The sequence below is a fragment of the Populus nigra genome, chromosome 6 (assembly GCF_951802175.1).
Source record: "Populus nigra chromosome 6, ddPopNigr1.1, whole genome shotgun sequence".
Lineage (NCBI taxonomy): Eukaryota > Viridiplantae > Streptophyta > Magnoliopsida > Malpighiales > Salicaceae > Populus > Populus nigra.
The window spans coordinates 21,941,871-22,013,959 of NC_084857.1; the positions used below are offsets into that span (position 1 = coordinate 21,941,871).

At 33.6% G+C, this 72,089-nt stretch overlaps 5 protein-coding genes across 5 annotated transcripts; all 5 read left to right on the plus strand.

The window, feature by feature from the left end:
• The first annotated feature begins 9,368 nt into the window (after positions 1-9,368).
• On the plus strand, positions 9,369-11,235 carry LOC133697340 (exopolygalacturonase-like). Its single transcript, XM_062119809.1, has 5 exons — positions 9,369-9,572; positions 9,817-10,116; positions 10,255-10,544; positions 10,684-10,900; positions 11,008-11,235. The coding sequence occupies exons 1-5, from the start codon at positions 9,369-9,371 to the stop codon at positions 11,233-11,235; spliced, it is 1,239 nt and encodes a 412-aa protein (XP_061975793.1).
• A 6,801-nt stretch (positions 11,236-18,036) lies between these two features.
• On the plus strand, positions 18,037-20,008 carry LOC133697341 (exopolygalacturonase clone GBGE184-like). Its single transcript, XM_062119810.1, has 5 exons — positions 18,037-18,246; positions 18,518-18,756; positions 18,978-19,181; positions 19,344-19,496; positions 19,681-20,008. Exons 1-5 carry the CDS (start codon positions 18,037-18,039, stop codon positions 20,006-20,008), a joined length of 1,134 nt encoding a protein of 377 aa, XP_061975794.1.
• Positions 20,009-28,172: 8,164 nt separating this feature from the next.
• Positions 28,173-29,578, plus strand: LOC133696320 (multiple organellar RNA editing factor 3, mitochondrial-like). The gene is made up of 4 exons (XM_062118483.1): positions 28,173-28,600; positions 28,690-28,787; positions 28,978-29,043; positions 29,154-29,578. The coding sequence occupies exons 1-4, from the start codon at positions 28,245-28,247 to the stop codon at positions 29,423-29,425; spliced, it is 792 nt and encodes a 263-aa protein (XP_061974467.1). The 5' UTR covers positions 28,173-28,244; the 3' UTR covers positions 29,426-29,578.
• Positions 29,579-48,493: 18,915 nt separating this feature from the next.
• Positions 48,494-51,183, plus strand: LOC133697409 (uncharacterized). Its single transcript, XM_062119924.1, has 2 exons — positions 48,494-50,048; positions 50,707-51,183. The coding sequence occupies exons 1-2, from the start codon at positions 48,777-48,779 to the stop codon at positions 50,878-50,880; spliced, it is 1,446 nt and encodes a 481-aa protein (XP_061975908.1). The 5' UTR covers positions 48,494-48,776; the 3' UTR covers positions 50,881-51,183.
• A 16,883-nt stretch (positions 51,184-68,066) lies between these two features.
• Positions 68,067-69,669, plus strand: LOC133696220 (ethylene-responsive transcription factor RAP2-3). Its single transcript, XM_062118336.1, has 2 exons — positions 68,067-68,334; positions 68,874-69,669. The coding sequence occupies exons 1-2, from the start codon at positions 68,130-68,132 to the stop codon at positions 69,443-69,445; spliced, it is 777 nt and encodes a 258-aa protein (XP_061974320.1). The 5' UTR covers positions 68,067-68,129; the 3' UTR covers positions 69,446-69,669.
• The last annotated feature ends 2,420 nt before the right edge of the window (positions 69,670-72,089 follow it).

The following is a 72,089-nucleotide window of genomic DNA, read 5'->3' on the forward strand; positions in this document are numbered from 1 at the left end:
GTAGTTTCTTATCCTACTCATAAGCCACTTGTTTTTAATGATGTTAACAAGTGTGAGGCATAGCACGGTGTTATGCGCGAGAAATTTCAGGCCATATATGCTAACAGAACTTGGACCTTAATGTTGTTTCACCCTTCGATAAATGTTGTTGGTAGTCGATGAATGTATAGGATTAAACGCAGAGTTGATGGTAGCATTGAGAGGTATAAGGTCCGTCTAGTTGCTAGAAGTTTCACTCAACAAGAAGGTATTGATTACTCTGAAACCTTTAGTTCTATTATCAAACAGGTGATTGTCAAATTAGTCTTCTCCATTGCAGTTTTGTGTTATTGGAAAATTTATTAGCTTGATATCCATAATGTCTTTCTTAATGGTGTTCTTAATGAAGAGGTCTACATGAAACAACCTCCAGGTTTTGTTGACTCTATTCTCTTCTCTCATGTTTGTAGATTGTATAAGTCTCTATATGGTTTAAAATAGGGTTCGCGCGCTTGGTACACTCGTCTGAATGACTTCTTGCTATTTATTGGTTTTCGTGCCTCCAAAGTGGATACCTCATTATTTATCTTCTCTTTTGGTGCTAATATTTGTTATCTTCTAGTCTATATTGACGATATTCTACTTACGGGTAACAACTCTTTTCTACTTCAACGCCTCATACAGCTACTAAGCTCAAAATTTAAGCTTTGCGACTTGGTTACTGTTCATTAGAGCTCAAAATTTAAGCTTTGAGACTTGGGTACTATTCATTATTTTTTGGGTATTGAGGTTAAGCCTATTAGTATGGGTTTTATGCTCCGACAACATAAATATACACTTGACATCCTCACTTGAATTGGTATGTTATCTTGCAAACCTGTTGATATTCCTATCTCTACATCCAAAGCTACCATACTATCATATCCTTTGTTTTCTAATGCTACACACTTTCATCAAATTATGAGTGCTCTTTAATATCTTACTTTTATGAGACCAGATATTTGCTTTGTTGTTAACAGAGTCTGTCAGTTTATGCATACTTCTACAGATTCTTATCGGGTTGTCGTTAAATGCATCTTGCGTTATCTTAAGGGTATGACTACACATGGACTACATATTACTTGTAGGTCTTCCTTTGCATCACATGGCTTTACATATACAGATTGATCAGGTAGTATTGATGATAGAAAATCTACAGGTGGTTATCTTGTGTTCTTTGGTCAGATGCCGATTTCATGGAAATTAGGTAAGTAACGTATAGTTGCTCACTCTTCTACTAAGGCTGAGTACAAAGCCTTAGCCGATGGCACTGCTGAGGTTATTTGGCTTCAGTATTTATTAACATATCTTTAGATTCTGTCTGTTTCTGCTCCTATCATTTGGGGGTGATAACCTTGGTGCCATTTATTTGTTTGTGAATCCTGTTTTTTATGCTCACATAAAACATGGTGAGGTTGATTATTATTTTGTCCAAGATAGAGTTGCAAAGAAGGAGATTCAGATTCATTTTATTTCCTCTCAGGATCAACTTGTAGATGTCTTTACTAAGCCAATTCCTACTGCTTCATGTACTACTTTTCATTTCAAGCTTCAAGGTGATCCTTAACCCTCAGCTTAAGGGGATATATTATAGAATGTACCTATATAGAAAATATTATAGGCATACTCTTATGTTGTAATTTTCACCATTACTATTATATATTGCTCTACACATATATATAAAAAAGGTTGGTTAACCAATAGATTAAGCCTCCTAATTATTCTCAACTAAAACTATTTAGTTTAAGAAACAAGACTATAAAAAATATTTACTAATGGAGTATAAAAATAAAAATGGGCTTGCAAAAAATATTTTTTTATGAACCAAAATTATTATTAAACAACTTTTACCTAAACCCGGGACTCAATGCTCAGTATGCTTAGGGTCTCTCCTTTTTAATAGATTTGGGGCTCTACAACTTATTTTTAACTTTTCAACTTTTTACTATATAAAAAAAATCTTATATTCTTTCATGTGAGATGAGGGTTTTGAGTTTCACAAAACATTTCTATATAAAAAAAATGGAATCAATTTATCATTTTTTTATAATTTATTTTAATCATGTTTAAATACTTTTGTAAGATGAGTTTGCGCAATTATTTTATTGGCAGTGATTCCATGCTAAACTTAGAGTAAGATGTGTTATAGTTAAAAAAAAAATTAAACAAAGGTTCGAATATATTAAGTTACAGAAAATTGACGGTTATATAATAAACGTTGGTTAGCTTTAGATAATCAGAAATAGAAAAGGTTCTACTCTGATAGACCGAATATATCTACCACATGCTCTTGATATTTTGTCATTTCTTCCGGGATTTAGTCCGAATATCCTCCTCTAAACCAGAAAGAATTAATGTCTTGTAATTGCTTGGGTGCAATACTGGTGATGAATGTAGCTAGATTATTAAAGAGCTTATATAGAGGAGGAGAATAAGCCAACTATAAGGGAAAATACCACTGCTCCTTAATCTAGGGAAAGGCAACACTAAAAATGAATGCCTACCGCACGGCTAACCAAAATTATCTGGGAATTAGACAACCTATAAATAGTTTGTGCCTCTACCTGTCTGTTTTACTACAAACATGGTATAAAGAAAGAAGAATGGAAAGATAGTTTGCCACAAATTACATCGGACGAGCCTCCTAGCGAGGCTTTTTAATTTGTGGAGAAGGAGAAACATACAATGGCTATTACAATGAAATCTTTGGCAAACGCCCTCCTTATCTTGTGCTTATTAGCCGCCTCTTGTGAGGCAAAGGGTCTGGGACGCCGCGCTCCTGCCGCAATATCACCTCGCCGGACCGCTCCTAGAAGAGACCCGAATGAAAAGGTCTTCAACGTGTTACAGTATGGAGCTAAACTGTTGAATATTAACTCAATCTAGATGGTCAAGGAAGGCAACCACCAGCCGCAGCCGCCAGCCGCCTTCACACCACCGTCCACAACCGCCTTCACACTTGAAGGTTGAATTTTCTTGTTTTGAATTCGTGTATAAATATCAAGCTGATGTTATGCTATTATATGTGGGAGAGTAGAGAGAATAGAGAGAAACACTAGAGAGAAAGAGAGGGTGTGTGTTGTTAAGCTTGTTGTAAGTTTATTTTGCTCCTGTAAGCTTGTGTTCTTGAAATAAAACTTTGTGTTTTATCCCCTCTGAGTGTTTCAAAGCCACCACTAGTGGTTTCTCCCACCAACAATTGGTATCAGAGCCCCGTTCGTTAGAAAACAGAAGTATTTTCTGGGATAGCCGAATTTTCAAAGTTGTCAAAAACAAGTTTTGATCATTCCACTGTGTAGAGCTCATCCATACGAACTCACTGCCGCAAAAATCAGCTCAATCGGACACCGGGGTGAGCCACACGCGCCACCTGAATATTCGGCACTGTTTGCCCACGCGCATCCCACGCGCCCCGAGGTAGACGACGACTGAGCCACACGCGCGCCATATTTGAGCCGTTAAGCCGAGCCGAGCCGAGACTCAAGCCAAGCCTCCAGCCGAGCCGAAGAATATTCCCGAGAATATTCCCCTGTGGAGCCGAGCCGTTCTCCGCGCCGCATCCAAGCCGCGCCGAGCCGATAGAATATTCCACAGAATATTCCCGGTTCAACCCAGCGAACCGCCCGCCATACATAATTGGTTTTTGGACCGGTTCACCCATTTTCGGACCCGATTTCTACAAAGTCAGACTGGTTCCCGACTATTTCGACCATTCCGGATCGATCTACAGTGTCCGTTTTGCCAAATTCAACTCCCAGAAGGAGATATAGTCATTAAAAGAGCAAAATGACTACAGAAAGTACACAAACACTCATCCCGAAGCTGACCAAAGACAACTATGATAGTTGGTGCATCAGATTAAAGGCATTCCTTGGTTCACAAGAGTGTTTGGAGATTGTACACTATGGTTATGATGAACCAGAGTCCAAAGAAGAAGAAGAAGCTTTACAAGAGGCACAGAAGCAAGCCCTGAAAGTCAACAGAAAGAAGGACAACAAAGCAAAGACCATCATCTACCAAGGTCTTGATGAAGATACATTCGAGATCATAGCTTCCGCTGAAACATCAAAAGACATATGGGAGGCTCTCCAACAAAAGTACATAGGTGCTGACAGAATCAAGAAGATTCGTCTTCAATCTTTGCGAGGTGAATTTGAGTTATTGCAAATGAAGTCCTCGGAATCTATTTCTGATTATCACACAAGGATTATGGTGATAGTCAATCAGATGAGGAGAAATGGAGAAGCCATCGTTGATTCTCGAATTACTGAGAAAATTTTGAGATCCCTAGATCCAAAATTTGATTTTGTTGTTGTCGCTATTGAAGAGTCCAAGGAAGTGGACAAGTTGACAGTGGATGAACTTATGAGTTCTTTGCAAGCTCATGAGCAGAAGATTGTAAAGCGAAATGGAGATAAGGCCATTGAGCATGCCTTACAAGCAAAGCTGTCTCTCAAGGACAGATATGAGCAAGGGGAGACCTCAACAAGTGCTCAAGCAGGAAGTCAACAATCCAGAGGAGGATTCCAGAGATTCCAAGGAAGAGGTTCTTGGAATACAAGCTTCAGAGGAAGAGGTGGCAGAAATACCACCAGAGGAGGCCAAAGACAACAAGCATTCACTCCTAGAGGAAGAGGAGGCGGTTACAATAACCGTGATAAGAGAAATATCCAGTGTTATAGGTGCAATCAATTTGGGCACTATAGCACTGAATGTCAAAGGAAAGCTCCGTTGGAGATACGTGAGCAAGCCAACTATGCAGAGAAGGATGACAGAGAAGAAGCTGCATTTCTTGTCCAACAAGAACTTAGCGAGAAACAGGAGAATATATGGTATCTAGATACTGGAGCCAGCAATCACATGTGTGGCTACCGAGAGTTATTTAGTGATCTAGATGAGACCAAGCAAGGTCTGGTTACTTTTGGAGATACCACAAAGGTTCCATTCAAAGGTAAAGGCAGCATCCCAATCAAGATGAAGAACGGCGATTCCAGCCACATCGCCAATGTCTATTATGTCCCAGCCATAAAGCAGAACCTGATCAGCTTAGGTCAACTTATGGAGAGAGGATATACTTTTTACTCGAAGAATTGTCATCTGACAATTAGAGACAACAATTGGAGATTAATGGCCTATGTGAAAATGTCCAAGAATAGGATGTTTCCTTTGAACATCCAGTATGATGCAGCAAAGTGTTTGAGTGCCATCACCAACAGTGAAGAATGGCTCTGGCACCTGAGGCTTGGACATCTGAATTTCACAAGTCTGAAGATGCTAGCAAGCAAGAAGATGGTCAAAGGTTTGCCCCACATTGATCATCCAGATGAAGTCTGTGAGAGTTGTGTCCTCAGCAAACATCACAGATCCAGTTTTGCCAAAGAAGTCAACTGGAGAGCAAAGAGGCCACTGGAGTTAGTGCACACAGATGTGTGTGGCCCAATAACGCCTATGTCGACTGGACAAAATAGGTACTTCCTCACGTTTATTGATGATTTTAGCAGAAAGACGTGGATATACTTTCTGAAGAGGAAGTCAGAAGTATTCAATTGTTTTAAAGATTTTAAAGCAATTGTGGAGAAGCAAAGTGTCTACATGATCAGAACCGTGAGATCTGATCAAGGTGGAGAATATACAGCAAATGACTTTGAAGCCTATTGTACACAACAAGGCATCAGACATCAGACAACACCTGCGTATACACCACAGCTGAATGGTGTAGCTGAAAGGAAGAATCGCACGATTCTTGACATGGCAAGAAGTCTGCTCAAAGCAAAGAAGTTGCCCAAGCAATACTGGGCTGAAGCTGTATCATGTGCAGTGTATCTACTGAATCGCTGCCCAACCAGAAGTTTGCAAGGAGTCATTCCAGAAGAAGCATGGAGTGGTCACAAACCAAGTGTTACTCATCTACGAGTCTTTGGTTGTGTGGCATATGCAAAGATCCCAGATGCAAGAAGGAGAAAGCTTGATGATAAAAGCGAGAAATGCATCTTTGTCGGATATGGTGAAAGAAGGATGGGATACAAGCTGTATAATCCCATCACGAAGAAGGTGATTATGAGTAGAGATGTTATCTTTGAAGAAGATAAATCTTGGGAATGGAATGATGATAAAGAAGCAGTCAAATGGATCAACATTGATTTGATCCTTGAAGGTGAAGAAGTACCAACAGTACTTGTCGAAGAACCGATTGTGCCAGCAGCTGAACCACAAAGTCCGGTACACAGATTCCCTGTATTCAACAGGAGGAACACACCAGGAGCATCATCATCAACACCACCATTAGCATCCTCATCAGAAGAACCAAGAAGGATGAGAAATCTTGAAGAGCTGTACGATGCCACTCAAGTAATGGAAGATACAAATTTGTTTTGTTTCTTTGCAGATAGTGACCCATTAAGCTTCAATGAAGCTGTCACAGAAGAGAAATGGATTAAAGCAATGGATGAAGAAATACATGCCATTGAGAAGAATGATACCTGGAAGCTGACTTATCTACCAGAAAACAAAAAAGCAATAGGTGTCAAATGGGTCTACAAGACAAAGAAAAATGCAAAAGGAGAAGTGCAAAGATACAAAGCCAGATTAGTGGCTAAAGGCTACAAACAGAGAGAAGGCATTGACTATGGAGAAGTATTTGCTCCAGTAGCCCGGCTAGAGACAATCAGATTGATGATCTCACTAGCTGCACAACATAGATGGAAGATCTATCAACTCGATGTGAAGTCAGCATTTCTGAATGGCTTCCTAGAAGAAGAGATCTATGTTGAACAACCACTTGGATACATTGATGCTGAAAATGAAGGCAAAGTATACAAGTTGAAGAAGGCTCTCTATGGTTTGAAGCAAGCTCCGCGTGCTTGGAATACCAGAATTGACAGGTATTTTCAAGATAATGGATTTGAGAAATGTCCATATGAACACGCCATATATGTGAAGAAAGGAGCAGATGGCAGCATCTTATTTGCGTGCCTGTATGTTGATGATTTGATATTCACCGGCAACAACCCTACCATGTTTGAAGACTTCAAACGAAGCATGGTACAGGAGTTTGAGATGACTGACATTGGTTTAATGTCACATTTTCTTGGCTTGGAAGTAACGCAGAAAGAAGAAGGGATTTTTGTATCCCAAAGCGGTTACGCCAAAGATATTCTTGAAAGGTTCAAGATGGAAAGCTGCAATCCGGTATCAACTCCAGTTGAGAATGGAGTGGAATTGAGGAAGAGTAAGGTTGGGAATGTCGATCCAACTTACTTCAAAAGCTTAGTAGGAAGCTTAAGGTACTTGACATGTACCAGACCGGATATACTCTACGGGGTCGGACTCGTCAGCAGATACATGGAGACACCAGACCAGTCTCATTTGAATGCAGCCAAGAGAATTCTTCGCTACATCAAAGGCACAATGAATGAAGGTATGTTTTATACCTCAAGTAAAGACTTTAATCTTGTAGGCTACTCGGATAGTGATTGGGGTAGAGATCTGGATGAAAGGAAAAGCACAACAGGGTTTGTCTTTTTCATGGGAGACACATCTTTCACATGGTCATCCAAGAAGCAATCGATTGTCACATTATCAAGCTGTGAAGCTGAGTATGTTGCTGCTAACTCAGCCGTATGCCATTCAATATGGTTAAGGAATATGCTGAAGTTTTTGGGATTTCCTCAAGAAAATCCTACGAAGATTTATATAGACAATCGATCAGCAATCGCATTGGCAAAAAACCCAGTGTATCATGAGAGGAGCAAACACATTGATACACGTCATCACTTTATTCGGGAACATGTGAAGAATGAAGAAGTCCAACTGATATCTTGCAACACAAATGATCAAGTTGCAGACATCTTCACAAAGCCTTTGAAGAGAGAAGTATTTATCCGATTAAAGTTCATGCTTGGCATGATATCTCTCGATTGAGTTTAAAGGGGAGATTTGTTGAATATTAACTCAATCTAGATGGTCAAGGAAGGCAACCACCAGCTGCCACCGACCAGCCGCCAGCCACCAGCCGCAGCCGCCAGCCGCCTTCACACCACCGTCCACAACCGCCTTCACACTTGAAGGTTGAATTTTCTTGTTTTGAATTCGTGTATAAATATCAAGCTGATGTTATGCTATTATATGTGGGAGAGTAGAGAGAATAGAGAGAAACACTAGAGAGAAAGAGAGGGTGTGTGTTGTTAAGCTTGTTGTAAGTTTATTTTGCTCCTGTAAGCTTGTGTTCTTGAAATAAAACTTTGTGTTTTATCCCCTCTGAGTGTACCTATATAGAAAATATTATAGGCATACTCTTATGTTGTAATTTTCACCATTACTATTATATATTGCTCTACACATATATATAAAAAAGGTTGGTTAACCAATAGATTAAGCCTCCTAATTATTCTCAACTAAAACTATTTAGTTTAAGAAACAAGACTATAAAAAATATTTACTAATGGAGTATAAAAATAAAAATGGGCTTGCAAAAAATATTTTTTTATGAACCAAAATTATTATTAAACAACTTTTACCTAAACCCGGGACTCAATGCTCAGTATGCTTAGGGTCTCTCCTTTTTAATAGATTTGGGGCTCTACAACTTATTTTTAACTTTTCAACTTTTTACTATATAAAAAAAATCTTATATTCTTTCATGTGAGATGAGGGTTTTGAGTTTCACAAAACATTTCTATATAAAAAAAATGGAATCAATTTATCATTTTTTTATAATTTATTTTAATCATGTTTAAATACTTTTGTAAGATGAGTTTGCGCAATTATTTTATTGGCAGTGATTCCATGCTAAACTTAGAGTAAGATGTGTTATAGTTAAAAAAAAAATTAAACAAAGGTTCGAATATATTAAGTTACAGAAAATTGACGGTTATATAATAAACGTTGGTTAGCTTTAGATAATCAGAAATAGAAAAGGTTCTACTCTGATAGACCGAATATATCTACCACATGCTCTTGATATTTTGTCATTTCTTCCGGGATTTAGTCCGAATATCCTCCTCTAAACCAGAAAGAATTAATGTCTTGTAATTGCTTGGGTGCAATACTGGTGATGAATGTAGCTAGATTATTAAAGAGCTTATATAGAGGAGGAGAATAAGCCAACTATAAGGGAAAATACCACTGCTCCTTAATCTAGGGAAAGGCAACACTAAAAATGAATGCCTACCGCACGGCTAACCAAAATTATCTGGGAATTAGACAACCTATAAATAGTTTGTGCCTCTACCTGTCTGTTTTACTACAAACATGGTATAAAGAAAGAAGAATGGAAAGATAGTTTGCCACAAATTACATCGGACGAGCCTCCTAGCGAGGCTTTTTAATTTGTGGAGAAGGAGAAACATACAATGGCTATTACAATGAAATCTTTGGCAAACGCCCTCCTTATCTTGTGCTTATTAGCCGCCTCTTGTGAGGCAAAGGGTCTGGGACGCCGCGCTCCTGCCGCAATATCACCTCGCCGGACCGCTCCTAGAAGAGACCCGAATGAAAAGGTCTTCAACGTGTTACAGTATGGAGCTAAACCTGGAGGAAAACAGGATAGTGCATTGGTAAGGAGTTGATATTTTGGATCCTATGTATGTTCATAATATATAAGTTGGAGTTTAATTTTCAGGACGAATATGGAACGTTGAAATTGAAGCATGACAATGGTTGTAATCATCTGTTAAAAGAAACTCACATTGGATGAGGGCTCAGAATATTATAATTGGCAAAAATATCTGAGCTTTCCCTTGATTTTCTCATCAAGAGATTTTGATGAAATTGATTAAAAAGTGGGCTTGGCCTTTGCAGTCTTTCATCCGAGCATGGAGGGCTGCATGCACTTATAGGGGAACGGCAAGGCTACTTATCCCCATGGGAACCTTCTTGATAGGGGCAACTATCTTCCAAGGACCATGCCTAGGTCCAGTACCCATTAAGGTTCAAATTGCAGGAACACTGAAAGCTGTACCAGACCCTAGCATGTACGAAGAAGATTTCTGGATCTTGTTTGAAAACATCAACGGCTTGCTGGTTACTGGTACAGGCACTGTTGATGGCCAAGGCAATGCTGTCTGGAAATACAACGACGGTGGTTCCAGGTTCCCAAGTGTAAGCAACAAAATTATCTTGACATACATGCACTTGCTAATTAGTAATTAGAGAATATGGGATTAATTGCAATTTCATAATGATTCATCTTTCCTTTTTCTTTTTCTTTTTTTTTTTTTTTTTGTATTTGTGGCGCAGTCTATAAAATTCAATCATGTAGCCAATGGGATTATAAGACAGATCACCTCTGTTAATCCCATGGGTTTCCACATATCCATCGTTCTGTCCCAGAACATCAGGGCAAAACATCTTCATATAACAGCTCCTGCGACGAGCCCCAATACCGATGGAATCCATATAAGCCAATCCAGTGTAGTGAAAGTATCCAGAAGTGTTATCAGCACCGGTGATGATTGCGTTGCTATAATTCAAGGAAGCACCGATGTCAGCGTTAAAAAGGTTACTTGTGGGCCTGGACATGGCTTCAGGTAAGTCTCTGTTGAAAGTTTCAGGAAACACGATCGCTCTTTATTTATTTTATGAATATACTTGGAGGAAGCAATTTTGCTACATATGTTCCTAAGAACCTTTCCTTGTTTATCACTTACATATATATATATATAACAGTGTTGGTAGCCTTGGCAAGTACCCTGATGAAAAGGACGTGAGAGGAGTCGTCGTGACAAACTGCACACTAAGGAACGCTGACAATGGAGTTAGAATCAAAACATGGGGAGGATCACCACCAAGCCAGGCTTCAAACATTCTTTTCCAGGATATTATCATGGACAACGTTAAACGCCCCATTATTATTGATCAAACCTATGGATCGAAAAGCAACTCGGTTCGTTTTCTTTGACTTAATTATTTTAACAAGGCTTCTTAATTTCATCCTTCACGGCTACTTGGAGATCGATGAATAGTTTCATATTGGTTTTTTATTTTTGGCAGCCATCAAGGGTAAAGATCAGCGATGTTCGATACATAAACATCAGAGGAACCTCCGCGTCAGAGGTTGGAGTCGATCTTAAGTGTAGCGAGGCTGTTCCTTGTGAAAAACTTTACTTTTCAAACATCAATTTGAAGTACTATGGGCCAAAGAAGCTTCCTTTCACTTCTACGTGTACGAATGCAAAAGTCAACTATGTTGGCAACCAATTCCCACCACCTTGTCGATAGGGAATTAATTGTAGTTGGAAATTTCGTTCTTAATTTCTTTTATATAAGGAGATGGTTCTTTTTGGGATTTGAAGAAATTAATTAGTTTGTATCTCTTTCACATATCATGCTACTTTAATTTGCTTGTCATTGATTGATTACGCCCGCACGCTGCAAATATCACCGTTCCGTCGATGATATATTACACCTTCACATTTTCTGGTGGCTTGTTTGTTGAAAAACCAGTGTGAAAAGCTTATGGAGAGTAATTTAAAATACCAAAGTTAAAGAATAAGAAGAAAATTTGAGAAAAAAGAATATTTCATCAAATTTTTTCTCTTTTATATAATTTTTCTTTCTATTACATTTATGCACTATGCTTCTGATTACAATCTTATTTATAAGCTTAAAGTTCTAAACAATCAAGAAATTATACTAAATAAAGAAATTAAATCTTATTTTGAATAGAAAAAATAATTAATTATGCCAACTTAACCAATAAATCGATTCTCAACTGGTAGACTGGTTCATTTAATTCTACTGGTCGATTGGTTCCTAACCAGTAGACTGATTCCTCTATTTTTCAAAAAATCTAGAAATCTAGTTTTTTTTTCAACATTCACCCTTAAACTTGATTTCTTATAACTGTCAGCATATCTCTCATCTTGATAAAAACATCATGTTTGAGTGGCTTAGTGAAAATATCTGCGACTTGGTCTTAGGTTTTCACATTCTTAACTTCAAATTCCTTGTTTGTAATCCAATCTTGTAGGTAATGAAATCTTATGTTAATATACTTACTTCTATCATGAAACACATGATTCTTTGCTAAGGCAATAACTGATGAGTTATCCAAATAAATTTCTCTAGGCTTCTCTTGTGACATTCGCAACTCTTTCAATAATTTTCTTATCTATATGGAATGACAAACACATGTTATAGCAATTACATATTCAACTTCACAAGTGGATAATGTGATTATAGATCGCTTCTTCGAACTCCATGTGAATGTTATGTTTCTTATGTAGAAGACGAAACTCGTAGTGCTTTTTCTATCATTCATATCTTCAGCCCATTCATTACCACCATAACCCATAAGTTAGAGTAACCATAGAATAAGCCAAAATCTATGGTACCTTTGATATATCAAAGATTTCACTTCAAAGCTTTAAGATGAGTCATAGTTGGTATCTTCATGAACCTGCTGATAAGCCTTACTCCAAAGAGAATATATAAACGAGTGTATGTCAAATATCTCAAACTCTCAACTAGGCTCTTAAATATTGTAGAATTTATCTGCTCTCTTTCATCATTCCTTAGCAACTTCACTCCACATTCAATTGGAGTATTCACTTTTGCATAATCCTCAATCTCGTACTTTTAGAGAATCTCTTTTGAAAACTTCTCTTGACTCACAAAGATTCCTCTATCTCCATGGGTATATATCCAAATTCATCTTACTTCTCTTTTGCAGAGAATTTTTAGAAGAGTGCTTGCGCACCTATGTCTTCTTGAATTTTATTTTATTAACTCTTTTGTCCTGGACTTGTAGTTTTTCCATGACACATTGAATTGTCCAAAAAATCCATATTCGGTGATTCCTTTATCACAACCATAACATAGTGGAATTTGTTTTACAGTGAGCATAAGATCTTTTCTACCACACGTATTTCTCTCCCTATATCTTTTCATATGATTATATATTGTCAAAACTTTAGCAAAGTAATCTGAAATACTTTCTGATTCAAGCATATTCAATCTTTCAAATTCACCTTGTAACTTTTGTAGGCGTGTCTTTCTTACATTATCAGCTTCTTGGTTTGATTGTTGCAAAAATTCACATGCTTGCTTGGCGGTGGTTGTGTTAGCCACAATCTCAAAAGTGACATCATCCAAACATTGGTGGATGATTGTAAATATTTGTTGATCCTTTCTTCGTGTCTTTTGCACTACCTCTCTTTGAGCTAAAGTTAACGTTACTTCTTCTATAGGCTCCTCGAAGCCTCTCTTTTTTTTAACCATTTCCAACACATTTTGGAAACCTAGTCAAGCGTTCACATGAATACACCAAATTTCATACTTTATCAAACAAGAATATTGAAGTGGGAAGTTTGTTTTGGTCATGTCAAACAATTAGAACAAGTTCTGATATCACTTATTGAAAGAAAAATTATTAGAGTAAAAACTTATGGACAGTAATGCAAAATAACAAAGCTAAATAATAATAAGAAAATTTGAGAGGAATGAATGTTTCATTAAGTATTTTCTTTTTTATACATCTTTTTTTATTATTACACTTATACATTATAATTTTGATTACAAGTCTATTTATAGGTCTAAATTCCTAGACAATCAAGGAATTATACTAAGTAAATAAAATCTTATTCTGAACAGGAAAAGTTATTTTGTCGATTTAACTGATCAACCAGTTCATTTAATTTAACCGGTAGATGATTCTCAACAGTAAATCAGTTTTTCTATTTTTCAAAAAAAATCAGAAATCTAATTTATTTTTAACAATGTATAGGGTATTTGTGTGATGAATATTGTGAGCGGTCGATTCAAATTTGTTTGCATTTTGAGATCCTGTGTCTACTGTAAACATTTTTAAGGAAAACTACAGGCATGATAGGATTCTTCCATGGTCTACTGCTAACACTGGAATATAATCTTTACCTAATCTTTTTTTGGATAATCATCGAGAGTATATTGAAAAGGCCATAAAGCCAATAGCCAAAGAGAAATACAAGGATATGAGAAAAAGAAAAAAATTGATCTACTACAGCAAACAACAAAAAGACTACCTAAGATTTCTTATTACACCATAATTTGATGTCATTAGAAGATCTTAAGAGGTCATTTCCTGTATAAGTGAAGTTTGAATCCTGAGTATGCAACAAAATAGCAACCCGATGAAGGATGGTGGAGAAACAATCAAACAAGTTTATAGTTCCCTCCTCAAAAACAATTTTGTTCCTCAACAACCAAATACCCCAAATAGTACTACTTGAAATTAGTCTCCAAGCTGATTTTTGGAATTTGCCATGTACCATTTCGGGTCACTACAGAAGCAGCGAGTCAAGTGTTCTCGATAAAAAACATTTGATACCCCACCAATCCAAAACTTTCATCCAAACACTCCTAGAAAAGTTACAATGTATAAAAAAATGCTCTGGGGTTTCCAAATCTGAGCTGCAAAACACACATGAAGCTTGTGTGGAAGACAAAACAGTCCGGTGATTGAAAAAAGCTCTTGTACTAACTTTGTCCTATACTGTCAACCAGAGAAACACCTGAACTTTCGGAGGGGCCCCTTTAATCCAAACATTGGTTTCGAAAACTCTATCATTCGCAGAGGAGGTATTATCAATTAGGGTGCAACAGGATTTAACTGAGAAGCTTCCATCAGAATTACATAGCCATATAAGTTTGTCATCTTTTCCTTGCCGAATTATCGTTGGCTCCAGCATTGAGAGCAAATGATGATATTGTTGCTCTTCATAAGATAAGAAGTTCCTACGCCAAACCAAATTCCATCGCCAATGATCATTCACCCATTGACCCATCTCATTAACCAAACCATTCCGAAAAGTAGAATTTTGGTAAAGCCTAGGGAAAATGCTACGTAAAGCATTTGATCCTATCCACAAGTCAAACCAAAAGAGAATGAAGGATCCATCTCCAATCATGAATTTAATATTTACACGCAATACTAAGCCGATAACACTGTTTGGATCCAAGATTGACAAAACATCTTTCCAAAATGGGGAAATATAACCATGCAATTTTGGGATTCCATTCTCGAAAGTTAGGGAGTAAAAATGGGTTGTTACCTATTTCCATAAGGCATGATCTGGTAAGCTTAGCCTCTATATCCATTTGAAAAGCATGGATATATTTTTAGACATTAAAGAACCCAACCCAAGGCCTCCTTCTTTTCTAGCTTTCACAACAATATGCCACTGCACCTTGCAAATTTTCTTTTGCTTCGCCACTCCAGACCACAAGAATCTTCGTTGAATAGATGTTAGTATAGTACAGACACCTTTCAGCATAAGAAAAGAAGACATATAATAGTCTGGCAACGAACTCAAGACACTTTTGATTAGGCAAATACGTCTTGTCATACTAAGCATACGACCTCTCCACATGCTCAACTTTCTTTTGAAATTCTCAATAATAGGCTTCCATGTAGACAATTTTTTAGGATTGGATCCTAAAGGCATGCCCAGATAAGAGCAAGGCAAGGAATCAAATTTACAAAAGACTGAATATGCCATACTAGCACAAGTATCTTCCCCGACATTTATGCCAATTAAAGAGCTTTTATGGAAGTTAATGTGCAAACTTGAACAAATAGCGAACCACAACAGAATCCTTTTAACTATTTTGACCATATGAAAATTAGCAGGCATGAAGATCAAAGTGTCGTTTGCATATTGTAGATGACTAAGGCAAATGCTGTCTCCAAAAGGGATACCTTGAAAAGATCATTTGTAGCTGCTCTTTGAAACAAAATAGATAATCCCTCTGCTGCAATTAGAAAAAAAATGATTGATAGGACTTTAATTAACAGATCAAGTAAACAAATCAGGTCAACTTTTCATGTCATCCATTAATTAACCTCTTTTTTAAATTTATTATCGCCAAATATCAAAAAATAAAAAAAATAATTCAATTGAGCTCTTGATGGAATCAATTAGGACTTTCTAATATGAGCACAAGAAGGTGAAAATCCTTTCTCTTTCATTTAGATCCTTAGCTTTCCAATTTGTATAATTTTACCCTTAATTTCAATTCTTCTCTTAAACTAAACCCTCAATTGACCAATTGGTTTTCCAAACTTTGCCTCCTTCTTCTATTTTGATCCTTAGTCCTCCAATTTGTGCAATTGTGATCAATGTTTCCTACTTTTCTTCTATTAAACCCCAAATTGCATGTACACATGATTTTCTAACCAGTTGTATATTAAGTTTTTACTCAATCGCAACCCAAAACTATTTTTTATTTTAAAAAAACTTTTTTTTGAATGTTTTTTCTAAAAATAATATTATTTTTCTTGAAAATATATTTTTTTAACATGATTCTTTTTAAATGATCTTGAAGACATTTTTTGAAAATTTTTGGGGGGTAAAAATTGGATTATGACAAATATAAAGGCTAAATTTTAGTTTCATATCAAGTGATTTAGCATATACATAAAAATTGCAGAATAACTTTCTAGGCTTAAAGATTAAAACTACAACCTTATGCACAAGGCATGTATGAAAGAATTATATATAAAATATTTTAAATGGAATATTTACTTGTTGAATCACTTGGATTATATAAAATATTCAAATCATGTTGCTATCAATGATTATATATATTCTTTGTTTTTAAGAATTTATTATTTATAACATGGTGCAAAGTATTGAATGTACGTAATCAGTTTTCTAAAATTTCAACAATATCACCTGATTCTTTGGAATTAATTTTTTATTTTTTCATAATTTATTTTAAACATATTAATGCTCTATATTAAAAATAAAAACTTTGATTTGGATGGAAGCTAAATACAACAAAACGAAGAAAGAACACATGAATCCTAATGAGTGAAAGGAGCTGTCGATGTGAACTCCTAGCTTACAGGTTTTATTTTCTCTAAAATAACAATTATAAAATCTACCTCCTTAGGAGGTTTATAAAGCCATAAATAGGCTAGAAATCTTACCTCAACTATAAAACAAAAAATAAAAATCTGAGATTACAAAAGAAGAATAAAATCTAAAAATAACATGAAATTCTAAAATAATAAGAAAAATTACAAAAACTACAAAAATCGGGCCCCGGAATAAGATTTTGAATATCTAAATATCTGACGGTCAGAGTAGCGATTCCAAACGATCAAATCAAAAGTTATGGTCCTTTTGAACCGTTGCTCTAATCTAGCTCAACCAAACCTTCTCTTAAATATAGTTTCATTAGTCCATAAATATCTCTACTAATCTATTTGGAACAGATCCTCATCTAATTATGGCATACCCACATCTAACTACTCAAAATCACTAGTTATCACAAGCCCAACTACATCAACCTTTTATTGAAAAAATATTTTTTTACAAAGTGTGTAAACAGCATTTTCCCATAGAGTTGATTTACCTGTAACATGCATGTGTCCATGTGTCTGGTTCAATTAATTTTCCGAGGATATGCAAAAAATTCCTTCGTATCATCACTTCAATAACAGCTTGGCCAATGACTTAATTTTAGCCTATTTTCAGCTCAAGATTGGAACTGCAAATAGATTGATGGACTCCTAAGGATGTTACTACCAAGGGAAAAAAAAAAACAGTTATACCAGATTCTTTTATTTTTCCAGTAATAGAAAGGTTCTCCAGAAAATTAAATTAAAATTTTCTTAATTACTTCATTTGATGAGCTTGTTATTTAAATCAGTACTATAATTCGGGGAAAAGCTTAAGGATAGCATTTAATTTGTGTCTTTTGGCTAATTATAGAAATAGAAACCTAGGTAAACTGACGCTAATTATAGAACAGAACCACTGCAACCTAACTACGTACAGACCAAACACAATATCTATGCACTTAAACCTCCTACGTAGGTAGCATTTAACATTACAAAACTGTTTTGTTAGAAAAAAAACAGTATAAACATCTATCGATTCAGTTAAACCTCCAACAAACTAGGGTATAAAGTAAGAGAGCTTCTCACAATTACAACATCAGACAATAACCATCTTCAATCATCGAGTTGAAGCTTTTATAGATTTTGTTGATGGAGAGAAAGAAATACAAATTATATAGCTTGAATTGGATATAATGGCAATGGCCATATTATTTACATGGAAATCCTCGGCAAATGCCTCACTCATTTTGTGCATCATAGTGGCCTCCTTTGTTTCAAAGGCTCTGGGGCACCATGGACGTGCCGACAGAAAAGATCCCAATGAGAGAGTGTTTAACGTTTTACGTTATGGAGCACGTCCTGGAAGAGAGGATAACACACTGGCAAGCTTAGTATTTTGGATCGTAAGTACTAATTAAGCTAAGCAGGAAGCAAAGTTTAATTACAAGGGTACAAGTATTCATGACATTAATAGCATATTAATGGCATGAATTTAATTCTGTTAGAAGAAACACAAATTTGATAATTAGGGGTTTAAGCTATTATAATTTGTGGCATATACATCTGAACTTGCCCTTGATTTTCTCATAAAGAAAATTTGGTGAAATTGATTGAATTGTGGGTTTGACCTTTGCGGTCTTTTATCCGAGCATGGAAGGCTGCATGCAATTATAGGGGAAAGGCAAGGCTACTTATCCCCAAGGGAACCTTCTTGATAGGGGCAACTATCTTTCAGGGACCATTAAGGTTCAAATTGCAGTAACTCTGAAAGCTGTACCAGACCCTAGCATGTACGAAGAAGATTTCTGGATCTTGTTTGAAAACATCAATGGCTTCCTGGTTACGGGTACCGGCACTGTTGATGGCCAAGGCAATGCTGTCTGGAAATACAATGTCAGCGACGGTGGCGCCAAGTTCGTTCCCTAGTGCAAGCAACAAAATTATCTTGACATACACGCACGCACTAACTAATTAGTAATTAGAGAATGTTGGGATTAATCGCAATATCATAATGATTCTTCTTTTTATTTTATTTTATTTTATTTGTGGTGCAGTCTACAAATTAATTCAATCATGTAGTCAATGGGGTTATAAGACAGATCACCTCTGTCAATCCCATGGGGTTATAAGACAGATCACCTCTGTCAATCCCATGGGTTTCCATATCCATCGTTCTGTCCCGGAACATCAAGGCCAAAAATGTTTGTATATTTGCCCCTGACGATAGCCCCAACACTGATGGAATCCATATAAGCCAATCCAATCCAGTGTATCGAATACGTGGATGCACCGATATCCGCATCAGAAATGTAACCTGTGGCCCTGGACATGGTATCAGGTAATTAATTAGTATCTATCTATTCAATGTTCCAGCTGCACGGACGCACATACACACACACACACACACACTTGAAGTCAGTAATTATGCATTTGTAATTAATTAACTAGTATAGCAACCTGCAGCTAATTAACTTGTAATTTACATTTCCATTTATAACAGTATTGGTAGCCTTGGAAAGTACCAGGATGAGGAGGATGTGAGAGGAATCACTGTGAAAAACTGCACATTGAATAACACGGACAATGGAATCAGAATAAAAACATATGCAGGATCACTCCAAGCCAAGCTTCAGGCATACTTTTCCAGGACAGAGTTAAAAAAAAAACCCCGTTATTATTGATCAATCCTATGGAAACAAAGATTCGGTTCGTTTTCTTTTACTATGATATCAACCCCTTTAACAAGCTGCTTTCCTCCTTCGATCATGAGTTGGAGTACTAGAGTATATCAGTTTAATCTGAATTTGCCTTCTTCAATTCTCTTTGCATGCATCAAGGGTAAAGCTCAGTGATGTTCGATACCAGAACATTAGAGGAACATCCACCTCAGTTGTTGGAGTAAACATTAAGTGCAGCCAGACTGTTCCCTGTGAAAGAGTTAGCTTGTCAAACATCAATTTGAACTACGTTGGAGAAAAAGAGCACAGTCATGAAATCAGCTCTGTGCGCACCAATGCAAAATCAAATTACGCTGGCTTCCATCACCTTGCCGATAGTTGGGGAAATCTCTTTCTTCCTGCTTACGATAGAAGACATGACCTTTTTCTGCTTGCATTAATCAGCTGTATCAGTATCAGAACTAGGAGGTGCCCCGCTTGTTGCTGAGAGTTGCCATTCATGAATGACGATCCCTTTTTTTTATGTAATTATAGATGCTATGATGTGATGATGATACAATGGAATATATAGAAAGCTTCCTTAAATTCGTTTGTTCGATTGTAAAATGGTTACATGGTTAAATTAAACTATGGTCCAAAATAAAACTTTTTTGAATACTAGTATAGAATTAAATCCTTAAAAAGCAAATGGGTGCCTCTAAATTTTTCATTTGCAGTATTCCCCTTTGATGCATCTACGACTCAATTTGGGATTTAATCGATTCAGTATCTGAATTGATTTAGATTGAATTTAATCCAATTAAATACTTGGATTAAATTGATTAATTAATTTAATTGATTCAATGACTCGGTCAAAATTTAACCATTAATTAGTTAAATTTTAAAAAAATTTAAAATAATATCATTTTAATTTTAAAAAAAAAACATTAGGGTGATACCAAATTAAAGTTTAAAACTATAATATAACATAAACTTCAAGAATATCAACAAACCTCAATTCATCAACCTATATATAACTAGGACACTATACCACCATTCATCTTACGTAGATCCAAATCAATGTCCTCTCGAAGGGCTACGAATTGCATAATCTTCTCAATCATCTATACAAGTATTGAAAATTATAACCTCTTCTTCGGACTTGAACAAACATTAACGATGACTTTACCACTTATCCACGTCCAATTTCCCAACAGGACTATGAAACAATGAAGAATCGTGTATTCTACAGTTGGGTTAGTACAGGTAGAACATTTTTTTATATAATCATTGATAGTTTTATAGAAAAATAGTTGTTAGTTATTTAGTAACTAAATAACTCATAATAAAAGTTATTATAGAAAAGATAATACAAAGAAAAACAAAAAATAAAGATCACTATTTCTTTAATTACAATACAGCTAGAACATGACACGACATGCAAACTGATAAATTATAAATAGTGCCACCTTATTACCCGTCTACTTGACCAGCATTGCACCCTTCTTTTTACCAATAATGATCCACCATCATTACTATCAATATTATCTTCCTTTGCACTGAGGGTCTTGGCCTGGTGGTAGTGGCTTCAGGGTTTCAGTCCTCGTGTGCATGTCTGTCATCCTCGTGGTATTTTATATATCCACTAGGTTTGCAGGGTGTTCAGTGGGCCATGGAATTAGTCGTGGTGTGCGCAAACTGGCGCGGACACCCACGTAAATAAAATATATATATATATACTATCATCCTTTCCACACACGAATCCTCAATCTATTCATTAATTAAATTATAATTTTTTCGTTTCTTTATTTAAACAAAAAAAATATATATATATATATATAATTAGAAATTAAATCAGTTAAATAGCAACCTTTTAAAAATCAAATTAATGAGAATATTTTTAAATTTAAAACTTTTAAAAATATATATTTATTTCAAGTAACTCACACAACAATATAAGAACAGATGTATAAAAAATATGAATTTAAAGCAAAGAGAGTAAATAAATCAAGAAAAATATGAAAGGTGTAAATAAAATTGTAAATATAGAAAAAAAAACTTGAATAAATTGAAACGATAAAATTAAATATAAGAGGCTAGCCATAATTTCTAGCTATAAGATAATCTATATTTATATTGGTATAGTATTTGAATCCTAAACATATAATTCTATGTGTGATCTATATTAGATTAAAAAAAAAAACATATTGAATACTAGTATAGACAAAACTTTTTATATATATATTTCCACGCGAATCCAAGACTAATATGTAACTATGATTAATTTTATCTTATTGATAACTCTCATTGTGAATAGAATTGTACTTTCTATATATTCACGTGAATTTAAACTCTTGTGATAGATTGCTCTTCTTTGATCAATCATAATTTCTAGTCATATAGTCATTTGCTTTCTAGTTCCTCTTGTCTTTAATAGATCAATATTCTTTCAACTTAATCAATTTTGTTATTCACAGTTGAGAATAATTGGAAGGCTTAACCTATTGGTTAGCCAATCTTTTTTATATATATGTGTAGGGAAATATATAATAGTAATGGTGAGGTTATAACACAAAAGTATGACTACAATATTTTCTATATAGATACATTAATATGCCCCCTTAAGCTGAGGGTGGAGGTTCAACCTGAAGCTTGAACCGAAAAGCAGTAAACAGAGCAGTAGGAAGCGGCTTGGTAAAAACATCTGCAAGTTGATCGTGAGAGGGGATAAAATAAATCCGAATCTCTTTCTTCGCAACTTTGTCTCGTACAAAATGATAGTCAACCTCAACATGTTTAGTGCGAGCATGAAAGATAGGATTTGCAGATAAGTAAGTAGCGCTTAGATTATCACACCAAGTAGTATAAGCAGAGTTAGAAAGAATTTGCAGATCTCTTAATAGATACTGAAGCTAGATAACCTTAGCAGTGCCATCAGCCAAGGCTTTATACTCAGTCTCGGTGGAGGAGCGAGCAACTGTGCGTTATTTGTTAGATTTCTATGAAACCGGTGTCTGACCAAAGAAGACAAGATAACCACTTGTAGACTTACGATCATCAGTACAGCCTGCCCAATTCGCATCTGTAAAGCCATGGAGAGCAAAGGAGGAACTGCAAGTGATTTGTAAGCCAAAGGTGGGCGTACCTTATAGGTAACGCAGAATGCGTTTAACGGCACCCCAATGAGAATTTGTAGGAGCATGCATAAACTGACAAACTCTGTTAATAGCAAAACAGATATCTGGTCTCGTAAAGGTGAGATATTAAAGAGCACCCATAATTTGATGAAACCATGTAGGGTCAGAAAACAAGGTATCTGGCAATATGGTGACTTTAGAAGCAAAGATAGGAGTATCAACCAGTTTGCAAGAGGTCATACCCGCTCGAGTGAGGATGTCAAGAATATACTTATGTTGGCGTAACATAGTTCCTACTCATAAACAGAATGTCATCAACATAAACTAGAAGATAAAAGATATCAGCACCAATAGACAAGATAAATAAGGAGGTGTCAACCTAAGAAGCATGAAAGCCAATTGAAATCAGAAAATCACTCAAACGAGTGTATCATGCCTGTAGAGCCTGTTTTAAACCATATAAAGACTTATGCAACCGGCACACATGAGAGGGAAGAGTAAAGTCAACAAAACCTGGAGGTTGTCTTATGAAGACCTCTCCGACAAGAACACCATTGAGGAAGGCATTATGAATATCAAGTTGATGAATTGTCCAATTACGTGAGACCACAATGGAGAACACTAATATGAATGTCGTGTGCTTAACAACTAGACTGAAGGTTTTAGAATAATCAATGTTTTCCTGTTAAGTAAAACCTCTAGCCACCAAATATGCCTTATACCACTCAACACTGCCATCCATACAATATTTATTCTATACATCCAACAGCAACCAATAACATTCATCGAAGGATGAAAAGGAACCAAGGATCAGGTGTTATTAGAGCGTAACTGAATTTCATCACGCATAGCACCATGCCACACCTTATACTTGTCAGCATCAGAGAATGTTAGGGGCTCACAAGCAGGAGAAGATATTACCCGACAGTTAGGTGCAGTAGAGGCTACTACAGATGTTGTTAGAAGAGCAGTCTTCGGCAGTCGAGGACGAAGAACCATCGGATGCTGACAAGTAGTATATCGAGGGGTAGAATGATATGAACTGGGGAGCTACTAAAGAGGATAAGATAAGAGATCAACAAAAAATTACAGACCTGCAGGAGAATCAAAGGAAGGACCAGAGCTCACAGCAGCAGATGCAGGAGAACTTGCTGCAGAATCAGAGGTGGCTATAGTGACAGACTTGGAAATATACGACCCTGAAGGAGGTGAACTTGTTCCTGCATAATGATCATTATAAAAACATGCAGATGGTGACATAGGGGTAGGGTTGGGTGGCGGTGGTATGGTGGCAGCCAAGGGTGAGGAACAAGGGGGTTGTTTGGGTGGAGCTAGAGTTATGGTAGAGTTGTTGGGTGAGGCGTTTGGAGGGTCAGTCGAGAGAAAATTATGAAAGGCGATCAAGGTGGGCAAGTGTGTGGGCTGTGAGGGAATGGTTGGGGGTTGTGCTAGCTGTTCAGAATATGCAAAAGGAAACACATTTTCATGAAAATGAACATGACAGGACATATATATATGCGAAATCGAGACATTGATAACCAAGATGCGAGAAACTATAACCTAAGAACACACAAGGATATGAATGAAAATCCAATTTATGAGCATGATACGAACATAGAAACGAAAAAAAAACACCCAAAAGTATGTAGAAAATCATAATCAGGAGTATGATTAAACAAACATTCAAAGGGATACTGATTTTGAAGGATAAGAGTAGGCATGCGATTGAAGAGATATAAGAAAGATTCAAACGCATAATTCTAAAATCATAATGGAGCACTATATTGGCCTAAGAGTGTAAGATCAGTTTTGACAATATAACAATGGTAACGCTCAACACTACCATTTTGTTCATGCGTATGATTGAAGAGATATACGAAAGATTCAAATGCATAATTCCAAAATCATAATGGAGCACTACATTTGGCTAAGAGCGTAAGATTAGTTTTGACAATATAACAATGGTAATGCTCAACACTGCCATTTTGCTCATGCGTATGAGGAAAGATTAACCTGTGATGAATATCAATAGTTTGAAAGAAACTGTTTAACTTATAATATTCACCACCTCAATCAGTTTAAACAGATTTAATTTTACAGGAAAACTGACGCTCAACAAGCACTTGAAATCATTGGAATATAGAAAACACATCGGATTTGGCAACAAGCAGAAAATACCATATGTATTTTGTATGCGCATCGATATAAATAACAAAGTACCAAAAATCATCAAAAGAAAACATAGGAGCAGGACCCCAAACATCACTAAATATTAAATCAAGTAGAGCAGTAGTTTTGTAACCTATAGGTCGTAATGACAGATGTGAAGACTTGCCAAGCGGATAAGTTTAACATTGAACATGTGAGCGTATAAAAGTACATATTATTTTATTTTTCAAAACTAACAAATTAAAAATACAAGAAGTAGGATGACTCAATCGACGATGCCACGGATTAGCAGTGACAGAGATGCAAAGAGACCAATAAGCTTGAGGAATGATGGTGGCAAAGGACTCAAAAAGAACATAGAGACCATCATTGCTCTGATCAGAAAGGAGCACTGCTTTGGTGGTGAGATCCTTTACACAAAACATAGAGATGAAAATTCAAAATAAACATTATTATCATGATAAAATTTCTAAACAGATAGCAATGGTTTGGTAATGTGAGGAAAATGGAGAATGTTAGATGATGTAAAGCTGCGTTTAGGGGAACGTAACATGGTATGTCCAATATGAGATATGGATAGACCTTTACCGTCACCAACATGCAAGTGATCATTACTAAGATAGGGTGCAGAATCGGTCAGAGTTGCAAGATCAAGCATAATATGTTGGTTCACACCGGTGTTTAGGAACCAAGTAGGTGTAGAAATCGGACCAACAGTAAGATGGGCAGAGGGCTGGTGACCATTGCTGCGAAACTGAGCACATTGTGGTAATGTATGGTCGAAGAAGAAGCATAGCTGACACTTGATGTTCTGCTCAAAAAACCGGTGAGGAGGCCACTGCCCCCCAGCAGCAGGCCGTCTAGGCTGCTGCCAATGACTACTTCCAGTTCGTGGGAGCAGAGGAATGAGAGCCATGGAAATCAGACCTGCCATGGTTGTTGTACCTGTTGCTGTTAAAGCGCCAACTGCCACTAGAACGACCTCTGTTACGGCCAAAATTAGAGTTATACTGTTGTTGGGCAAGATGAGCAGAGGGCAGCAGAGACGGTGTGGGCAGCAGAGGTGGATTTGCAGCCAAAGAGGGAAGAGAAGACGTATACAAAAACTCATGAGTAAGAAGATGGTTGTAAAGGTCCGCGTATGACAACGGTTCTGCCTTGGTCATGAGACTAGTTACCAAGTCTTTAAACTCACCACGAAGACCATGAAATATATAGAGGTTGAAGTCTTCAAGAGAGAGGAGCCGACCAACAGCAGCTAATTCATCAAATAATGACTTGGTGTGCTGCATATATGTAGTAATCGAAGCATCTCCTTGCCGGAGATCTTGAAAAGACCCATGGAGTTGCATGATGCGAGAATTCGATGGAGAAACGAGCATTTTCTCAAGAGTGCGCCAAACACAAGAGGAAGTCTAACAATCTACCACAAGATGCAGGACATCTATGGAGAGAGAGGAGAGTAACGCGCTTAAAATAAGCTAATCTTGTTGCTTCCAACGAAGAAAAGAGGGGTTGATTGCCAAAGAAGAACCATCACAACAATCAGAAACATGAGAGGGAGGACACGACACTGAGCCGTCGACAAAGTGAAAAACACCTTGACCAAGAAAATAGGGCTTTATCTGCATTCGCCAATAGAGATAGTTGGTGGTCGTAAGCTTCAATGAGACCACTTGATGAGTGTTGGACAAAGCAACGATAGAAGGAGTTGTTGTCCCCATGATGTGAAGAGGGATGACAGAAACATGGGAGAAGGAACCATGGTTCTGCTCTGAAGGTTGGGGTTGCTGCTGGTAGGAGAAGGAACCAGCGACAACAGCTTCTAAGGGGCTGGTTAGCTAGGCTAGGCTAGGCTGCACTGCCGGTTTGGTGGGGGGAGAAGGCAGCAGTAGTAGCAGAGTCCATTTAGGAGATGGAGAGAGAAGGTCGGCTGTAGGGGGAAGAGGAAGAGAAGAGTTTTGACAGCAGAAGGCTCTGATACCAAGTTGAGAATAATTGGGAGGCTTAACCTATTGGTTAGCCAACCTTTCTATATATATGTGTAGGGCAATATACAATATTAATGGTGAGGTTACAACACAAGAGTATGACTACGATATTTTTTATATAGTATGCCTACAACATTTCCTATATAGATACATTAATATTCACGATTGATCTTAGTTTTTCTTTATAATTTATATATAAACAATTATTATTTTTTATCTGCTTGACATACAAATATTTATTTTTTATATAAACAATAATATATGTGTGTGTGTGTTTCATAAAACCTAAATAGATTAAAAATATTAAGTGGGAGTTTTGATGCATGTTAAAACAACTTACGAAAACTTCAATAATAAAAGAACACAGAAATTATTGATTTCACACCATATTATTGATTTTTTTTTTATCTAATATAGTTTATCTCTTTAAGAGATTTACAACTTCTATGCTAGAAATTGACCTATATAAGGAAGAAAAACCATAATCCTAAAAGAAATAGGAAAGTCGAAAGCAAAATTTTAAATTAAGCTAAAGGTCCAAAAAAATATAAGAAAAATAACAAAATTGACTCAAACATCATCTTATAAGCCTAATTTGAGGATCTTTTAAAGTACAACTAGCTAGTTACATACAAGTACCCTCCCCCCGAACTAAGAAAAATAATAAAATTGACTCAAACATTGTCTTATAAGCCTAATTTGAGGATCTTCTAAAGTACAACTAGCTAGTTACAAACAAGTACCCTCCCCCCGAACAAATTCTATTGAATCATTTGGTAAAATTCAAGCTTAATCCAGCAGTTAAATTGAAAATCTTGGAATTGACTTTTTTTGTTAGGTTGTTCGTTTGGCACAAATAGACTTGTACTTGAGTTTAGTTTTGTTTTATTAATTCATAAATAAATATACTAGACTTTCTATATGATCCACTAGAGATAAATCCTTATCTGACTGTTCAAAACTATCATATCAAACATATTTGTCTACATCAATTTTGAGCAGTATATTTAAAACCACTTGAATTGAATTTAATTTAAAAATTTTAATGAAATTTCATGTTTGAAAATATTTTTGATATTAATAATTGGATATTAAATGAAATTCAATATCTAAAATTAATATAAAAATATATCAAAGACTAACTCATTTGATTTATTACACTAAAAAAAACTAATATTAAAACTAGTTTTTATAAAATACTTATCTATACATTATTTTATTTTAGAGATTTTTAAAAGAATAATACGAAGGTAAACCTACGTCAGCTTTGAAGTGTTTACTGTTTTGATCACAATAATTTTTTATATATATATAAGGGTGGTTTTGGTAATTATATATAGTTTTACTAACATAAAAATTTAAAAAAATCGGTTGCAATTTTGGCCATGCCAATAAAACCCCAACATCGATCGAAACCATCTTCAAAACACAGAGTTGTCAAGCAGCAATGGCGTATATCACCGCCAGGCGTAACTTAGCAACGCTCCTAACCCGAGCTCTCTCATCTTCTTCTTCTTCTTCACGCACTCGCTTCTCTCCTGCTCTCTTCAACAAAATCCAAACCCCACTTATCCCGGACTCACTCAAAACCCTGACCCGATCCAAAACAACCGGGTCGGGCTACTCTCCATTAAACGACCCGTCACCAAACTGGACAAATCGGCCGCCAAAAGAAACGATTCTTCTCGATGGCTGTGATTATAATCATTGGCTTATTGTTATGGAGTTTCCAAATGACCCCAAACCCACAGAAGAAGAAATGATTAGCGCTTATGTCAAAACCCTTTCTTCTGTTTTGGGCAGGTAATGCTTCTTCTTCTTCTTCTTCTTCTTCTTCTTCTTCTTCTTCTTCTTGTAAAGGAAACTTTTTTTTTATGGGTGTTTTTTGATAGTGAGGAGGAAGCAAAGAAGAGTATTTATTCCGTTTCTACGACGACGTATACTGGGTTTGGTGCTTTAATATCTGAAGAGCTTTCTTATAAAGTTAAAGGTATTGTTTTTCTTTTATGAATTTGGGTTTTTGATTCATAGGGTTTAAGGTTTTTCTTTTAAATGAAAATGGGTTTTTGATTAATAGGGTTTAAGGGTTTTTTTTAAGAAAAAGAGAAGTTTAGCTATGGGTTTTTGAAGGAATTGGCTCTAATTTGCCTTGTGGTAATTTTGTTTATGTGGTTGAATAGCGTTGCCTGGAGTGCTTTGGGTTTTGCCAGACTCGTATCTTGATGTTCCTAACAAAGATTATGGAGGTGGGTTTTTTTAATAATGATGGGAAGTTAAGTTTTTCTCCTTTTTTATGGTTTTTGTGAATTATGATGGGTTATTTTTTTTGTTGATCTTGTTGGTGTTGTGTTATCAGGGGATTTGTACGAGGATGGGAAGGTCATCCATAGGCCCCAATATAGGTACAATGAAAGGCAGCAGCAGACTAGGAACAGGCCTCGACCTCGGTATGATAGGCGCCGTGAAACAATGCAGGTTGAGAGGAGAGAAACAGTGCAAAGACAGAATTGGAGTCAAGATCCGAGACCACCTGTAAAGCAACCCGCATCGGATAATGTCCAGAATTCCACCCAGGGTGGTGGAGGAGAGTTCTCTATGAATCAAGGGCAGTTTAACCAGAGCACGTAGTAAGAATTTATAATGTTCATAGCTCAAGAATTCACTGTGTGGTTCCAAAACTTAGGATTTTACGCAGGTTGATGTCCCTTTTTTGTATTTGGTTTGGAATGACATGGGTCTTGCACTATCTATGATTGATAAATTTATGCATTTTGTCTAGAATCTTTTCTTTTTGGAGAAAGGAAATGAGTTTATGCTTCATGGGTGCTTTCTTGTGAACATTTAAAATATCTAGACTGTGAGATGGTTGAGACTCATGTTTTCTTGGTCATATCTGTCTTCTCTTTGAACTTAACTTTTCTTCTGTCTTCTTCCCTATTGCCATGGTTAATCTTTGCATTTAAGTTTGCTGGTGTTGAAGTAAAGTTCTGCAATCTAAGAAGAATGCATGTGTGTTTGCTGGTGTTGGAGTAGAGTGTTGCAATAAGAGATATGGCTGAGTTCTTGTTACTTGTACTTTCTTTTAACCTATTCAGAGTTGTCATTGGTAATTTGAGTGGCGCTTGATTACTGTGTTGAGACCGAAAAGACAGACACGGTGACTGAAATTCACTCTAAAATTATTCGAGAAACATTTATTTTATCTCGGTTTTTGTCGCTCCAACTAATTATGTTTTTGTTGCTTATGTATCTTTAGTCTTGGACAGGACACTAATCAAACACAGCACAATGGTGTTATAGAATTAGGATGTTAATCATGTTATTCATGGTGAGTGTTCATCCAAAATGCAATTGAATATATACTCTTCAAATTTTGAAGGTCGCTCACCTGGATTCCATGGTGTAATCTCTAATTTTTTAGGCCGGATCTAAAACAGGAGTTCACTGAATTGCTTAACACGGTTATATAGATCTTACCAGTGATATAATTGGTTTGGATCTTTGTAGTGTTAATTTGTAACATTTTCAGGGTATTCGTACGAGTATGTACAGTGTTCAAGTACCGGCCTGTTTATGGCGTCTTGTCATTGTGTTAAAAAAAAAAGGTTTATAAACTTCAATGAGTATATAATTCCATTACTGGTGTTTAGGGATGCAAAGCGATGACAAGCAGAGGATTAAAAAAAACAAAAACACTGTTAGTATTGATTTTTGGGCGAATCTAGTGGGTTACGTTTTGCTATATTATTCAAACTCAATGGTAGTGGGGGGCATGTTTGTTTAATATATATATATATATATATATATATAGAATTCAAACCTCATGGTAAAATTGACAGTATGAAACAAAATTTTTGTATAATGGTATAATAATTTGACCCATTCTAATTTTATATAATATTTTTACGAAAATATTCAATACTAAATAGACACAATAAACAATTCTCATTAAGGCAATTGTGAAACAAATTCTTGACATATTATAGAAAAAATCACCTATTAGGCCTTGTATGCATGCATGCCTTGTGCTGAAGGTGAAATACCAGATACAAATTGATCAAATAAGCATATTCTTCTCCTCTAAAATATGTTGATCTGGAGTATATGACTGCTCATCTGGTGGTAATGCCAACTTGTGAAAAAAAATGTCATGACATATGAAAAATTCAACGTTTTCAATCTACAAGTGGGTCCAAAACTTGAAAATTCGTATCTTAATATCACTAAAACCTTGTAATCTTCTATTCAAAACTTGATCCTGTGAAGAAGATATTATGATCTGGGACGACATCATCAAGGACCAATAACATAGGATCTGGTCCTGTCTGTTCGAACAATCATTCCAAATTGCTGGCTGCATCTTCTTCACTTTAAGACTCAAGTAATATGCAATTGTTATGCTACAATAGTTTGTTCACAACGACCAACCTGAGACAGCGATGGAGAAGATATTGCTCGAGTTTCTCTGAAAAGTCATAGAAAGAAGGTAAGATACAGTTAATATTTTTTAGATGTTCTGTGCCATATTTGGGAATTGCTTCATTACTCTGCTAAAGACTTTCAAGTGATGAATTCTGCATGAGAATCTTGAACCCATACATTAATTTATTTCAATCAATAACAGCTGAACAATTTTGCTAAAACAGCAAGTATGTATGCGTGCTTGCAATTCAACATGACAAAATCATCCATTTTCCTTTCTAGAAGAAGGAGAGAAAGATCATGAAGCTCAATACAGATACATGGAAAATCAGAAAAACGAAGGAGAAGACAACAACAATTATCCTTAATTTGATGCTAACAGATGTCAGACAATGAATGTATCTGGGCAATTACCGTGAATAATAAAAAGCATAATGAAACTCTTTTAGGCACTAAATGTCAATTTAATTCAAATTTCCTACTCTATTGGCAAGATTATTGCCTACGATGATCATAGCACATGTACATTAGATGCACTAACTAATTAAAACACTCTCTTACCAATAATAAGGGATACAAAAAAAATATATAAGTGAGAGAAACCAAAGGCTTAATAGAAATATACCTATGTTGTAATTCAATCTATTCCTCTTAGCAAGCTTAGCCCAAGTAAACCCAAAAACAATAATAATAGGGTTGCACCCTATAGACCTGTTAGCATGTGTCGCACGTGTGCGGTGTCGCGACGATAGTCCAACACTCTAAGGTAAAATGGAATGGTTTACCTGGCAAATATAGAGAGACAAAGAATTATTGTCTCTTATTAGTAAAATATGGACTGAGAGTCGCCACCTAGTATTCTAGTCACTAGGAACCCTAACTGATCTCAAAGATCGGGTACGGAGACTAGTTACGTAAAGAAAAGGTATTAACACCCCAACTACACCCTACCTAAGGTAAGCTGCATTGTTTTGTTGTCTGATAAAATCTAAAGTCTTGTTCTGGTTTCTAATTGTTAGTCCTGTCTGTCTAAGATTTAAGAAAAGCTCTCCTCTGTAAGAAAATTCTTATCTTAATGAGGTAAAACCTAACTGTTCTATATTGTCAACAAAAAAAAACTTTTTTTTAATATCAAAAATATGTTTAACATATAAATTTGTAATCTCTGATATTAAAACAAAACAAAATAAAATTTTTGTTGTTTTTGAAATTTTGACCAATGTTCTCTTGACTTCAATAAACTAATTATTAAAGCCAAAATGCATGCTAAAACATTGTTTTTTGGTGTATGAAAAACACAATATGAGTTTTTAGCTTTGAGATACTTGGCTGTATACACAAAAACAATTTTTTCTTTTTTCAATTTTTTTAAGTTGACAAAAACCGGGTATTTTAATACCCGATTTGTATTTTTACGATATAAAAATACAGAACATGGACAGAAGAGGAGAAGATTACCTAGAGTGGAGGAGCTTGTTCGATGTCATTTGCGGTGGCTTGTAGTGGCAGAAGCGGTGGCAGAGGTGGTGGCTTGGTGGTTCGTGGTGGCAAAAGTGGTGGTTGGGTGGTTCGCGGTGGCTGCAACCTCTTCTCTCTCTGTTTTCTTCTTTTCTTTTCTTTTCTCTTTTTTTCGGTCCTCTCGCCTCTCCTTTCTCTGCTCTATCTTTTTTTTGTGCTCTCCCCCTCTGTATTTATAGGTAAAACAGAGGGGAGAGAGGCAGGGGCGGCCACTGTGTAACCACCCTAAAAAACCGCTAGAGGGGCACGTCCCCTCTGTTTTTTCACCACCCCGTGGTAGGCCACGGGTCAAAGTTGATGCAAGTAGGGTTATGGTCGGCGTCTTTTTGAGTTTTAGGAGAGAAAGGGAGACGAGAAACGTTGGTGAAAATAGAGGAACAAAACCTTCTTCTTCCCCTGTTTTCTATGCATCTAGGGGAAGAAGAAAGGCTACAGTGCCATTCAAAACAACACCGTTTTGGGCTTCTTTTTTTTAATGAATAGTGTATGAAACGACGCCGTTTTGGGCAAAATGCGCCATTTCATTTAAATGAAAATGGCACCAAACTTATGTCAAAGTACAAATCAGTCTCTAATTTGTGATTTGTTCAATCGAGTCCTCAATTGCAATTTTGATTTTAAAAATCAATTCAATTGCATTCCCGCCAAATTCAAGCGTCGGCCTTGAAGTTTGCCGCCTTTTCCAAATTTATCCTTGGTCTCGAATTAGTGCAATTTGACCCTCAATTGAGCAATAAACTTCTAATTTCTTTAATTTGGCCCCTGATTCAATTTAATTACAGCCCCTCTATTTACGCGTCTTTTCCATTTTGGTCCTTTTTTTGGATTTCTTCAATTAAGTCCCTAATTGACCATCAAACTTCAATATTTATGCAATTAAGCTCCTGATTTGATCAAATTAACTCTTAAAAATTATAATTTGACCCTAGAAGTTTAATTTCTTCTAATTAAAGCCTAAATTGACTTTAAAATCAATTTTTCTTATAATCAAACCCTCCATAAATTCAATTAAACCTTCAATAAAATTTAATTGAGTCCATAAACATCTGATTTTGGACTTTTCTTCTTCAAATTGAATTTTCTTTGTCAACAGAGCTCTCATCAGTCAATAAAATACTGTTAAAATTTTAATCTTTGTATTTTTTAACCTCCTCAACCAATATTTAACCATTTTTAGGACGTTCTGGCATCCTCTTTTCACTGTTATAATTTTTTATACTATTTTTTATTTTTTTGTATTTTTTGAAGAGAGAAAAAATGTGAATTAAAATAATCCAAAAATAATTTATGATAGCATGAATAGTAGAAAGCCTATAAAGGACGATGATGAAAGAAGATAGAAAATGCTTAGGTCAAAACTAAACTAACTAGTTGAGAATCAATAACATCGTGATTAAGACAACGATAGGAAACCACTAAGATAAACAAAGTAACAACAAAAAATAGAGGTAAAAACACCAAAAGGTAAACACATAAAAGCCATGATAAACTTTGGGAGAAGCAACAATAGATAAAAATAAAATAAAATAAAAATGAAGCATGTTTTTAGTTATTTCTAACCAGCATACATGACCAAAGAATTAATGTAGTTGGGTTTGTGATAATAGGTAATTCTGAGTAGTCAGGTATGAGTTTGCCATAAATAGATGATGATCTACCCTAAACAGATTATATGGATGGCTTAGCAGATACATTTATAAACTACTGAGACAAATCAAGGCCTAAGAGATGATCTAGTTATGCCAGACTATAAGAACAACTTAAAAAAGCTATAACTTTTGTTCTGACTGTTAGATCATGCTTGGATTTTTATAAGAGTTTTCAAAAGTTGTTTTCCCTATAGTAGTCACTACATTGCTACGCAGACCGTTAGATCTTTAGATATCAAAAATCTCGTCGAGCCCCCTTGTTTTGGTAGTTTTTATAATTTTTCTTCTTATTTTTAGATTTCTTGCTTTATTTTGGATTTTATGCTTCTTTTCTTTATTATTTAGGGTTTTTTTCTAGTTGAGATATGGTTTCTAACCTAATTAAGGCTTTGTAAACTTTCTAAGGAGGTAGACTTCATTATCATTATTTTAGATATAATAAACTTATGTATTTGGAGCTCATATCTACAACTCCTTTTGCTCATTAAAATATTTTATGTTCTTTATTTAATTGTTGTCTTTAGCTTCTACTTGTATCAGGTGGTATCAAAGTCCAATGATCCCAGATTTTATTGTGTGATGTGTGTTGTAATCCTGTGGTTCTAGAATCTTAATAATTTTTTTCGTTTTGACTTTCCTAAAATGCAACATGCATGAATTCATCAAGACAACTTAGAAACATTAGTGAGCATTGTACTTTTGTTTCTCAACAACACCACCACCGACCTCAACTGAGACTACCATGTCATATCCAAAACTCCACCAACCAACACCCTTCTTTGGTCTAGGTAATCCCTCTTTTCTTTTCTTTCCTTAGATTATATGCAGAATGTGAATTAATTCACATTCTGCATCTGACATTTGCAAACAAAAAAGAGAGAAAATGTTGGACCTTGTTTCAACTCGGTCTATATAATTAGGCTAGGTCCAACCCATATTTTTTTAAAAAAAAAAAGCTTATTGGGTCATTTATCAACCCAACAAATAGGGTTAGGTATGACTTGAGCCCAACCTATGTGCATGAGCTTAAGCCTTAGGCCCAATAGACCAGAGCCATGTAGTTGAGCTAAGTCCAAACCAAAAGCTAAAAGCGTGTTTGGTTCGCCCTTTTCCATTTAGTTTTAATATTTTCTTTATTTGTGTCTAGTCAAAAATGCCTTTAAAAAATTCAAATAATTCTGAAATAATTCAGGGACTATTTTGAAATTATTTATGGATCCCTTACGTGTTTTTCTAATAGTTTTTTGTCTAATTATGGACTGTAGACATACACTATAAAATACGGATTCGGTATTAAAAATACCTGATTTTTCTTTGGAATTTCAAAAAACAATTCAAAAAGAAAAAACAATTTTCCTTATTTTGGAAAACACAAAAATATATATTTTTTAAAAAAATTCATTTAATATTGGACTGTATACTTACACTATAAGATACGGACCCGATATTAAAAACACTTAATTTTCTCTAAAATTTTAAAAAATCCAAAAAAATTAAAAATTTTCCTCATTTTAAAAACACAAAAAATATGTTTTGTTTTCGTGCATGCAACCAAATTCTAAATAAAATAATGTTATCTTGTGAAAAAAATCATATTTTTTCATGTTTTAAAAATACAAAATGGATATCGTAACCAATTTATGATTATCCATTAGGATTTGGTCAAAATGTTAAAAATCTCACAACAATTAATTTGTTTAACTAGTGTTCAAAGTATTAGGATTTAGCTATAGACTTTAATATTAGGGTATACCCTTAGATATTAAAGATACAAAATAGAAAATAAATGTAATGTTAAAATTAAAGCCTTAGAATAGTTAGGATCTAACCTGATAAGGTAGATATTTCTTCAAAAATAAAGATCTGCTTTGAACCTTAGATGAAACCAATGAATAGAAACATGACTTAAATTAACAATCAATCAACAATGTAGCTTATATTAGATAAGGTGCACTGGGGGTGATGCATCTTCCCCTAGCATAATTAGTCACCTTACTCAAACTCTCGCAAACCATAGGTTTCCTAGAAACCATGATACTAAGTGGCGACTCCCTCAAATCATAACTATGATTAAACCTAAACATCTTTCATACCAAGAGGCAGTTTTGTCATTTGACGTCATGCATGTCACAACAATATATATCTTGTAAAGTCATCCACAATTACAAACACATATCTATTACAACTTATGCTTTTAAGTCTAGTTGTTCCAAATAAATCTATGTATAGCAATTCTAAAGGTCTTTCAGTAGAAATGTGACTTTTGCTCTTAAAAGATATTTTTACTTGTTTATCCATTTGGTAAGCATCACGTAACTTTTTCTTTTTGAATGCAATATGAGGGAGACCTTTAACAAGTTCATTTTTTATAAGTTTATAAAGAATGGTCATGCATATATGACCTAGTCTTCTATGCCAAAGAAAACTATCATTAATGCTAGCAACAAGACAAATTTCTTTCCTCATGCATGCATTAATCTTAATCTTATAGACATTTCCTTTTCTATTACCAACAAATAGAACTTTATCATTTTCAAGGATAAAGCAACATGCATGGTCAACATGTAATTTTGTAGCCTTTATTACACAATTGACTAATACTTAGGAAATTATGTTTTAGACTATTTACAAGAAACACCTTTTTTATTAAGGGAGAGAATTTACCTCCAATATTGTCAACTCCAATGATCTTTCCTTTTGAGTTGTCTCTAAAGATGACTTTCTCACCATTGATCTTGGTAATGTTTGAGAACAATGAATCATCTAACGTCATGTGTCTTGAGCAAACACTATTCAAGAACCACTCCCTATATTCCCTTGATTCCTACACACACAAAATCAAGATGAATTTTTTGGTACCTATACCTTATTGGGTCTTTTGTGGTTAATGGTGGTTTATTTTGGAATCCAAGTCATATTGTAACAACCCGGCTTTTTCAAAGCCAAAACAATGGCAAATTGTTTTTTGTTTATCATGATATCATTCTGGAAATTGATAAGCTGATTTCCACTCGTTATCGAGGCATGATCCATATGTAATAACGTCAATCAACATTTCATAAGAAGTAGTTCTCACACATACATATAACATCATATTTGCATAATTACAAGTCTGCATTATAATATATGTACATAGTCATAAGTTTGCATCCCTACACTAATAATAGTCATTACGAGTTTAAACAAAAGTATTGAATAACAATTATATAGTTATTATATTTTGTTCATATAAAATACATCATGATCTAAAATGCAACTACATGCTCTTTGCAAAAATAGGATCGTATGAGATGGGTTTTTAGGCAACTTGTTGGTGTGACGTCCCTACTACAACACAAATTTTTACAATAATTATAAATAATTAATGATAAGCAAATAAATAGTTACAAGAAAACATTATCCTAACTTTCTATTTAAAGCATAACAATCATAGTTCTTTCATATACTTGGTACATACAAAACATAGTACACATGAACGCATCAATTATTGGAATCAACTTATAACTTTCAACTTCAGCCATCCTCTTAGGACGCCATTAGCCAAAAATAATCATCAATCACAACCTGGTCATCCATTTCAGATGTCATTAGCCAAAGTTAATCATCTATTCATCCTGGTCATCCACTTAGGATGACATTAGCCAAAGTTAATCATCAATCACAACCTGACCATCCATTTTGGATGTCGTTAGCCAAAACTAATCATCTGCTCATCCCGATCATCCACTTAGAACGCCATTAGCCGAAGCTAATCATCAATCACATACCGGTCATCCGCTTCAAATGCCATTAGCAAAAACTAATCATTTGTTCATCATGGCTATCCACTTTAAATGTCATTAGCTGAAGCTAATCAATTATTCATCCCGCCCATCTGTTTAGGATGCAATTAGCCGAATCTAATCATCAATCATAAAATAAGCAATTCCTTGACGACTTGGTATTCATACTAATACGATATTATATTATTCATAATAAAACATTTCATAAATTAGCATTATGTAAGAGGAAGGTAGAGACCACCTATTTGTTCTTCTCGTGGGGTGTCCTTTCCTGATCGAAGGTTCGATCTCGGTTGCATTACCTAACATATCAATGATCATAAATTAGCATATTTGCATTCAATAATCATATAACTCATCACCATATATATTTCAAGAATACACACATTCACATTTAAGTGTTCTACATATTACACAATCATACCATGAAATCGTTACAAGTATTTAAGTCAATTATGTTATGAAGGTTTGTCGCAGAATTCGATAGCAAAAGATGGTTCATGGGTGGCACAGAATTCAGCAGCAAAAACTGATTCACTACTGACACAAGATTCGGCAGAAATCGCCAGTGCACATAAGCTACTATTGACTTAGATATCATTGGTGAAAGCTGAGTCGCTGCCGACTCAGGAATCGTCAATGCAACACAGTTTCAAAGCTAATTCTGAAATCATCAGCACATATGGTTTACGATTAACACAAAAATCGTTGATGAAAACTGAGTCGCTGAAATTGTCAATACAACACAGTTTCATAGCTGATGCTGAAATCATCAGTGCATAAAGTTTATGGCTGACACGTAAATCCTTAATGAAAACTGAGTCGCTGCCAACTTAGAAATAGTCAACGCAACACAATTTCATAACTAATATTAAAATCATTAGCGCATATAGTTTATAGCTGATGTAGAAATAGTTGACGAAAATTAAGTCGCTGCCGACTCAGAAATCATTAACGTAACACAGTTTCATAGTTAATATTGAAGTCATCAGCACATATAGTTTACGACTTATGCAGAAATCATTGACAAAAACTAAGTCGCTGTTGACTCAAAAATCATCAATGCAATACAGTTTCACAACTGACGATGAAATCATCAACGCATATGGTTTACAACTGACGCAGAAATCATTGACGAAAACTAAGTCGTTACCAACTTAGAAATCGTCAACACAACACAATTTTACATTTGACTCTGAAATCATTAGTGCATATGGTTTACGGCTGACACAAAAATTGTTAATAAAAACTAAGTCGCTATCGACTCAAAAATTATCAACGTAACACAGTTTCACAGCTAACGTTAAAATCATCAGTGTATATGGTTTACAATTAACATAAAAATCGTTAGCACACAAAACCATACCTTCGATGTTTTCAATTTCATCATGCTAAATTCACCCCTACTAATCAATGCACATCATATAAGGATATCATTTCCATCCTATATCTTGTCTTTCTAAGGATCATGCAAGGTCCCTTTATTGTTTCCCCCTCTTCCTCTTGGTCGAACATTGTTGTCCATTGGCCCCTCTAATTTACACATGAAATTTGACATTTTTAACAAAAATATAATCACAACAACATGCTACAAATACACCTTCATTCACTTGGTTCATAACCGTACAATTTTGTCGATTACATAATAGAATATGGGCATCAACATAATATGTTCTTTTAAGGTTCAAAGACAACGCAATCATGCACATAAAATCATTCTAACATATTATCACACAATTTCATCAAACACAAGTAAAATTCACGTCATTAGCACCAATACACTTTCTGTTTTGATTCTAGCATGGTCTAAGGTTCTAACAAGGTCACAATCCATGCATTACATCACATTACATTTGCATTTAGTCCAGCCTTTTCAACGGTCGGCCCTCCTCTTTAGTTTGTGTGTTTAAAATTATCCAATTTATTTGTTAAATGTTTTGGAATTAGCCCCCTCATTCATCCCTATTTTTCATGCATTCTTTAGTCCAATTTTCCTTAGCAGCTGATGTAAGGATCCTAGGTCATCTACTTCAGGTTTTCTTCTTCTTTTTGGTCTCAAAGTCTCAAGAACAAGTGGGGAAAGAGGTCTAGTTCATACCCTAGGATTTTTAGTAGCTTTAGAAAGGGATTCAATGATTTTTTTCTTCCCCTAAAATCTTGGTTTTTTCCTTCTTCCTCCTCTCTAGTTTCGGTTTTCTTCCTTCCTTCACCAGCTACACCAACCAGCCTCCTACACTCCTCTTCCTGTTAAGGTTTTAGTCATTTATACTTTTCTTTAACTCTCCATTCCTTTCTAATATTCAAGAGAGGTGTATACAGCTGGGTTTAAGGGTTTTGTCTTTAGAAAAGAGAGAGAAGGTTTATTGCATGTAATTGGCTGGTTTTTGGGAAGAGAAAGGGTCACCTTCTCTCTTCTCTTGCATTTATATCCCTTTTTAAATGAGAGGAGGTATTTGGGTGCTGGTTGTTTTAGGTTTCTATTCCCTTATTGAGTTATCTTAAGGCTGGTTATATCCTTTACAATCCTTATGAAACCCTGGAAAATTATAATTTAAATATGCAGATGCGTAAACCCTCATGTAAACGTAAGACTGAAAGTGGTAATATTTCAATGAATGATGGAAACCAAGATTAGAAATAATAGATAAATAATGATATATAATGGAAAAGATGACCTCCATAAAATGAATTTTGATTTAGAATTCATAAGGATAGAGAAACTGGTAACGTGTTTTGATGGATAAAATAATGAGAAAAATGACAAAATATTTCTAGGAAATAAGTAAGGTAATAAAGGATACATTATAATAAAGGATAATGCAATGAAAAGGGTAGGACTGAAAGTGCAAACACCGATTAAAATTAGTGATGTTATTTTAAAACGGTAATAAGCCCGATAAATAAGTAAACGTGGAAATTCTAAAATGAATATATTCCAAAATAATAAAATGACCTTAAAGGGTTAGAAGGACAATTGATATGATTTTATGTGAAGATTGAACAAGAAAAATCTAGATTGTTTATGAAAAGTCATGAAATGACCAATTTTATATTAGAAAGCAAAGCTCTCGATCTAATTGTCGGATCGGGATGCAATTTTGCATGAAGTCTATTAATATGTTTTCCTACCTTGTTTAAAGATCACATCCCAATCGGAGTTCAGTAAAGACTAGCGATTAAGCAGAAATAAACCGGATAGTTTACATGAAAAATAAAATAAAATACATAAAGGCATCAATGAGGGACATAATTGTAATTAGAGGAAAATGTACATTTAAAACAACCAAAGGCCACCATTTTAAGGAAAAGAAAAGAAAAAAAATAGAGAGAAAAGAGGGAGAGACAATGGAGAATTCGCTAGAGAGAGGGGTGCAGAATTTGGAAGAAATAATAATACTCCGGTGGCCATATCTCTATAATCCACCGTTGGATCATGTTGTGTTTTTGATATATTGTTCTTCTCACACTCCTCTACTAACTAACTGGAGGGATTTGAAGGAACACAATCCGTTTGACAGAAATCACCATCAGAACTTTTCTGGAAAACAAAAGGAAATAATTCTGTAGAGCAGTTTTGGTCGCTGGCCAATATCTCTCTCTTCCACCGTTGGATCATGCTCATTCTTGGATATATGGTGCGCCTAGATGTTACCTTCATTCTGGACGGTGGAGATCGAAACATATTTCTCCGGCAAGGTTTCATGCATGTTGAACAGTAGATCGCCCATTTTCAGGTAAGCTTGGTTTTCTTCGGATCTAGGGAGATTTAACTGTTGGATCATTATGATTTTGAGATATACTATGCACAAATCTATGATATGTAGTCTAACCGTTGGGTTTGAAACCATAATCAGAGGTTGATGACTTATTGCCTTTTGAATTTATTGCTAGTTTTGGCAAAATGTAGTAATCTTGATTAAATACATGTTTTGATGAAATTAGAATTGTGTGGGTGTAGGTTTTATGGAAGATGTAATGGTAAAATATGTTCTTGTTATTAGTATTATTATAGATTAATTGTGTATTCTTTATATGAGGGGAAGAATGATTATTGTGTAAGAATAGTAAGGAACATTGCTATATGAACATGTTGATTGAATAGAACATGTTGATTGAAGAGAAAGCTAACTTGTTGGTTGTGTGGATATAAATGGGGTGGAACCATGAAGAAATTGAAATGAAAAAAAATTGGAAAAATAAAACATATTTAAAGCTAGCCATAAGTGTTTTTAGCAAATGGTTAGTTAATGAAGGTTGTCATGGATCCTAATTAGTAGGGTGAAATTATTGTTGTGATAATGATCTGAGAATATTAATTGTTAAGGTTTGCCGTATATGTTTAATCGCACGAGGAGAAAGCGAAAGAAAATGAATAGTTTATCATTTTGTTGTATTAATAATAATAATAGGAGAAATCTCAAAAGGAATGAGTTTCCTTATTTTGGTCTAATCTTGCTATATTGTAGAGGTAGGGAAATTGTTTGAATGTTTTGCTTTAGGATTGGTTTGAATTTGTGATTTAATGATGCCAAATGACCTTGGATGATGTTGATTTTGCATGAAAATAAGTTAGAGGTTGAAAAGGATTTCCAAGGAATGAAAATCCTCGTTGTCCAAAATTTTAGCTATAAAGAAGGGGCTATTGTGATTGTTGATTTTAAGCCTTAAAACAAAATAATTTGAAATTGGTTTCTTCATAAAAGTTGTATCTCTATGTTTAGCCTTTCATAGAGATAAATCATGCCCAAAACTGAGTTTTACAACTTTAGTTATGATTAAGACACTAGATAGTGTTCTGGGTTGGTTAAGCTTAATTGATCGGAATTAGACAATTTTTAATCGTTGCTTGGAATTGTTGTTGAGTGATGGTTTTGATAACAAAATTATAAGAATGAATATAAACATTAAAATGAGTAAGAGTATGAGATCTTAAAGAAAATTCCTTGTGAATAGTTTGAGAATACTAGTTGAATGAGAATTAAATGAAGATGTGATGTTGGTTGTATTGTTGATAAAAATTGAATCCCTGGTGGTACAGGGAAAGCTGTGGGGACTGGACAATTGCATGGAGTGGCAGCACGTGCACCTATTCTAGGTAGGTGACTTGCACCTTCTCTTTTTTATATACGTTGAATAATAAAATACTTTATCATGAATGTTACCATATTGCGTTAGAACAGATATTAGATCGTCGAACGCTTAAATGTTGACAAATGGTTAATTAGCTTCGGCTAATGGCATCCGAATGGATGATCGGGAAGAACGATTGATTAGCTTTAGCTAATGGCATCCGAATGGATGGCCGGGACGAACGATTGATTAGCTTTGGCTAATGACATTCAAATGGATGGGCGGGACAAATGAATGATTAGCTTCGGCTAATGGCATCCGAATGGATGGGCGGGACAAATGAATGATTAGCTTCGGCTAATGGCATCCGAATGGATGACCGGGACGATCGACTGATTAGCTTCGGCTAATGGCATCCGAATGGATGACTGGGACGAACGATTGACTAGCTTTGGCTAATGGCATCCGAATGGATGGCCGGGACAAACGAATGATTAGCTTCGACTAATGGCATCCGAATGGATGACCGGGACGAACGATTGATTAGCTTTGACTAATGGCATCCGAAGTGGATGACCGGGGTGAGTGAACGGTTAACCTCAGCAAATGATGCCTTATTAGGATGGCCGAGTTTAAGATTATGGTTGATTGTAAGAATTGGTGCATCTATATGTACTACAAGTTGTTTATACCAAGTACATAAAGAAATTATAAATGTTAATGCTTCATTTAACTGCCAGACTATTTAGTTATCATTATTATTATTATTAAGTAATTGCATTCTCTTAAATGTTTTGTACTGCAGCAGGAACGTCACACCAACGAGATGTCTAGGAAACCCGATACACGGGAACCTACTTTTGCAAGGAATTGTGTAGATGCATTCTAAATCTCAATGTATTACCGGATTGATAGGCTAATAAAAAAAGGTTAGCCGGATGCTAGGTAATTTGTATGGAATTACCGGATTGATTGTGGCAACCAAGAAGGGTTAGCCGGATTTCTTGGGTAATTAAGAGAATTACCAGGTTTATTGGTTAACAAGCAAGTTAACCGAATATGGGGTAATTCGTATGGAATTACCGGATTGATTGGCTAACAAAAGAGGTTAGCCGGATGCTAGGTAATTCGTATGGAATTACCGGATTGATTTTGACAACCAGGATGGATTAGCCAGATTTCTTGGGTAATTAAGAGAATTACTAGGTTTATTGGTTAACAAGCAAGTTAACCGAATATGAGGTAATTCGTTTGGAATTATCGGATTGATTGGCTAACAAAAGAGGTTAGCCGGATGCTAGGTAATTCGTATGGAATTACCGAATTGATTTTGACAACCAGGATGGATTAGCTAGATTTCTTGGGTAATTAAGAGAATTATCGGGTTTATTGGTTCACGAGGAAGTTAACTGAATATAAGGTAATTCGTATGGAATTACCGGATTGATTGGCTAACAATTAAAATATGACTAAGATATTGAGTAAATTAATTAATTTGGTTATTGGGTAGACACAATGACTTGGAGATTGGAGGCGAATTGATAGATAATTGGTTACCATAGTGTTGGTGGCTAAGGATACATTACAATGATACTTAACGCCATAATGACGATGGCTAAGGGCATAAATTGATACTTAGCACTGTGATGATGGTGACCAAAGTTATGTAAAGGATGCTTACTGACCATAGTGTCGATAACTAAGATTGTGTGCGAATGATACTTGGTAACCATGGTTACAATGCATATGATGTTAATAAGAAAAATGAAAGGGGTTCGGCACGAATGGAAGAATCAAATGGCATTGATTAACTATTCCGGGTCAAGAATAGTTAATGATATCAATAGGTCACATTGGTATTGACAACCATTTCTGGTGTGATTAGCTACTCCAGGTAAGGAGGCTAATGATGTCAAGGGTTCTTGACATCGACAATTTTGATGGTAAACCAGATATGAATAAGATTTGATTAATAATTCTAAGGAAGGAATAGTTAATGATATTGATCGGTTGTATTGATATTGACATGTGAACATAATTGATTAGTCTAGCCCAATATTAGAAGACTAATGATACTAATGAGATTTATTAGTTTCAGCGATTACCTTTTAGCAACAGATTCAGAAAGGGAATATATGGATTAGTCATTCCAAAAGAATGAGATAAGCTAATGATACCAAGAGAGGAATATCTTGGTATTAAGTGAGAATTGATTTATAAGGAGATGGTGTTCGCAGATCGTTGAGTTGTGTTGAGATTTCCAAAATGAAATTATTTTTGGCAAATGAGATAGGATATTAGATGGATATTGGTATTAGATGGAAAATATATGTTGTAAAAGAGGTTTATGCCTAATTTTATATATCAAAAGAAATTCCGTAGAGATTATTGGCTGCCATTGTTATTGCTTGTTACTGTCTTTTATAATTATGTGTACATGTTAATTTCTATTTTCAGGTTCATCAGGGTCGTGTCAACAGTGATACTAGTTTAGTTTGTCTTTTGCTTTTGACCATGTAAATTATTTGTAAATTAAAAGACTTATCTCCTAAAACTTGAGATGTAATATCAATCCGTAAATCTGAATGTATGCCTTTAATCTAATGGTTGAAACTTTAAGTACCTATTTAACCATGCATGTTTATAGTTGAAATTGAATCTTTCATTTTAACTACATTATATGATGTTATTGAATAAGATGTGTTGTGTTGATGATAATAAGTTGGGTTGGGACCCAGGACGATTGGGTCGTAATTGAGTTATAAGGAGATGTGAGATATTAGAAGTGTAAACAGGGTATATGTCGATAACTTGGAACCTCCCAGTATAGGGGAGACTCTGCCGAAATTTTGGTGAAACCTGTATATCAAAAAAAAATTACCTGAAAATTTCCAATGTATCGCGAAAAATAATGGAGAAAATCGGGGTTGTTACAATCCTCATCTAGGAGAGGTCGGTCCTTCTCCCATTTTTTCCTTATAACTGGCCGGTCTAACACAATTGTTTTCCTTAACATGGGCGGTTGAGGACTAAAGTTTTTGTCGAGTTTTACACATACTACTAACCTTTTCCTTCTTCATAGGACATGTATAAATCAAGTGACCAATGCTTTTACAATAATTACATGTTTAGTTTAGGTCATATGATTGTTTGGTTTTAACATAATAATTTTTTAAATATTTTTTATTCTTCTTATGTTGATAGCCTAAACCTCTTTTGTTGAAAACATATTTTTGACTCGTAAGTATGGTTTCTAAGATCTTAGAACCTTGAGTGAATTTAGCTAGTGTAGTGTTCAACTTATCAACCTTTTCCTTTAAAGCCTTGCTTTTCTCTTTAAGTTGGCTCATCTTATCATAATCATCAACTACAATACATGCTTTCTTTTTTGAAGTATCTTTCTTAACAAGTAAATATACATGGTTCTTTTTCAATAAGCTATACTTGGAACCTATATTCAGTTTTGAATGCTAAATTTTTCTTTGGCTTCTCTTATAGTTCTTACTTTTCCATGGCGATTTCATAAGTCATAAGTGATCCGAAGAGTTCTTCCAATGTAAACTTAGTGAGGTCATTAGCTTATCATATTGTCGTCACCTTTGTTTCCCAAATCTTTGACAAGGACCTAAGAATTTTGCTCACGATATCGATATTAGTATAAGTCTTACCAAGAGCATCCAAATTATTAGTGATAGTTTTCATTCTAGTAAACATATTAGTTAATGATTCATTTGGAATCATTTTAAATCTCCTTGATGTTGTACATGCTATATACAATAAAATATGTTTAAATGCCTTAATTTTAATATCCAAAAAAAGAAAAAGAAAACCTTGCTCTTGTGGTTGATATGGAGGTGCTAACATAATGAAGATAAATCCATTTATACTAGAAACTAGCATATTTGCACTTACTCCGCTGCGAGTAAGATTATTCTTTTTCTAAACTTAAAAGAAAATATTAAGAGTATGATAAGAAAAATAGACAATCGCAAAATTGAGCGTCAAATCAATACTAAGACTTTTTTTTTCAAGACTATGATAACCTCATAAAAAATAAAACAAAACAAATTATGAAACTCGATTTTCAATCAATTCAATATTAAATGATAAAATAAAAAAATTAATTTATAAATAAAATAAGAAGGTAAACTCACCATACCCGTCAATAGGTCCATGTACTTTCTAAATTTAATAATTTTTTTTTTTCAAAACTATTTTTTTAACTATATGATAAAAAGAAAAAAAAAATCATATAATCAAGTTCAATTAGAAAAAAAAAACACCTCACTAAACTCTCAAACCAAAGCAATAAGGGTTACCTCGCCAAACTCACAAATCGGGACAACCAGGGTTACCTCACCAAACTCGCAAACCTGGTCTTGACTCCACAAAGTTTATTAACCTAGCTTTTTTAAATTACTTTTTATTTAACTAAACTTTTGAAAAATATATCATATTGCGATGCTGAGATATTTTTTTGATACTACAATAATCATATAAAAAACAAATTAAAATAAATTATTAACTCTAAACCTCATAAACATATCATATAAAAACTAAATCAGAAAAAAAATCAATAATCAAAGGAAAAAATGATCAAAATATAAAAATAACAGCAACAACAATAATAAATACTATGGATTACTATTGTAATCCACAGTGTCATTGGATATTGAGAAATAATATTTTTCCAACACCTTTTAAATTTATAAAACTAAATAAAAAAAATTAATAACAAAAAAAAATCAAAATGTAAAAAACAAATAAAACAATAACACTATAAATTATTACTATAATTCATAGAGATAATGGATGTGGGGAAAAAATATTTTCCCCTACCTTTTAGCTTTAGGTATAATAATAATAATAATGTTGGCTTCTTTTGTTTTTGAAACGAAAAATATTGTTTAAATAAAAGACGTCGTGTCCAACTGGTTGAAGTGATGGACATGAATTTCTTCTCCCCCCACACGTTCAAATCCTGCGGTCCATATTTGCCTCTCTTTTTTGCCCTTTTTTTTTTTAGTTTTAAAATTGTTTAGGAATATTATATAAAAAAATTAAAAAAAATTATTAAACACAGTAATTTAAAAGATTTACTGAGATAGATATATGTAATTTATTTTAATATATTGTTAACTAAAAAAAATATCTTAAACCCCATAAAATTTTATATTGTTAACTAATGGCAATACTAAAAAACAATTCTTTGCAATTTAAATATTATTTTTTTTAAGTTAAAATAATTATTCGTTCGATCCGCAGCAGGAAATAACCAGTCATTATCTAAATTCTAAAGCCTCCCTCACCTCCTTCCTCTCACATTAACCCAACCTTTCAGATCAGATCAGACCAGACACCTCATCTCATTTCCTCCAATTCACAGCAAGACAAGGCGGCCGTGAGCACAACCTTCGCCATCTCTCTCCTTTTCCGATCTCTGAAATTTACACAATACAGCCACAGCTTAAAAGAAATAACAAGGTACTTCCAAGATCTCATTTTGAATCTTTTTTTTTTTTCGTAATTTGATCGAATATGAGCAACTTCAATTTCGATTTCGGAATCGGATCAAACCGTCCCAAATCTTTAAACGATCAAAGGAACCCAAACCCATCTCCTTATTCATCTTCTACACAACAATCTAAGCCTACGTGGCAACCCAATAAGCCATCATGGACGCACCAACCGGCACCAGCCCAGTCAATGGTCCGACCCGGTGGTTTGAATGGACCCGCTTCTATGGTGGGTGATATAACTGGGAAGAGTTGGAATTCGGGTATCGGTTCGGGTTCTGGTATTGGGATTGTTGAAAAGAACCCTAATTTGTTTTGTGATCTTGTTACTTCTGCTATTGGAAATACCAAGGGTAGCAGTAATAGTAATGTTCCTTTGAAAAATGTTAATAAAAGCGCATATTCGATGGGGAATTTGGCTGATTCTTTGCCGAAAACGAGTGGATCCACCGCCAAGAGTGGTGGAGGTTGGGTTGGTAATGATAATTTGGGTGGTTATTCCAGTGGATATAATAGAAATAGTGGTAATGCTAATGTTAGTGTTGGTGTTAATAAAAGTTCGAATCTTGGGGGGGCGTCGATGAAGAGTATGAGTGGTGGTGGAATGAGTGGAAGTAAGGACCCATTTAGTTCTTTGGTTGATTTTGGAATGAATCAGAAACAAGGTACTATTAATTCGGCTAGTAAAGATAATAAGCCGTCTGGCAATGCTACTGGTGATGCATTTGGTGCGTTTCAAAACGCTTCAAGTGCAAAATCGGTTCCATCAGTTGGTGTTGGTGCTAGCAGTAATGGTTTCACGGGATCAAATACGAGTTCGAAGTCCAATATTGATGACTTTGGAATGTTCAACAATAGCTTTCCTACTCAGAAGCAGCAAGCTCCGGTTCAACCTTCAGTTGGTGATCCGCTTGACATGTTCTTCACACCTTCCTCGGGAAATGCTACAACAGCATCTGGAGGATCGGGAGGGCAGCCATTGTCGGAAGTTGATGATTGGGGATTGGATTCTGGGCTTGGAGGGGGAGGCGTGAATGATTCTCATGGTGCCACCACTGAGCTTGAAGGGCTTCCAGCTCCACCTGCTGGGGTAACAGCTTCTGCAGCAAAGAACAAGGGCATTGAAAATCAAAAACAGGGGCAATATGCAGATGCCATCAAGTGGCTGTCTTGGGCTGTGGTACTTCTTGAGAAAACAGGTGATAAGGCTTCCACCATGGAGGTTTTATCAACCAGAGCTTCATGTTATAAAGAAGTTGGAGAGTATAAGAAGGCAGTGGCTGATTGTTCAAAGGTATAATCATTTCTTTATTTTGCACATTGATTTAAGTTGTGGCCTTTTTGTACATTCCTTCTGGTGATCGTTTTATGAGAGCTGTGTGTTTCTTTATTGTAAACTATCTGCATTATGATTGAAAAAAATTGAGTTTTAGGATAGCACTTCATATGGCGTGGGCTTCTGAGCATAGGATGACATGGCTATGAGAATAACTTGCGAACTAAAGAATCAGCTACATGACTGTGTTGTATGGTTAGATCCCCAAGAGAGAATCAATGTTAGAAAAGTGGAGCCTTGATAAACTGAGCTTTTGGTCCCTGGGGTGGCAGATCTGATGAGTTAATTGCCTGACTTGGAGCCCTTCTTGTTTTGGACTCGACTGCATTTGCTTAGTGCTCTGGATAACTATAACCAAGTACCATGTAAATTATTTGAAGTATATAAATAAATCTGTTCTACAAGCAACTTAGCCATTGCATTTTGAAGACTAGCAACTTGCCCAGTGATGCAAGTAGATCTTGCATTCCACAAAATGTAGACAATGCATTTCTTTTTTCTCTTCTGTGCTTGAGGGTGCTTTTCCTGGCATCCTATGATATTCACATTGATTTTTCTTCTTGATCTACTAAAATTACAAGGTTAGGTACTTCATAGTTTTCTCTCTGCTGTGCAGGTGCTTGAACATGATGATGCGAATGTATCTGTTCTTGTACAGCGTGCACTCCTGTATGAGAGTATGGAAAAGTACAGGCTCGGAGCAGAAGATCTGCGGGTTGTTCTGAAGATTGATCCTGCCAACAGGGTTGCAAGGAGTACTGTTCACCGTTTGACCAAAATGGCAGACTAGAGAGGTTCTGAAAATTTCACTTTGTATTTTGCCTTCTTCATATAGGTTACCTTTCCCCATTGCTAAATTTGTGGGGAATGATGGCATTTTGCTTGAATACATATTTCAGTTGATAATTGTGGCTTGCGTTTATGATGTTGAATTCTTTTTTTTCTTTTTCTTTTTTATTGTGACTGGGATATCCTTACTTGATACTTCAAAAAGGTTTTGTATTTTGCAACTTTTTGGGAAAGACATGTAGCGCCTCATTTTTATCCCGTGTATCTTTTTAAATTCCAAGATTTTGTTGTCATCTGATTTAAATGTTGGTCCGAGATATACACCACTGTAATTCTTTATTTTCAGTTACATATTCGTGGTTGATGATTCTCCATGATAATATCATGTTCACTGTGTGTTTAGCAAGCATTGGAAGCGGTGCTAATTAGTCAAGAGATAAGGTCAATCTGTAGCGTGGTGGCAAGATGTTGCACTTTCCCACATTTCACTACCATGACTAAATTTCATAATCCCTCAAGAATTGACCATTTAAATTTAAAATGTTCCTCCTGATCGCTTACTGTAATTTCATGATTTAGGTTTGGAACTGCATTCCAAATATGGATTGGTTGATTTGATATGATAATATCAAAAATAATTTTTTAAAAATAAAAAATTATTATTTTAATGTATTTTCAAGCGAAAAACATTTTAAAAAGTAATTACTTTTTCAAACAATATTTTACAAGATGAACTTTTACAATTTAACTTGTCCTTTGTTTGGAATTTAAGAAAATTGGCGTTCTTCATGTTGATTTGTCACTGATGGTGTTAGCATAAGATAATTTTGCGTTTGAAGTCCTGTCATGGTGGTTTCTTGGAATTTCATTGATTAAAAATCATCTGGGATTAGGCTATTTTTCTAGTATCATTTTTCTGGGATTAGTAACTTGCAGATTGAATGCCAACGTTGGACGCATGACTCTCGTGCGGCAAATTGGATGGTGGTGTGCTTGCAATCTTGCAAGTGCTGCATCCTACTTCCCAGCACTAGTCGTCACTGCAATCTTGTGACTGCAGTAACAGATTTTGTTGCCGGAAAATTTGACGAAGGCTTTGTCACTCTATACTTATTACATAGAACATAGTTACAGGGCAAGCAAGCTAATCATAATTGAACCTGTTCAATTATATGTAGCAACCTGGGTTATCAAGATCCAGAAAATGGATCTTCCTCTACTTGCTTGTCCGAAACGGATTCCAGTGGTATCAGACAAATAACAATAAGTCTCTACACATTTTCATTTTTCTGGGATTAGTAACTTGCAGATTGAATGCCACGTTGGACGCGTGACTCTTTCGGCAAATTGGATGGTGGTGTGCTTGCAATCTTGCAATCTTGCAAGTGCTGCATCCTACTTCCCAGCACTAGTCGTCACTGCAATCTTGTGACTGCAGTAACAGATTCAGTTGCCCGAAAATCTGACGTAGGTTTTGTCACTCTATACTTGTTACATAGTTACAGGGCAAGCTAATCATAATTGAACCTGTTCAATTATTTGTATAATTGAACCTGTTCAATTATTTGTAGCAACCTGGGGTTATCAAGATCCAGAAAATGGACCTTCCTCTACTTGCTTGTCCGAAAAGGATTCCGGTGGTATCAGACAAATAACAATAAGCCTCTACACATTTTGTTTTTCCAAGCTCCTACCGTTGGGTGCTGCCAAAAATGCTTATATGTTAATGAACATCTTCAAGACATTTTGCGTGAACTATAAATTAAACCCTCTATTTAGAGTGTCTGAAGATAGTATATTTCACATCAATTAGATAAGAAAACAAACGTTATTGATAACTTAACAAAGCTCTTGGGTTTGGATTAGAAATGTGCAATGCCTCACATTTCTCTATATTAGAGCATGAATATTTTTGCATTGCAAAAGTTTTTTTTTAAAAAAAATATTTTTAATTTTTTTGTTTTTAATTATTTTTTTAGTATTTTCATATCGTTTTGATGTACTGATATCAAAAAATAATTTTTTAAAATAAAAAATATATAATTTTAATTTATTTTCAAATAAAAAACAAATATTACCCACACCCTTCACCAAATTGAATTGTGAATTTGTATTTAGGATTCTTTTATCTACACGGTTAACAAAGTTTTAAACTGCGGCTGTACTGACAAAAACAATCTTAAGGCTTAAGGCTTAAGGCTTTAGACTACCTTCCCCGAGAAATAAATTGATTAAAACCTTACCTCTAGAAGCTGCTTGTCTAAGGTTAGCAATGTCACAAATCATTTACGTTCTTGCAGCCTTTGATGAAGTAATACGTTACTTTAACATCAGATTGTTTACCCGTAACATCATGTGTTTGGCAGGCTTTGATGATTGTAGTAACCTTAACCTCAATCCTTGACTGTTTTGGCAGTTGTCAACCAAAACTCTGTCGGAAGTTCCCATTCGATGTACTGACAAAGATACTCTGCTTCCTAACCTCAAGAGTCTCCTGCAATTACTCAAATGCTTGTCGAAACCATGTTGTTTTCTAATTGACAGCCCAGATTTCATCAAGCTTCATCTCAATCACTACATCGAAACCAGCACCAATCATTGATGATGTTAAGCCATGCAGTTTAATGTATGCGCCAGAGTTGGACTCATTAGATAAGTTCCCAGAGGAACGCAATCGTCCCTTTGTGTCTTATGCAAGCAGCTTTGATCACTGTGCAAAAATGGTAGTCGCTTGACCATTTCGCCTAGAAAATATTATGGTGATGTAGATGGCTGTTCCAATGGCCTGCTTGCTTTGTTTAGTATCAAGTCTGGCGTGGCTTCGTGGAATCCATCAACTAGAGAGCTCCAATTGTTGCCTAATTTTTGGGGTGAATATGAATACTGTGATAGTTATCTTGATAAATTTAGATATTGATAATACACAAATTAAAAAAAAAAATGTAGTTGTTTAGGTCCTGCGTAAATGGTGGGAATTTAAACTTGACACCAACACCAACTCCGGTTTGTCCACCCCTGCCCTAGCACACCCTTGTGTGCATTTTTTTCTAGTTGTAGAGAGTCGTGCACAATTTTTTCTATGCATACACACTTTTTTATATGTAAAACAGACACTATTTTCTTCTATGTTAACATTGTTTATGTTTAACACAGTAACGTTGGCATGACACAACAATCAATGTAAGCCATCATGGCTAGCCAATGATAGAATATCAATTTTTCCACCAATAATATGTCTTATTCTCCTTAAAAAATTGCAATATCTTAGTGTATAAATACACTTAGTCACCAGAAAAAATCTAAATCCTATCTTTGACCATACAGAGATAGCCATAAAAATCTAGAAAGTCAAACCATAAGCTAGAACATTGGCTATGAAAAGGTGCTAGACCATGCCACACAAATTCTAGCTATATAAAAGCCAGAGCATTCACAACTGAAGTTAGGCTAAGCTATATAATTTATAGCCAACACATGCACATGTTACACCTTGATACACACTTCCTACAACACTATTTTATTTTTCTCTTTCTATATATCATTTTATTCTCCTATATTTATTATTTTAGCATCGAAATGTCACGTATTCCCAACTGGTTTTTCAAGAACAACCTTGGTCAAGCAAATGTATACATTTAAACAATCACTTCACTAGCTTATGACACAACCATAGAAAGCCTATATTATGTCTGGAGTTTTTTTACGACCCCATCAATTGCATTGTTCGTGAAAAACTAAACAAAAGATAATTCATTCCCTCTCAGCAATCATACTTTTTTATGGCTAATGAAACTTTAAGATAGAAAAAAGTAATTGATCTCCCTACCATAGAAACTTTAGCTCCTTCAGCTCTTTAATAACTCTCCCATCAAGTTTAAGTGCTTAACAATGTTGTTCTAACCATACAAGAACAGCTTCACACTTTTTCACTCCATCAACAAGAAAAATATAACATATAGCTCAACTACATGCACTAGAGGCATAAAGATAACTCTAGTTCCATGAGGGAGCAGGAGAAAATGAGATATAAAGTATGCATGACACTCCAAAATTATGAAGAAGTTGTTCTCTCTATGAAGAGCACTCCTCTACATATCTTAACTATAGTCGTAGTTGTGTCTGTTAATCCTTCTCTGGCTCTCTATATTTTTCCATTTCATCAACTGAAACAATACAACATATAGCTCCATTGCGTGGCTAAAGGCACAAAAATAACTCTAGTTCTATGAAAAAGAATGATAAAATAACATACGAAGTATGCATGATACTCTAAAATCATGAAGGAGTTGCTCTCACTATAAAGAGCACTCCTCCACATATCCTAACTATAGTCATGACTATATCCATTAATCTTTTTTTTGGCTCTCGTTCACATGCTCCACGATGGAAAAAAAAAAAAGAGATGAGATGAGATCAGTGACTAAATGACCTTTTAAGAATGAACATCATTCCAACCAGACTCTTCACTTTGTCATTAAGTGTTATACTCTCATCTCTTTAAAAAATATGTTTATACAAAGGCCAACTTGAACAATTATGATGGTCTTACAAATCCTAGAAAGCACAACTAAATTATTAGAAGCATCCTAGAACTTATGACATAAAAGAGTTACGTCATGTGCAAGGTTCTTCCAACAACTTTTCGTGAATCTTCTAGGGTATGGTATCACATCCTTAAATATAGCTCCATCATTAGCCTTCAAGATCTCTATTGTTAGCTTATATCTAATTTTAATATCAGCATTTCAACCAAAAAGAGAGTGACTAAGATCTTCGTTATCACCCAACAAGAAGATAAAATCACTAGAGTTTATCTTTAAAGATTCAATGAGAAAAATCTACTCGAACCAATTGTCACTAAAGTCCTAATCAGTGAAGTCTATGACTAACTATTATGGAAACATTTGTATATTTTCTCTAACATGACTCTCCTTGAAGTAAAACAAGTAACAAAGAACCATATTTGAGTAAAAAAAGCAAGTGCCACCAAACAAGGACACTCTCCTTTTCAAAAAGCATATCTCTATAAATTTATCAATTTCCTATTAATGCATTATTCGAGAGAAGCACTAAAGGACCTAATTATGATCACCTTATATTTTGTGAGCTTTTTACCACTTTTTACCACTACATATGTTGAGGTATTTGTTGCCATTTAGGAAAAGGAATTTGTGTGGTATCCACCTCCAATGAAGAGTGGCATAAATATAAAAAATCCAAAGAATTTTTATCATTATCATTGTGTCCACAGTCATGACACTAAAGAATGTCATGCCATAAAAAAAAATTGAAATATTGATCTTTATAGGGCATCTTCAACAATTTATAAAGAATGAGATACAACCTTAACAAACAAGAAAAAGTCTTCATGATACATTACCCAAGATTAGATAATTTTTAAAATTATATCTTTATCTTTTGAAATTTTTAAATAAAATAAGTATTTTTCTTAATGTCTTCAGTGACTCCATAAAAAATCTCCATTGCAAGATCTTTGTGTCTTCATAAAAATCTCTATGATGAGATCACCATAACTCCATTGAATTCTCCACGTTTCCACTTCTTGATGTCTTCAATAAATTTTTTATGTCTCTATGTTTCCATTGAAATCTCTATATGTGACTCATAAGAAATCTTTATCTCAAGATCTTCATTGAAATCTCTACATCTTTATGCGACATTTCTTTACACAATATTTTAGCACTACTTTCATGATCACAAAGCATTTTTTATTTTTAGATAATAATGTTTTCTATTGGAAATTGATAAAATCTTATATCTTTTGCAGGAAAAAATTTCATGTCAATAAAAGCAATAAAAAAAACATTTATTTTTCATAAAGGCACATCCACAAAAATATATATACCAAGGTAATATTTTTTATGAAAATATAGCCACAAAGTTAACGTTTATACAATAAGTATTTTCTTCTCCCACTTTTGTTGGTTAAAATCTTCTAAACATGATTGTTTAAGAGAATTGGGAGGCAAAAGATAATATATTTTTTTAAAACAAAATCCAGCTATTTGCTAGAATTTCAGCTCAACACCGAACTCAGTCTATCTAATTCTACCCCGGCACACCCTTTTATGCATCTTTTTAGTTTCCTATAAGTCATGCATATAGTGTTTTCTACACACGCATAAAAAACATTTATGCAAAGTATACACCATTTTTTATGGTAATAACATTGCCCATCACAAACATTTCCACCAATGGCATACATGGCTAGCTAATACCAGTTCTCCATTAATGATATGTCTCCTTCTCCATAAAGAAAGTGCAAGATCTTAGTGTATAAATACACTTAATCACCAAGCAAAATCCAGATCTCATCCTTAGCCATATAGAGATAGTGATGCAAACATCTCCCAAGATATGCTAAAATTATATTTGAATATTTTACTGCTTGACCCAACAAGAAAGTTATATATAATTATCACTCCCACCATACACCTATAAAGAGACACTACAAGTAGTATAAAATCACAACAACGTTGATCAATTTTTCAAAGAGTTTGCAAGTTCAATCAAGAACTTGGTATGTGAATAACTTAACCACACGAAAGATATTAATAATGCTATTTTTTAATTAAAAAAATAATCCTTCCTTCAAAAAATCTCTACAAAAAAGTATTTATACTAACTAGAATCCTAAGTCTAATAGGATATCCCTAATTAATATAGATAAACCTAATAATAAATAATAATCCAATAAACTAAAATTTAAGTAAAGGCCCTAATATATCTAAAAGATATAATAATAACTAAAATATAAATAAAACAGTAGTCCAACTAATTTAAATAAGATTAAAGTTGTTTTCGTAATCTACTGGTAGAATGAAAACTCAACTTTAAATGCATAGTTCTCTTTCATATTAATGAATTAGAAGATATGCCATATATCACTTGAAATATATGGATGTATACTTTCCAATACAACTAAAATAGCATTAAAATCCCTTACGTACCTTTATTTATGATATAAAAAAAATTAGTGAAAGGTCAAAACTAGCTAATTAAATCTTCTTATTCCAATCTTTTTATAGTGTCTGAATGACCATCTACAATCCTTTCTTAAACATAAATTAAATTCTTCATTATTTAATATCTTCTTGAAATCCATCTTAGCTCATATGTCTTAAAGAAGTCAATTGAAAGCTTCTTTGAACCTTTTAGCCTTAAGTCTTGTCAGTGGACCAACTAAAACCTCTAATGAATCTCTTGATGTTGCTTGGATCATATTAGATAGCTATAGAAAGTTAGAAAGTCAGGCTATAAGCCATAGGGGAGCATTAATCATGCAAAGGTGTTAGACCATGCCACACAACACCCAGAGCATTCATAGTCAAAGCTAGGTCATGCTATATAATTTTTAGCTAGCATATTTACAAGTTATATCCAAATACATACTCTCACAACTTTATTTTGTTTTTTTATCTTTCTTTGCATTATTTTATTCTCCTATATTTACCAACTTAAGTATTGAAGTGTCTTATATTCCTATAAGGGACTGGCTTTTCAAGAACAATCTAAGCTGGACAAATTAAGATCTACGTTCAAGTCATCACTCCACTATTTTAGGAAGAAATCATGGGAAACCCATATAATGTATAATTTTTTTTCATGATTTCATCAGTATAACTCTATCAATGATGATTAAAAGGTTATATGAATATTGCGATATTATCAAACAAAATGGACTTTGATTATTATTTATAGTATGAGAGGAAGTTATTTGAAAAGAATTCATAAGCCTTTCCCATATTATATTCTTGAAGGACAAATATATGGTGTTCTTGTTGGTAATTCATTGCATTGGTTGGTTTCGACCATAACTTTATAGTTGCCTTTGATCTTGAGGATGATCATTTTCTATTGTGCCAAAGCATAATTATAGGAAGATTTATGTTTGGAGGTATTGGTGAAGAGATCTATCTATAAATTGTAAATCTAGTCATGATGAACAAATTGAGATTTATATGGGTTTTGAAAAAAAAAACAAGGTAAATGAGTTTTGAACTAAACTATGTTCCCTCTTTAAGGTGGAATACAAGAAGTTCTTGTTAGAAATTTGTTTTAAGAAACATAGTTAATAGATATATTTAAGGTCAATTTAATAATGGAAAAGCACTTTGAGAGTTAAGATTTTATTGGAAATTATTTTCTAATAAAATTAATTTAACATAGAACATTAACATGTTTAAAATAAATTATGGATGAATGAGAAATTGATATCAAAAAATCTTTAATGGGCATGATTTTTAAATCCAAAACCCCTCAATCTCACATTGAAATATGATAAATTTTCTTCTACCTTATATAGTAGGAAGATGAAGAGTCAAAATTAGACCCGAAGGGAACCAAGTATTTTAGAAATGAGAGGCCCTAGGCTAAGTGGATTTTAAACTTAATTTGTATATGCTCGCTTATCATAACTTGGGACTTAAGCTCAAGCCTACTATATAATGATTTTTTAGCCCATAAAGAATTTTTTGTAAGCCCATAAATAAATATTTTGAATACTAACCTTCATGTTTTTGAATTGTTTCTTTTCAAAGATCGGGCTATTTATTCTTTTTATAATAGGCAATTAAGGCAACGCAATGAGATCATAATTAATTTTGCTTCTATTGTTCCTTGATATTAATTTTGCATCAACAATATTAAGACTAAAATTCTTACCTTGTTGTTGTTCTTTCTATGATTTATTGTCATTTAGTTATTTTCTTTGTTGAATTTTAATTTGGTCACTGCAATTATTTGTGTGATTACATGTTTATAAGCCATATTTCTATTATATATACGTGTGTGTGTGGGGGGGGGGTTGTTGGAAAGATTCCACCATCACCTTTTATGGTGTATGGTGAGAACCTGAGAAGTTCAAGGATTGAACTTTAAGAGGTGGTTACAGAAGATGTTATTTTTCTTGACCGCCTTGAACTTGGCAAAGTTTTTGTATATAAAAAACCAAAGTTGTAAGATAATGAATTATATCCCACCATTATGGAAGTTGTGGAAGTATGAAATCATTGGGATTTCTTTTACAAGAACTACATCTTGAATGGGAAGTGTATAATTCAATCAAAAGCGTAAAGGTATTATGAAAAGCTTTAGATCGAAAGTACAATGCTAAAGATGTTGGTATGAAAGAATTCATAATCTATAAATTTCTAGATTTTAAAATGATTAATTCAAGAACCGTAATAAACCAAGTTCAAAAATTTTAATTCATCTTGTATGATATTCATGTTGAATGAATTATTATGAGTGGATCCTTTTAAGTGTGAGGTTTGTGTAGAATCAAAATTTACAAAAAAAACTTCTTTTCAAATAAGTGAAAGATACAGTGAAATTCTAGATTTAATTCACTTAAATATTGATTATTTAAAATTTGTGCAAACTACCTTGGAAAAAAATGTATTAAATTACTTTATAGATGTCTGCACAAGGAATTGTTATACCTATTTTATTAGAAGCAAAGATAAGGCTCTTTAAATGTTTAAACATTACAAGAATAAAGTTAAAAATCAACTTAATAAAAAGATAAAGATAATAAGAAGTGATAGGGGTGAAGAGTATGAAATTTTTTTTAGAGAGTTTAATTCTAAAAATGGTATTATCCACCAAATTATTACTCTTTATTCATCTCAATAAAATGACATTACTAAAAAATAAAAAAAACAAACATTGAAATAAATAATAAATGTCAAGTTGGTAACCTTGGGGATACTTTAAAGCCTGTATATGAAAGCAATTTTGAGCTATTAATTATATACTTAACAAAGTACCCCATAAAAGTTAGCGAATACACCATAGAAATTGCATATCGATTTCTTATATATAAGTCAAGTATTGAGAATATTTATCCTAGTATGATAATAGAATCAAAGAAATTTTTTTTAAAAAAATGTGTTTTCATATAGTAAAACATAAGAAATCCATTCACCTAAAAGAACTATTGAAGTTATCAAGTAATTAGCATCAATTGGAAGATGATGAGGTTGAGATGAGAGAGAGTACGAGGGAGAAAATGACCGAAATGTTTGGTCTTGTTTTTCTAACACACTTTATAGAAAATGAATCTCAGAGCTATTTTGAGGTAATGTCCTATCTTAAAGCTTTCTTTTAGAATAAGGTAGTTAATAATGAAATTGAATCCATTATGCATAATCATATATAAGAACTAGTGAATCTTCTACTGAAAGTAAATCATTAGATAATTAGTAATTCTTTAAGATAAAGATGAAAGTTGATGAAACTATTTAAAAATATAAAATAAGACTTGTTGTTAAAGGATTTAAATAATAAGAATGTATAAATTATTTTGACACATATTCACCTATATTAGTAATAACTTTCATACAAACAATAATAGTCATCATAGTATTAACAAGCTTAAAATAAATCAAAAGGATGTAAGAATAACTTTTTTTAAATGATGATCTTGACGAAAAGGTTTATATAAAACAACTCGAAGGATTTGTTATTAAAGGGCAAGGATAGAAAGTTTGTAAGCTTGTTAAGTCATTATATGCTTTGAAACAAGCTCCTAAACAATTATATGAAAATTTTGACAAAGTTATATTGTCAAATGAATTTAAAATCAATGAAATTGATAAATATGTTTATGTGAGAAACACATATAAAAATTATGTAATTGTATGTCCCTATATAGATGAGATAAAATGAGCTATAATGATTATATGATCAAATATATCAAGAAAAGTTTACCTAATAAGTTTGACATGAATGAGTTGGGTATTGTATATGTCATACTATGAATAAAAATTACAAGGACGATTAATGGATTGATATTCTCTCAATCTTATTATGTTAAAAAAATTCTAAATAATTTTTGAAAAATAACAATGACATTATCAAACACTAATGAAAATAAATGTACATCTATTAAAAAATAAAATTGAGTGAACATATCAATCTGAATACTCATGAATAATTATGAGCATGTATATTATAAATTGCACAATACCAGATTTTGCGTACTCAATTAGCAAACTAAATAAATTTACCAGTAATACAAACTAAATAAATTTACTAATAATACAAACATGGGCCATTAAAAAGCAATAAATATTTGAGGTACACCTTAGACAATAGGTTACATTGTACTAGTTATTCAATGGTACTAAAAGAGTATAGAACTGCAAATTAGATATCCAATGGTTAGGATTTGAAATTCACTATTGGATATGTTTTCACACTCTTTGGAGTAACTATATCTTAAAAATTATCTAAATAAATATGTATCGCAAGATACATGATAAAATTAGAGTTTATTGCTTTTGATAAAGTGGAAGAGAAAGTCGAATGAATTTGAAAATTTTTAAATAACATTTCATGTTGGCCTAAGCTTGTGCTAGCAATATTTGTATATGGCAATAGTTAGTCAACAATTGAAATAGCATAAAATAGCATATACAATGATAAGTCTAGACATATAATTCATAGAAATAATATTGTCAAACACTTTCTCTGAAATGTGATGTTTTAAAAGTTAAAAGTAAACATTGGAGATTTACTTACTTAAATTTTAATGAAAGAGCTTGTGTATACTTCATCAAAATGAATGAGCTTAAAGGGTTTAAAACTGAAAGAGTGTCATAATGATAATCCTAACTAGTTGTCTGGAAATTCCAAGATGTAGGATTAAAGAAAATAAATAAATCATCCGACATTCTAAGTAGCACATAAAAATAATTATTTCTTTTTTATTTCTATAATGAAAAATAATTATTTTTATATATTGGTTTACCAAGTGGAGTACAACATAAGAATTATAATGAGTTATCACCTATATAAATGAGAAATATGATTGTTTATTTTAGAATTATGAAAGGTTAAATTATTTAAAACAATCATGAAATCAAAAATTGTTATGAGATAAAATAACACAACCATGAGAACTAAAGAAAAACTCTAAGCAAAGAACCATGTTAATACTTTTGACTTTGATTTACATAAAAGATTGAAAAGTTCAAGATATCATGTTCACTAATTACTTCATTAAAAAAAGCTTCAAAGTCAAAAGCTACCTATCATAATATAGTAATCTATTAAATCATTAATCAGAAAATTTCCATTCATATAGAGTTGTTAAAATTTTTATTTTTTTAAAAATAAGGTTAATTGATACATTTGAGACAAAATTAAAATCAAATGATTAATTTTTATATTAAAGGCCCTACTCTGAATAGGATTGCATCTTTCTAATTGTATGAGTTCAAATTTGGTTAATTGATTGCTTCCTTCTAGTTAATTGTTGTTTATGGTTGCTTAGTCGACTAGTTTATTCATCCTTCAACACTCTTGATTTATCAATAATTTTCTAACTTTGATCTTATTAGCGATGGAATTGCCAATAGGATAAAGATAATGAAATTTTTTATTGATATTTTTCATTTTTAATAGAATAAAAAACCCTTTATGATAGTTTTTTATGGGCAAAAAAAAATGGTAACAAAATTATATCTAAACAATGATATTCTTTGATGTTTTTAAAATTATTTTTATAGTCCTTTAACTCTTATATTCATCCATATTAGCATGACTTACATGTCAGCATAAAAAATAAATACAGACGGGACATTTTAAACACGCAATAAAAGGAGAGAGACGCGTACAAGCATTAACTCCGTGGGAGAAATATTGAGATGAACATCTTCGTAGGTAAGAAAACTTTCTGTGGTGGTGATATAATAGTAGAGAAAATCTGACAAATTGAGGAAACATCGTTGATCAAGAGAGTGCATTGCTTGCACTTTTCAAGTACAGGTTCCGCGTGATACTCCCACTATTACTGGTCAACAATGGGGTTTTTCTTCCATTTGGGGGGGAATCTGACGTCTGCTTTGTGGTCACATACCTCGAGACAGCAACAGTGATGGCCTTGGGTGGAGTGGCAGTACTGATGAGTTCGGATTGCGGCTTGAAGGGAGGGAGGGAGGCATAGGGTTTCTTGGATGCAGCCAAAAACATGCTCGATCACTTGAAGAAGGGTGAGAATTGATGAGATACCAGCAATATTCATTACTCTTATCAGCTTTATCTTCTGGTGTATGATCTTTGACCTCATTAATTAAGCTATGCGGCCCAGCTATGAACTGGAAGAGCAGCTCTGGAAACGACAAGGATAATTGATGACAATGGCACAGCCAAGTTGACACAAAAGAAGAGCTCAAGTGTGAGGCAAGTTGGTTTGTCTACAGAAAAGCAATCATATATATGAGAAGTTGGGAAGTAGAAACAAAAGGTGTTATTAGCTGTTATCCTCTATGAATTCAGTAATTCATTCATTTTCTCCAAGCAGCATGGCGTCTCATTGTGGGTCGTTTCTGGCTGTATATGCTCCCTTCTCATGGTAGCTAAAACAAGAACCTAAATTTGAGTAACATGCCTATTAAAAAATATGATTTTTTTTATGTAACTTAAAGGTTATAGACTATTATTGTTATTAAGTTTAATTTAGTGGATAAATTTTGAAATTTTTTAATCCAATTTTTTATTTAATTCGGGTTTAAAATCAAACTATATAGTATTTGTTTCGGTTTAAGCTGATTGACTTGACAAATTTAAAAACAACTTGATTAATTAGTAAAAAAAAATTCAAGAATTAAATTGATAAAAATAAAATATTTTAACTCAACTTTTTACTTAGCTTGAGTTTAAAATTAAACTATTTAATAATTTTTTTAACGTGATCCAATTAATTTAGTTAGTTAAAAAATACTCAAGAGTTTAAATATTATTACTCTTATTTTAATTAATAAAATTAAATAAAAAAATAATATAAATTATATACAAAAATGAAGCAAATACTTTATTATTATTAAAAAAAAATCTTTTTTCAAAGTCAAAACTGAAAACTTTAGACTATTGAAAAAAAAAAAAGTTAAGACTACGAAGGAGGGAAAACGGGAAGAGGTGGGATAAGATATTTATTTATTTATTTTTCTTGGTCTTTACCCTTGACAATAATAATAATAATAATAATAATAATAAGAACAACAACAACAGCAACAATTTTTTTCATTTTCTCCTTCATGTTTAGAATTTTGTTTCAAATAGTATTTCATAAATATTTAAATTTATTTATTTATAATTAATTTTTTATATTTTTAAATTATTAGAAAAAATATTATTTTAATTCATTTTCAAACAAAAAAATATTTTAAAAAACAACCATTATTATATTTTCAAACACCTCTTATATCCTAACCTAGCTCAAACAAGAGCCTAAATTTAAGTAACATGCCTATTAAAAAAATAGAATTTAATTTTTTTAATGTAAGGTAATGGTTATATACAACTAATGTTATTAAGTTTTATTTAAAATCCTGAAGAGTAGCTCAACTGATCAGGTTTTGAGTTTGTTTCTTAATGATCATGAGTTTGAATCCTCTCATGGTCATTGGTGGCTTATATGGTCGTTAACTTCAGGGTCTATGAAATTAGTCGACGTGCATTTAAGTTGACATGAACATCCACATTAATTAAAAAAAATTTCAATCAGTGGATAAATTTTGAAATTTTCTAATCCAACTTTTTACTTAACTTAGGATTAAAATCAAATAATATAATTTTTTTTTGGCATTACCTAGTTAACTTGACAAATAAAAAAAAACACAATTAATTTATAAAAAAATTTAAAAATCAAATTGAGAAAAAGAATTGACAGAATTTTTTTTTTACCAAACTCCTTGCTTATCTTAGGTTTAAAATTAAATTGTATAATAATTTTTTTAACATTGTCGATATTTTTTCAATTTAATTTTGGTCATTTTTATTATTTTTTTTAGTCTCTAGTTGAGAGAGGAAAGGGAGGTTACCAGATTCTGGCGGTAGAGAGAGAAAACTATCATTGACGTTCTTTTTTATGATGGAAGTTCATATTATGTGTTTTTTTACCTTTAAAGTTCGTGAAAAAACATATCTAAGTTAGGGTAGATTTTTATTTTTTGAAGTCATAGATAAATTTATTATGATTCTTATGGTTTTTTATAAGTGTTTTAGATCAAGAATTAATTTTAAAAACAGTTTTTAGATAAAAAAAAAACCTTAAACCTTGATTTTTCAGTCACAACAGTGGCTGGAATCTAGGCAAATTCATATGATGAGTTGTAAGAATTGCTTTTCAAAAAAATTTGTGGCAGACGACATATTTGCAACAAAAAAAATAAATAAAGGCCTAATTGTGTGGGCTTGATAGGGCAAGACTGTGTGTTAGCCCTAATGAAATGGACTAGATGGGCTTGTTAGACCCAGCAAATACTTGATTTTTTTTCTTATTTTTTTTAAAATTTTATTTTAAATTAATGTTTTTTTACATGTGTTTTTTTTTTTTGTTTCTAACATATAAATAGTGACTAGTGTTATTACATACTTTTTTGTTTCAAGAAAACTATTAGTTCCCAAACTTTTTAATGTTTGGTGAGCTCTAGAAAACTACTTTCATGTAAAGTAGTTTCCAACAAAAGCAAAAATAACCTTTTCTCACAAGGAAGGTATTTTCTTCTTTTTAATTTTGGATAACACTTTCTTTGTTTTTACAAATATAAAACCTTTTAAAAATCTAACTTTCCTTGTATTCATACAAAAATATCCAAATATCTTACTCTCATGATATCATTAACTAATTTAATTTTTTTATTAATTTTTTAAAAAATATTTTGAGTTTTTAAAAATAAAATCTACTTAAAAAATATTTAACAAGATTATATGCCTATGATATTACATTTAAAATATTTATATTATATGTATATTTTGTATTTTTATGTTCTTTTTTTCTCCATAATTATACTTTTTATATCTCATCTTTTTTTTTTTAATTATAAGTGGTCAAATAGTTATAATCAATGTTATTTTCTAGCTTATTTTTTATTGCATAGCTAAATACTGGAAACTGTTTTTCAACTTATTTTTAATGACAATGTAAAAATATCAAAAATTAATCTACTTTTCAAGAATTCAGTTTTTATGAAAATCACTTTCTAAAACAAAGTATTTTTCAGGAAACAAATGAGGCATAAACTAGTTTTAGCCCAATCCAATGAGTTAATTCAATGATCCATCCACTTAGAAGTTATTTCAATTCAGATTATATTATTGAGTTGGGTTGTAAGTTGACCTAGTGAAATCTAGTTAATTAATAACTCGATTGATCTTGTTAAAATTTATATTAATTTTTTTAAAAATATATCATAAATGATGTAATTTCAATTTTTTAAAAATAAAATATTATTATTTTAAATTAATGAAAGTTGATTTATCTATTTCATATTCCAAGCCTCAAATTGAATAATGAACCAGACCGTCTTTTAGAACTCCGTTAAGAACCCGTCCAAATGGAAAATCAATTTTGATGAACGTATCAAATGTGAAAATACATTTTAGTTTTGAAAACATAAAGTAAAATGAAAATGGCAAGATTGTAATTTAAAATAACCCAAAGTTCAATTAATGTGAATATCACTCGAAAATCGCTCTGCATGGCAGTTTTAACTTTTTCTTTTCTGAACTACTTTATTCACATGCGCGTTACACTCACTCAAGTTCTTAGTTTTAAATTCCGATCTCAACTGATTTATCGGCTCGAGATTCAACTAACTCAGAAATATAACTAGAATCTGGTTGAGTTTAAAAAAATAAAAAATAATAAAAAATTTGGATAATCTGATAGGTTAGTTTGATAACTCCATTAATCTGGTAAAATCCGATAAAAAATCTAGTTATAATTTATTAATTAATTATTTTTTAATTAAAAAAACATTATTTTAATTATAAAAAAAATTAAAATTAATTCGGGTAACCAATCAAAAATCAATAACCCAAAACAAAATCCATAATTCAAGCCTCGAATCAAGTGAACCACCAAACCCAGGTTAAAAACTTTCCTCGAGTTGCATTAAAAAAACTCACTGAGTTCACTATCCCAATCAGAACCTCCACGTCACACACTTTCATGACCTACTTGTCACTTAAGCACCCCACCCATAATCCATGCTCGATATACTGTAATCACAACTTTCCAGATTTTACCTGTTTCTTTCTCAGCCGTTGATCATCATCATTTAAACAAACGTGACCCACCACAAAAGGGAGATTTTCTCTGTCTGTTTGCTAGCAGATAGATTGTAACCGTCACTCTATAAAAACTAGGCCTCGTCCTCCTAATTTATTACACCACCATTTCTTCCTTCTCTTTCTCTGAAGAACTGGACAGACAAAAACATGTGTGGAGGTGCCATCATTTCCGATTTCGTATCCGTTAAACGTGGCCGGAAACCGACCACTGAGGATCTCTGGTCTGAACTTGACTCCTTATCTGATTTTCTTGGACTTGATCATCGTTCTATGAGCAATATTAATAATGGTAGCAAAAAAGAAAACCTATCAAATCTCAAGCTCGCTCAAAAGCCACGCCAGCCCAACCAAGGTAATCAACAATATTTTTATTTTATTTTATTTTCTGGGTCTTTTCTTAATACTAGCGAGCTAGTTTTTCTGGGTTGTGTTTTTTTTTTTAAATAAAATTATAATCTCGGATATATTTAATATATTGCGTAGAGACTTAAAAAGGAAAAAAGAAAAAGCATGTCCTTTTCCTTTTTGCATGAAACTTTATGCCTTTAATTAATTTTTAAGCTTGGTTTGTTGTATTTGATTTTAGAACCTTGGCCTGACATTATCAATTATCAATAAAAATTAATACAATATTTTGATTTATGTCTTTGGTGCAATATCAATAGATTTTGCCGTCAGGATGATCTTGTCAATGGCTGAATAAGGGTTTCTGTTTGTATCTGACATTTACTTCAATTTTTGTACATGGTTTTAGCATATTTGTTTGGTGTAATATCAAGAGATCTTATGAAGATGGATGGGCCAGTTTTTAACTTGAATTCTTGGCTTGTACTAATTTTTTGTTCTTGAAAGGAAAATGTTTTAATTTTTTTTATGTGATTTTAAATATAGTGATAACAGAGAGAGTTGAGAAGCCAAGGCAAGCAACAGAGCAAGAAGCCGGTAAAAAGAAGGTTCAGAGAACCAGAAAGAATGTGTATAGAGGAATAAGGCAAAGGCCATGGGGTAAATGGGCAGCGGAAATAAGAGACCCACACAAAGGTGTTAGAGTTTGGCTGGGCACTTACAACACAGCTGATGAAGCCGCTAAAGCTTATGATGAAGCCGCCAAGCGCATCCGTGGAGATAAAGCCAAGCTCAACTTCCCCCCTCAGCCACCACCAACATCCGAGGCGGCGCCACCACCAACCTCCGAGGCGGCACCACCACCACCAACGTCGGAGGCGGCGGCGCCACCTGCCAAGAAACGATGCATCTTGGGTCCTGAAACGGCTGCTATGGCTAGTTTTGAGCAAATCTTGAACCTGGAGTCGTTTCATGGCCTGGAAACGAAGCAGACGGCGGCCCAGCTGAGTTGTGACGGAGGTGGAAGTGGTGATTATAATTGTGACCCCGTGGACCCTTGGATGCTTGATGATCTTATCAACATCAGCTTAATTATTAGTAATATAATTAACTCCTAATTTGGCTAGTGATGCATGCATGTTCACTGCTTAATGTATTAAGACCCTGTTTTATTAATGTTGGTGCTTGGTGTTTAAGGCTTTAATTAAGTTATTGGTGTTTGGTTGCCGAACATAGTTGTGTAATAGACTATGACAATAAGGATTGTGCGTGTGCCCTGTTGTCGGTCCATGGGTTTGTATTGAAGAACAAATTACTTAGTGTATTTTTGACTTTGTGGAAACTTTTCTTTTACAGTTTTAATAATTAAAAAAAAACTGTTTTGCACTGCACTAGTTTTTTTTTTTAGTTTAATCAATAGAGAGAAAAGAAATTATTTGGTAAATTAAATAATTTTTATATTTTACTGAATTTTATATATAATTAAATCTTAAATCTTCATTCTGTAAAAAGTAATTTTATTTTACATGTAAAAACGGTTTCACAATCCAACGTATGTTTTTTAAAACCTAGTAAATCGTGTGTGAATATGCGTGGTGGAATTTATGTATGATTTTTATAGTAGATTTTATGTTTTTCAGGAGAAAGGAGAATATAATTTATGATATTTCGTACTTGGTTATTATTTTTTAATATTTTTTTTGAAATAAGTGCTGGTTAATTAACTCTTCTTTGTTGTTAATTCACCCTTCCTACAATACGGAGGATTTTATATTCATAATTCCTTTTTCCATTGATACTCGACTCGTCATTGAAGATCCAAAAGAAGGCTTCTTCTTCTTCTTCTTCTTCTTCTTTTGGAAATAATTAAGTGGATTTTGTTCACAAGCTGATGGGAATTCTTGGACATCATTAAATTTGTTTACATTACCAATTTTATGGTCTTAAAGTTAACGATCATGTAAACTTTCAATGACCATCATATTAGCAATTATAAGACTTGAACCTGAGATCATAAGGAAAACAAATTTCTTAAACTCAAGATTTTACCACTGGACCATCTATTACATTGTTAATGTTAGGTTATTATTAGTGAAAAGATACATTATATAATTAAAATATCAGTAATGACTAAAAATAATAAATTATTTAGGCATAGCATTTTAAGAAATAGGGGTTAGATTTTACCCTCCAAGCCCATTTTAATAATTATCCTCAACTCAATTTCTTTTCATAAAATCTCCTTATTTAATATAAACTTAGAATATGAATCTTTTCACCACTAAATAAAGCAATCACAATCATGAAATGATATAATTAATAATGTAAAATAACCTTGAAATAATATGAATGTTAAGTTGCTAGCTAATTAATATATGTACATGCCAAATAAATATATTTACACGGTAATAATGTAAAATAAACATTATAATAATCAGGATATCCGTGTGAATAGTGTGCAGCCGGCCTAGTAATTGACTGATTAACAAGATAAAAAACCATGTTACAAGATATTGTGATAGTTTTTCGAAGAAATAAATAAATTAAATATTTTTTAAATACGTGATTGAAACCGTCCTCCCGTTTTAATGCCATTGGGATGTACAGAAATTACAGGCACACGTGCATGGCGTTGATAGGCACATGTTTGGCAATAACATGGCTTTGAGAAGAGCACCTCACCAGAACCCTTTGCTCCTGAACGATAAGAAATTACAGGTACACGTGCATGGCTTTGATAGGTCCACATGCATGGCTTTGATAGGTCCACATGCATGGCTTTGATAGGTCCACATGCATGGCTTTAATGCCCCCTTCTTGACCCATGCTGCTGACCTGAGAGTGGAACCATAATATCGTGTAAATCATGAATTCTAACTTCCATTAACGATACAAGTCAAAACTCTTACGTTGGACAGTACGGAACAGAGGTATTTATGATTGTTTTACGTTGTTTTTAAAGTATTTTTATAAAAAAAATTTAAATAATAAAAACATAATTTTTAAAAATATATATTTATAATTTACCCATTCAAAACGCAATGCCTAGTGGGGGCGAAATCTAGCTAGACGAAACTTTTTTCCTTGTTGGGATTCTAATTATCATCAGCAAGGACTGGTATATTCCACTTCATGATCAACGGAAATAAAATAACTAAGTAAACGTTTGGCATCTTTTCGTGGTGGGAGTGGAGCTGTTTTTTTATTGACTTAAACTTTAAGATTTAATTGGTTTTCATTTTTATTTCTAATTGAAATTTACCATTTTTTTAAAAATGCAATCTATACCATTTTTTAATCTAATTTTTATACCACAGTCATCAAAACTACCATGAGTACGGTGAAGTCCAAGGGCATGTTTGTTTCTGCATTTCAAAAGCGCTTTTGATAAAATTTAAATTTTTTTTATTTTTTTATTAACTTCAAATTAATATGTTTTTAGTGTTTTCAAATCATTTTGATGTGCTGATGTCAAAAATAATTTTTAAAAAATAAAAAAACATCATTAGCATGTATTTTGGCACGAAAAGCTATTTGAAAAGCAACCGCAACCACACTGCCAAACAAACCCTTAACAGACGAGTACGGTAAAGTTTATTTTTTTATTAACGTGGGTATTCGGATCAATTTATATGTACATCGATTAATTTCATGAGTCCTGAAATTAACGACCATATAAGTCTTCCGTAACTATCATATTAGTAATTACAAAGTTTGAATCTAAAATAACATGAAGAGCAAAACGTTGAAGTCTTTAGTTGT

Coding starts and splice junctions, on each gene's coding strand:
- LOC133697340 (XM_062119809.1), top strand. CDS start 9,369: ATGGCTATTACAATGAAATCTTTGGCAAACGCCCTCCTTATCTTGTGC. Junction 9,573..9,816: donor GAAAACAGGATAGTGCATTG/GTAAGGAGTTGA, acceptor TGGCCTTTGCAG/TCTTTCATCCGAGCATGGAG. Junction 10,117..10,254: donor GTGGTTCCAGGTTCCCAAGT/GTAAGCAACAAA, acceptor TTTGTGGCGCAG/TCTATAAAATTCAATCATGT.
- LOC133697341 (XM_062119810.1), top strand. CDS start 18,037: ATGGCAATGGCCATATTATTTACATGGAAATCCTCGGCAAATGCCTCA. Junction 18,757..18,977: donor GTCAGCGACGGTGGCGCCAA/GTTCGTTCCCTA, acceptor GTTATAAGACAG/ATCACCTCTGTCAATCCCAT. Junction 19,497..19,680: donor GCATACTTTTCCAGGACAGA/GTTAAAAAAAAA, acceptor GCATGCATCAAG/GGTAAAGCTCAGTGATGTTC.
- LOC133696320 (XM_062118483.1), top strand. CDS start 28,245: ATGGCGTATATCACCGCCAGGCGTAACTTAGCAACGCTCCTAACCCGA. Junction 28,788..28,977: donor GCTTTCTTATAAAGTTAAAG/GTATTGTTTTTC, acceptor GTGGTTGAATAG/CGTTGCCTGGAGTGCTTTGG. Junction 29,044..29,153: donor TCCTAACAAAGATTATGGAG/GTGGGTTTTTTT, acceptor TTGTGTTATCAG/GGGATTTGTACGAGGATGGG.
- LOC133697409 (XM_062119924.1), top strand. CDS start 48,777: ATGAGCAACTTCAATTTCGATTTCGGAATCGGATCAAACCGTCCCAAA. Junction 50,049..50,706: donor CAGTGGCTGATTGTTCAAAG/GTATAATCATTT, acceptor TCTGCTGTGCAG/GTGCTTGAACATGATGATGC.
- LOC133696220 (XM_062118336.1), top strand. CDS start 68,130: ATGTGTGGAGGTGCCATCATTTCCGATTTCGTATCCGTTAAACGTGGC. Junction 68,335..68,873: donor GCCACGCCAGCCCAACCAAG/GTAATCAACAAT, acceptor TTTTAAATATAG/TGATAACAGAGAGAGTTGAG.